The sequence below is a fragment of the Grus americana genome, chromosome 8 (genome assembly GCF_028858705.1).
Source record: "Grus americana isolate bGruAme1 chromosome 8, bGruAme1.mat, whole genome shotgun sequence".
NCBI lineage: Eukaryota > Metazoa > Chordata > Aves > Gruiformes > Gruidae > Grus > Grus americana.
In genome coordinates, this window is record NC_072859.1 from 9,229,498 (window position 1) to 9,298,963 (window position 69,466).

The window sequence follows — 69,466 nt, forward strand, 5'->3', positions numbered from 1 at the left end:
TATCGGGGGTAACTGCTGCTTGAGAGGCAGTGGGAGGCTCTGGGCCAGCCAATTCTGCGTCTCACAGGCGTCCCCCGTTCATCTCATGAAGGGACAGTGATTTCCTCTGCAAAGAGTGAAGGTGCAACGGTTCCCTCTTTGCAAAGTGCTGTGAGCCTGCAGGTAGGAGGGGTGCGAGCAGGGCTGCAAGCTGGCATCCCTCTGCCCTTCACCTTTCAGTGTTGCACATCCTTGGTGATGAAGACAGCTAAGCAAGGAGCCACTTCTCCTGGGTCACTGGTTCTGCACCCCAGGAAACACTCAAACTGAGGCTGGATGGCTAGGGCAGGACTCATCGCACTTCAACCAGTCAAAAGCCAAGGTCTGTGGAGTTGAGATTTCCCGAGGCATCAGTTCCCATCCCTGCCACCCACACGTAAAGCCCACCTAGGGCAGGGTGCCTTCAGCACTGCTGAGGTCAGAGCTGCCACAGCAACACCCCTGGCGAAGCATCGTACCTGTGGCTGGGCCGGGAGAGGTAGGAAGGGATAGCAGGGGCAGGAGGGGGACTGCAAAATTGATACTGAGACAGGGTACGTGCCTGGCCTGAGGTCCCCATGGGATGGTGCGGGACCTCTGCTACGGGGGGACGGGCTGTGCGGTGGAGGAAAAGACTGGGTAGCCCACTCCCCATTTTCCACCCCTGGGGCACAGCCAGGAGAAGGGCGTAAGGACAGCGTCCTGGACTCCGGGACTGACCACAGCTCCCCAGGATGGTGACAGGGAGTCCCGGGCTCTGGCACTGAGACCACCTCCAGGGGCTGGGGCTGAGCGCTCCGGGGCTCTAGGACTGACCGCAGCCCCAGGGCTGGGGATGGAGACGGGGGGATGGAGGCAGGGGTTCTGGTCTCTGATGTTGCACTTAGGTCCCAGGGATGGGGACAGGTGTCCCGAGGTCCAGTCCCAGCCCCCAGCGACACAAGGACAGGATCCTGGAGGACGAGGCTGCTCTAGGGTGCCGCGAACGAGGATGGGGGACCCCGGCCGCAGGATGGCGGTGGAGGAAACCCCAGCTCCCGGGAACGGGGGTCCCGGGGGACGGGGCTGCGCCCGGGTCCTGCGGACAGAGTGGCGGGCTCCAGGGGGGGAGGTCCTAGCCCCCCGCCCGGTGGCCACCGGTCTCCCCCCGGCGGCACGGGGCGGAGGGGGCGGTGGGGACGCCCCCCCCCTCCCCGCCGCACCGTCGCGCCGCCCCGCCGCCCGCCCCCAGCGCGCCTCCCGCGGACGGCGGAGCGCGGCGCGGGGCCGCGGGGCCGGCGGCGGGGCGGCGAGCGGCGGCGGGGCGGCCCGCAGCCCCCGACGGCAGCGGCGGCGATGCGGCGAGGCGGGGCGGCGGGCGGCGAGGCGGGGCGGCGGGCAGCGCGGCGGGGGCGGCGGGCGCCGTGGGGCTGATCGGCGGGCGGCCGGGGCTCCGCGGCCCCGGGGTGGGGGGGGGGGGCACCCGCCCGCCCGCCCGGCGCCGCACCCGGCACACGGATTTACGGCGCGGACTGCAGCCTCCGGAGCGGCCCCCGCAGGTAAGGCACCGCCGACAGCACCGGGGGACCCTGCCGCCCCCGCGGCGCGGCTCCGAGCATCTCCCCCCCCGCGTTAGCGCCTCGCCGGGCTCCGGACGCGGAACAAGTTTCCCCCGTTGCGGTCCCACCGGGCACCGTCTCTCTCCAGCCCTTTCCCCCCTCACCCCCCTCACCTCCCCCCCCGCTCCTCCATCGGATGCTGCAGGGATGGGGCTACCCCTGGCTGCGTCCCCGGCTGCGTCCCCCCCTCCGCCAGCCCCTCGCCCTCCCCTCCGCTCCCCGCTGTGCCCCCGCACCCCTGAGCCCCGGCGGGGGAGCGGCATGAGCCGGGATCCCGCTCGGGCAGCGCCGCGCACCGTCCGACCGCAGTGGGGGGGTGCCGGGGGCCTGCGGCCAACGCGCCCCCCAGAAGGAGGGTCGGCGGCCAGGTCGCGGGGGGAGAGCAGAGCCGGGTGCTTGGGCTGATGCGGGAGAAGCCTCTGTTGCTTTTGGACCAAACTTGGCTGCGGGAAACCTGCCCTCAGCCCGGGATCCCCGAGCTGGGACCCGTGGGACGGGGGTGTCCCCAAAGGGCATGTCCAAAGCCTCCTGCTGCTCAGGGTGCTGGGTGCCTCGCCTCGGCGGGTGGCCATCCTGGTCTCAGGGATGCTCTCCGGCTAGGCCTCAGCCAAAGGATGCGAAAGCCGTGCTCGACCTCTGTCCTCCCCAGGGAATGTGAATTCCCTCCAGCCTTCCTTGCAGCGGGGCTGGGTGCCGGGAGGCTCGCCTTGCGGGCAGGGATGCTCCCGGTCTCCACGCTGGGAACCCTTCCCCTTTGCAGTCAGCCTCAGAAAGCGAGTGTGGGAGTGGTGGCACAGCCTGGCGGTCAGCACACACCCTGGGGCATGGTGGGGGGGTCGGCCCTCCCCTGGGGATGCTGAACGTGTTCTGAGTGGGACTTTCCCCTCTCCTACCCCGCTAGCAGAGGCGCTGCCCACCCACAGACCTGATGTGCACGGGAGAACGTGGGTACTGGCAGGGGTCCTGCCTTGCTGGCGCTGTCAGGTGTGGATTTTACTCGGGGAGGGATCGGGGGGGGGGGCTTTTCTGCACTTGGAAGATCCCCGTTTACAGCCTTTTCCCCCATTTTCCTGCACGGTGGCAGACTGGCACCATCCGTTGGACAGACAGGCTGTGCAGCTGAGCTGTGACTTCCCGTGGGCGTGGGGTATCGATCCGCGGCTCTGCCGGAGCCCACGCGGAAGTTGTGCTCAGCCCAGCGCGTCGCCTGGGGAGCCTGATCTGATGCTCCTGAGCCCCAGGGGGGTCAAATCCGGAGTCCTGACTCCAGACACGCTGCTGTCATACTTCTTGTCGGGCAGCTGGCACAAGGGTTTAGGTGTCCCATGGTGTTTTTTGCCAGGAATCTGGGTGCCTCTTTAGCTGTGAGCTGTCTTCACCTGAGTCCACTCTAATGCCCAGTCCCAGTTCCACACCCTCCACATCTCCCAAGCCTGCTGAACCCCGTGGGTCCTGGGTAGCTCCTTGTTCTGACGCTGTGCCGGACTATATTCAGGCGGTGGGATGTCCACCGCGTGGCTGCACATCACAGGTGGCACTTGCCATCTCCCCCAGGTGCCCGTCGGGTGCAGAGGGTACCCTGGGCTCATCTGCAAGAACGGATGTGAGTGCAAGAGTCTGATCACTGCATGCAAAATCCTCCTCCAGAAATCCCCTTCTCCTGAGCGTCACCAATGTAAGATGAAATAAGCACGAATCCCGCAATTTTAGGGCTCTCTACAGGTTTTGCTGCAACGAACAGTAGACCGGGCTGAATATAAAATGGATTTTTCTCTGGTTCCCAGTGCAAAGCTTTTGCCGTCAGAATGAAAACAGGTATTTGGCTGCATGTTTAAGCTAGTTTTAGAGAAAATCGCCCCTGGTTAAGACACTAGCAGTACTAGGATCTGCAGCTCCATCCCATTTACCTCTGTGGCTTCAAAGGCTGCCTGAGCGTAACTGCTCTTAAACTCCCCTGGACCTGGCAGAGCCAGGGTTGCTGCCAGAGAGGTATCCCCCTGCTCTCTCTAAAAAAATAACAAGGGAAATAAATACAAAACACCATGCAAATGCTGGAGGAGGGTTTTCAGAGCTGAGGAAGCGAGCGTGGCTTGGCACAGCCCACGGTTGGAGCTCCAGTCTGGAGCCGGAGTCCCCGATACCGTGTCCCCGTGTCCCTGTCCGTCTCTGGGTGCCCTGTTCGTTGCTGGTGCTCTGAGGAGCTTTTCAAAGGAAACTCAGCGAGGGATCTGGGCCCTAGGCTCCTCTGCTGCCTCGCCGTGGAAAGGCGGTGGCAGCAGCGGGATATCCCCCAGGAGCATGGTGTACAGGCACATACCGACCTGGGAGACAGCCCTGCTTAGTCAGTTATTTAGCACATAGATCCAGAGAGAGAGCGTTCTCCTCTGCCTGTTCTTCTGCTTTAACGAATTGATAGGTTGCTGCTGATATTTTCCTATGGGCCACGTAAAAGCACAGCCCAGGCACTGTGGTGGAGCTCATCATCTTCCTGGTTTTTATTTGGCTAATGGGACCGTAACACTGCCCAGGGGTGGTGACAGGAGGAGGGGTGCAGGTCCTGCCACAGGCTCGGGGTGTCCCCCTCTGCGCGCAGGGGGACGGGAGCGTGCTGGCCCCGAGAGCCACGGCAGGGCTGTGCTGAAGCACAGCTACCTGGGCACTCCCTCTGCCTTCGCAGGTTGCTGCCGCTGCTCTGACAAGTAGCTTCGTGTGTAAACGGGGATTTCTTCAAAACTCCTGGGAAGAGCAGCTGGCAGCGGAATAGCTCTGTGGCAAAAATGCGTGTGCGTGTGTGTGTGAACTCCAGTCTAAACGGGAGAGGGAAAACATCCAGAGTTACGGAACTAATCCAAATGGAGTTGGCTTTCATCTCTCTCTGCAGCATCCTTTGTGTGGAAGGCATTTGCATTTCCCCAAAGTCAGTTCTTCCCTACCTGTCCCTCAAGCAAAGCCAGAGATATAGAGCAGAGGAAAGCCTTTTCACAAGGTGGGGGGTGGCTCTCCAGATCTGGAGAGAGGTGAACTCAAAATATTTGAGAAGGAAAGCTCTTATTTTAAAGTATTAACTCTGGACCCAGCAGAGGATTGCACACGCAGGCTGCGGTGTGCCCCACCATTGAGCGCAGGAACGGGGACCATTCCTGAGCTCCTACCACATGCGGGTGACCCATCTCGGGGCGGGGGTCGGGGGGGCTCACGCATGCCTCTGACCTGGCCCTAGCACAGCTCCGGGATGCCAAGACGTGCTCTTGCAAGTGGGTGCACGGAGTGGTCCAGCATTACCCCGTTTAGAGGTGCTGGGAGACCCCTGTGCCTCCCATCTAACAGCCACCTGCCCGGGGGGCCCCAGGAATCCTCTTCCCCCACCCAAAGCAGAGCGGTGGGCGGCTGGGGCTGTGGTCTGCAAACAGCTCCAGGGTGGACTGCTGCCATTTCGGAGGAAGCCTCCACCTCAGCGGAGACGCAGGAGATGCAAACAAAACAGGATTTCATGAGCGCTCTAGCAATAGCTATTAGCTATGCTAAAAGGATTAACAGCTCTGCAGGACTCATCAAGTGTTTAAAACATAACTCAAGCATCAAAGGCAGCTCTTATAGGCTACATTTTCACATCAAGTAACTCTGAAAATTCCTATCCAATTTAATTAAAACGTCCACTAGGCTCGTTAAAAGCAAAAAAACAAAAGCCTTTTTTCCTTAAGCACCAAGCCATTTTGAAGAGAGGAGTTTACAGAAAAGTATGCAGGCTTCTTTGTTAAAGAATCACCTTTGTGAAAGTCTCCTATCCCCAGACCACTGTGTCTGATTAATCTCAAGCTTTCCAAAAAGGAAATAAATACATTTTTGGGGGGTCTGTTTTTGTTTGGTGTTTTGTTTTGTTTTGTTTTTTTTCTCCTGGCTAGGGACCACAGAAGAAAGATGAAAAAGTGAGAAGAGCTTTGTAGAGAAAGTTAGATAAGAGGGTGGGGGAGTGTCAAAACCAGACCTATAATAGGAAACAAGCCACTGAAGTGCTGGTGAAAGTACCTTTCATCTTGAAGGCTCCAAAGTGCCGCGCAGCGCATGAATACACACAAGAGCTGGAAAATAATAGACAACAACTAGCATCGTGAGATGAAGTCACCACCTTTGCTGGCAGCAGAGTCACCACAGGCAGGTCACCGGCTCACTCACCATCAGTCCCTGACTGCCTCTCTGCTTGCTGGATTTGTCGCCGGTGGCGTGAGCTGGCGCAGCCAAGCTGTTCTGCAAGACCCCGGGCCAAAGTTTTAGATGCCATACTTGTGTGGCACTTACGTGAGGACGCGTGGTCCTGAGCTGGCCCGGCATGGCCGAGGCGTGATGGTGCTAATCAGCCCCTTCCCAAACCCCTTCCCTCGTGTCCTTGGTCCCTGGTAGCATCACCATCATCTCCCATAGGGTCATGATTTAATTCTTCCCTGTGATGTGCTGAGTCTCCGTGACGTTGGTCATCGCCCAGCTTCAGGATATAATCTCCCTGACCCCCCTCGCCCTCCTCTGGCTGCCTCAGAGGCCACTCTCGCCCCGGGGAGACATTAAATAAGGTAGAGAGGCTCCCTCTGTATGAGGTATAACTGGGGTGGTGACACTGGAGCTATGGGTCCATTAAACACAATATTTAAACTAAGTAAATGCTTTTTTTTTTTTTACATCCATAGAGACCTTGAACGTTTTAGGATTTCATCCCAGTATGTTAACTTTGTTGGTTTTGATCAATAATGAATTAGCATCCTCTAAAAATGATAAAATAGCTCCTCTCTTTCCTCTTGTTTATGGGCGAGTTTGATTTCTTCCTCTTTACTCTGTCCCCTGTGGTCAGAGGGTGCCGGGAAGGGCAGTGCTGAGAAACGCCATCAGGAGCAGAGCCGCTCCTACTGCATCTTCCAGGGAAGATTTGCAGCACACCTTGCCTCTTTCCTTCCCACTTGGCCATGTTCTCCAGGCAGATCGTAGGACTTGAGCAAACAGCCTCCTGTCCCTGAGAACCCTCCGGGCTGGCCCCGGGGACCCACCACGCTCCGGTGCTGGGGACAGCCAGCTGCAGTCATGCAGGGCTGGTGGCACGGGAAGGTGTGTGAGCCCAGACTTTATACCTGTGCACTCAGTGCACCATTGGGATGTGAGCTGCAGGAATTAGGAGGTAGGCAGGGTTTTTACATCAAGTGTTTATAGCACCTTCCTCACTTTGTGTCTAGACATAGCTATAAATGAGGGAGAGGGCTATTACCTAGGAATAAAACTACTGAAACCAGCCCTGGAGAGCTTGTCGCTGTATTTCCAAGGAACTGGGAGATTCCTTATGATTAATGTAACAATATCGAAGGCTGTAAACTCACCACAGTTGGGTACTGAGTCAGGGGACACACTTACAATGTACCTGCCACTTGCAGCTTAGACTAAGCATTAGCTATGGTCTCTTGCCAGCCCTTGGCCATTCCTAGGGCTGCCGCTTGCTTACACATCATGGGTTCGGTTCGACTGACTCCACCGACTGCAATAGCGTAATAAAACAGCCTAGCGATTGCCGAGGTATAATTTCTCACTGCAGCGTGGACCAGCGGTGGTGTGGAGCAGAGGAGAGGCCGTGAGCAGAGCCCGGACTGTGTAGCTCGCTGGGAAACCCTGCCTTCACGCCTGCTAACTTCAGGCAAGGAAAGCAGGAGCACGTGTGTGGACAGCCCGTGCCACCGGTGACCGCTCCGAGCCGTGCCGCGTGTGCGCGTGCGGTAGCGTGGCAGGGGGCTTCAAGCGCCTGTGCGGATGGGAAAAGCCTGGGATCTGAACCCAGAAACCCATCCCAGGCCTCACTTGCAAGATCATGCCCAGTAAATACTGCCGGGAGAAGTTGGACTGCAGGGTTCTCGGTTTTTTGGATGCAAATTCTTCTCTCTGATCTCTTCTTCTACCACGTCCAGCACAGCAGGGTCTCAGTCTCTGCCTAAGGCTTTGCAATACTGTTATAGCATCAGCAAAAGTAATAAAGAAGAGGATGGACTCCCTAGAAAAATACCGTGAAACAAACCACTGACGCTTTTGACCAATGTCCACAGAGAGAGCACAAAGACTTATTTTTTCAGCTAAGAGGAACCTACCTACGCTAGGTCTGAACGATGGAGTGCAGTGGCAGGAGATGTCTCTTCTGAGCCCTCCGTTGAGGGGCTGTCATTAGAGGATGAAGGAGGGGATGGAAAGGGTCACACGGCGGTTGGGACCTGTTGGGACCTGCTAGCGCGCGGCTGACCTGCCTTCTGAGGGACGAAGGATGGGAAGGAGCAGCAGCACGAGCGGTTGGTGCAGGAGGCAGCAGGCGGGAAATTTGGGTCAGCACCTTTGTGTCTGCAGGAGATGCTCCCTAAGTTAGTTTTCCACCTCCAGGTTAGGTTTCCTCCCAAGATGGTGCGCCGTGTCCATGCTTTGTTCCCCCCAGGAGTTTTCATGTGCCACACATTCAAGCTTAGGAGGCGCTTGGGTAATACTGGCCTTCTAAGTACCTAAGATCTATTAAAAGCTGCTCTCATTTGACTCCATAAAGAATGCCATTGGGAATACAGCAAAGCTGCTTGGATGTGAGTAAATATTGGCCTTGAATGAAGTTGCTGATAATGGGAGATAAGTTATCAACAGCTGTTTAACCTAATATTACTGCCATACAAGATAACACTGAGCTTTTGCAATAGGTTAATAACTAGACGCAGAATCCCTCACTGCATACAAAGACACCTGACAGACTGCAGCCTTAAGTTTTTCCCCCTGGAGCTTTATTACAGCTGAAGGAGCACGTAGCAGGGAAATGCGCTGGTGGGTCAGGCCTGACTTCGGCAGCAGCCAAAGGCGATGCTGTTGAGCGCACAGCTCTGTGCAGCGGCTGGGGGACGAGCGTGTTTCCCTGCAGGTTTAGCTCCACCAGATCAGAGGGGCTGGGATGGCATCGCTATAGATTATATTAGCGGAGCTTTTGCTGCTGCTTTTCGGGCTTGAATCCCTGTGCTGGGCAATGCCTGCATTGCACGTCTGAGAGCAGTGACCATGGAGCAAAGAGTGAAGGAAGGTAGGTTATACCTGGCATTAATACAGATATTTGGCAGGTGGTGTCAAAACATAAAGTGTGCATCAGTTACAGATCACAGGATCTCCGCAGAAGGGAACACAGCTGATCCTGTACAAGATATTAGCCCACATTTATGGGTGTATTTTCCACATCATCTTAGATGGCTACTGGTCTCTGGTATGACTGTTACAGACTGCTGTTGGACCTGTAATTCCACAGGGTTTTTAGAAAGAAGAGGTTGACAAGGGCCAGAAGCACTCAGGTAGATTGGAAAGGCTCTTCTAGCAAGCAGCTCTTGGCTGTGCAGCCAGCTGCACGCACCGGACTTCGCAGAAGGGCTTCTCCCCTGGCATACCCAAAGCGTAGAGCTGAGGCAGGGGGATGTCTCCAGCCATCTCCCCACCGCCGCAGCGTAGGACTTCGCCGGCTCTTTTAGTTACATTCCTCTCACTTGATCCTGGCCACGGATGCTGTAGCCTTTCAGCGTTCAGCTTCGCAAGTCAGAGCCATCTGCTAAGGGAAGGGCTGGGGTGGGATGTGGAGGGAGCGGACCACCGCCTGGCCTCCTCCGCCTGCGGGAGCCACAGGGCTTCTTGGTGCTTTCCCTGAGCATCAGGTGGACGTGAGGTCACCGGTGTTAATGCCCAGCTGGGACGTGCCTTGGATGTCTCTGAAGACACCGATCAACTCGACCGAGCCCTTGGCAGAGGCTCCTGGCAGGAGCTGGGCTAGCTTTCAGTGCTCCTGGCTCCCAGCCCCTGCTTTATCCAGCAGACCACGCTGCTGCTCAGCAAAGCTGGCTGCCGGTGCTAGGACGGCAGCTGCAGTCCTATTGATCCCTGTGGGGATGATGAGCCCAAATGAAGACCCTTGGGAAATCAGCACAGAATATAAAAATCTGGCTGCAAAGCAGAGGCTCGGACTCTGACAGCTCTGCAGATAAACCCGTGTGAGAACCCAGCTGTGCAGAGCATCCACAGAGAGCCTGCTTTGAACATGAGTTTGATGCTCAGGATACATAAGGAAATCTTCATCCCTTCCCACGTGCCCATCACACCTTTCCCTTGTTCCAGAGGAAGCATCTGGAAGTGGATCGAGGTCCCTGCACCCGTGGAGGGGACAATTCCTCAGTTCCCCTGGGCCCACGTGGTTCTTCCTCAGGTTGTGAGGCTGGAGGGAGCAAACAGATGAGCACCTTGGAAACACGCTCTCTCCAAACCTCCCACGGTCTCAGGGCTGAGAGGGTCAGAGAAATGCTGTAGCCCCCCAAAATGAAAGAGAAGCCTCTCCATTTCCTACCACCGCAACAGCTGCTGCACAAGTAGATGGGGACATGCCCACGTGCAGGCCCTGCTGCACTCCTGGCGTTTAAATCTTGTCTATGGAGATAGCTGGGCACAGGGGCTGCGTGTGCCTGAAGGCACGGTGGCCTTGCTCGGGTGGGTTGTAGAGAGCTGCTGCGTTCTCAGCATGTCAGGAGCTCTGGGTAGTTGCTTTTGGGCTAGCCCCATTAAATAGTTCATAGCGTTGCCTGCTCAGGCAAGCAAATCTCTGGGGTCTTGCTGGTAACTCCAGTTAAGAAGAAAACCGCTATTATTAATCCTTGTACGTAGCCGCTTTTTCCCCAACTCCAGCATTTTGGCTGAACTTTTCCCCCCACGCTGTTTGCAAACCACGCAGCGCACGAGCATGCCCTCGCCCTTCCCACACGCTAAACCGAGCAAGGTAGCAAACAAATTGCGGGTCCCCGGTTGTCCTTAGCAATTAGCAGATAGCTCGGGCTGGCAGCTTGCCGCTGCCCTGGGATGGCTTTTCTGTTCCCTGCGGGTTCATTTCTGCAACAGCAGCAGAGCCGGGCGATTTAGGTTAGCTTTTCTGTAGCCACCTCCTGCCCTTGCACATCATTTACATTGCGAGGTTAAAGTGTAGCCTGATAGAAACTTTATTATTAAAGATAACGAGTTGTTGCGTTACTAAAGTTAAGACAGCCTGGGTTGACCCCTCTGGACTTGTATGCCTACATTTAAAAAGCTCGAGAAACTCCTGTAGACCTGCTGGCAGCGTGTGAGTGATTCCCTTGTGCTGAGGCTGGGCGAGTTCTGCAGCCAAGCAACTGCTCCCTGCTGCGGACTGCAACCTTGAGATTCTCTTCCAGAGCTGGATTTTAAGCTCCTGTTGCAGTTTACCTCTGCAAGCCGGCAACATCTTCCCTGCTTTTCTGCATTTCCAGGAGAACCTGCTGCGTAGCGGTTCTGCCGACCAACACCTCCCCTTGCCCCGCGCAGGCTGTGTGCCTGCACTTCGGCTTCCCAACCTGCCGGTACCACGCGCCAGTGGTGCTAACGAAGATTTCATTGCTGCTACGCATCCTTTTCCTGGGCAGCTTCCACATAATTAATTTACCTGTGGAGCTGTTGGCTCCTATTCTAAAGCTTTCTTTTAATCCCGTTGCAAAATACCCAGCTTCTGATTTGTTCTCGTTAGAATTCCTCTGATGTATCTTAAATTTCGGTGAGCACCACCGCTGGTTTTCAGCGTGTGGCACAGCAGTGAGCCACCTACGGCTCCCCGGGAAGGGGAACCCCTTCCTTCCTTCCTTCCACTCCTCCTCACCCCTTCTGCAGTTCCAGTAATAGAATCACTGGTTTGTTCAGTTCTTATTTCCCTGATAGAAATCAATCTCATGTTTTCTTTGGTTTTTCCTTCGATTTCTTAGTTTTTCTGATCTTCCCATGTTTCCTGCAGATACACAACCGGTCCCACCTAATAACCAGCACAATTTTTTTTCACCTCGCATAGCATCATGCTCTGGTAGAGTTTGGGCAGTGCTTGTGCCTCCCTGGCTTGGGGTGTGGGTCATGGTGGGGCTTAATCATCTCTTAATTACTTCTGTCCTCCTGCGTAACGAGGCTTTGGCAGTGAAACCTCACAGTCCTGCGCAGATCTTACCTCAAATTCACGGGAAGAGATGAACGGTCCTTTGAACTCCATGCTCAAGTCTAGCGGGGGGGTCTATAGGAAATTTAGAGATGCAGAAGAACTTTGCAAAGTTGTGTTGCACTATTTCCTTGGCAAAGGCAAAATAAAACCATCCAGAGAAGAGGGAAGAAAGGGTAAAGGAAAATGCAGCAGTCATCGAAAGAGAAAATACAGAAGGAGAGGGGAGAACTGGCACCCTTAATGTGAATTTGAAGGGGATTTATAAACCTGAAGTCAAATAATCGTAGAGCTCGGGTAGTTTAGGTCACGTTATTGGGACTCACTGCTCTTCATTAACCTTCCAGCCACCCGGGTTCAGGTGTCAGCTCAACATCAAACTGCAACCGATCAAAACTTTCCCTGTTTGAAAAATTGCTGGAAAATTGGGTTTTCAAGTGACTGAATGTGATTTTGAGGCACCTGCCTTCCTCAATACTGTTAAATCATTCAAGATCAAAAAAATCTGAAAACAGGTATTTGGGCCTTAAATCCAGTACTGGACTCCAGCCAAAAAGAGCTGGGGGGAAAAAAAAAAAAAATCACTGTTGCATTTATTTGTAAGTGAGGAGTCTGTACTTTGCCCCACATGCTACGAGGGGGCTTCCTCCCCCCCCCCCCCCACCTCCCCAAAGAGGTGCGGCAGGAGCCAGGCACTGCCTTGCCCGGAGAGTAAGACAGAAAGCAACTTTGATTATTTCCACAGTGAATAACCTCTTTTTTTTTTTTTTTTTTTTTTAACCGATGCTCTCCCCGGCCCGGCGTTACACGAGGCTGCAGGGAGAGAATCAGAAAGACGCTGTTGAGTTGGGAAGTTGCTCAAGCAGCTGCGGGATGAGGGTTGTCCATCACAGCCTTTGATTTGGTTGGGAGATAAAGTGGAAGCGGGTCTGGAGAGTAAAAGAGGCTTTCCCAGAATAGCTGGGACTTATCGGGGGCTGAGACACACACACGCTATGCCAGCCCCAGGTCTGCTGCTTTATTTCTGTCTCACCCCTCTGGAATATAGGGATTATGCTGGAATGACGGAGGTATCAGGTGAAGACTGCCAAGTGAGACGTTCCTTACGGTGGATGCCATGCGAGGAGTGCCCATTTTGGAAGATGTGGTGGAAGCCCGGGTGAGCAGCCCAGCTGCAGGCAGAGCGACTTCAGTTTGGATCAGCGGCGGGCGCTGATGTCACCAAGGCACCTCTAATCAAGGGCTTTCGGTCCTTCCACGGCGGCCTCCTACAAAATCCATAGTGCTGTGCAGCGCAGAGTAGCTGACTACAGTTTTGCAGTACGTTCACAGCAGAGCTACCTGCTCAGATCGAGTTGTAGCCAAAATGTGTGCAATCAGCTGTGCAACGTTCTTGTAGCATCCCAGAAACTCGGTGGGACCCTGTAACCGAACGTTTGCCCGATGCATGCAGCGGGGTGGAGTTGAGGGTCCCTCCTAAAACTTGCAGCCTGGTGTTGTGCTGCTGCTTGGTGCTGAACGGGGCGAGTTCTGCCTATCTCCTGGGGTTGGGGGTCCTTTAGTGGCTGTTGCTGTAAAGATCATAGGGGACCCTGCAGTGGTATCAGCACGTAGAAATGCAGAATCCCACCAGTAGCTTCTACTGGTCTTCTGCATCATGTTATCTGGTTTAATATAAAGTGTCTGCAAGCCGTCACTGGGCAGGAATCCACTGTCAGCCAGCTGTCAAGCTTAATTAGGTTGTCCTGTAAAATATCTTGCATATAAGTAAATCAAAAAGAGTGGGGCCCATAAAAGGGCCAGCATGTGGCACATTCATGTTATTTATAGGCTTCTCTGTGGTGCTCATCACCATGGCAGCTATGAAGGTCGATGCTGAAAGTTGTAAGGAAATGCCACATATGTTTGAAAAAAGCCACGTGTGTGAAATAAAGTGGGACTTACGCGTTCCAGCGGAGCTGGGAAGCAAGGGTGCGATGTCCCGTGGGGTGCCCCCCGCCCCACAACAGCAGGATGAGTGGGGAAGGGGATACGGCAGGCAATAGCAGGTCTGGGGGCTTCTGGGGTTGTAGAGCCCACAGCCTGCTGCTGCATCCTGCCATCTCCTTGGAAAAGTTGGGAATAAAACATAACTCCCATTCTCTGTGTCCTCTGCTCCAAGGCTGGCCCAAAGCTCCATCCTTCCTTCTTCCAGCCCAAGTTTATTCATCACCAATTTATCCTCATCCACCCTGGTAACGGCACTGTCCTTTGGCTTAAATAGCTCTACCCCCCCGCTGGTGCTCGTGGCCCTGCTGCATTTGGCAGCGCTGCCCCCACCCCTGCCTTGCCAGGCTGGGGAGCGGGGTCCGTGCAGGGTGCGCACCCCATGCAGCATGGCGCGGTGGCTCAGCACCCCCAGCCAGGGGCATCCCTGGGCTGCTGAAGTTTAGGCCAAAGAGCCCAAAAGTACCCACCTGGAGGAGGCTGGAGATCCTTTCATACAGTTTCTGCTCTTGAGGATGAAGCCCTCACTTAGCAGCCTGCTTTTCATACCTTTCTGTTTAATTATACTGAAGCTAGGTGTCATTGCTTACTCCCAGCTTACTTTCTACAGCTAGCTTTTTTATAGTATTCTTTCTACTTCATTATAACATTCTTTCTACTTAAAAGGCAAACAAAAGCAGCATCTCCTCATGTGAGGCCTGCAATTAACAGGTGAAAAGCCTGCTCCTGCCATATCCAAGCAGAATTGGTTTGAGCATCTGCACTTCAGTCTCTGCCTGGAAAGTAGCCGCTTGTGCAGCGGTATCAGCCCCAGCAGCATTACTCCAGAGTGACTCCCAGGAAGATGGGTAGTGAGCCCTCACCGTGTTCCTTTTATTCTAAAACTACCTGGTCTCTCAGCTGGCACCAATGATCCTAATTCCTCCATGTAAGCTGGTCAGGCTCTTTCTCTCACTGGATATATCTCTATCTTCCTGCTTGCATCAGGTTGTTTCTTTCCCTCAGGGTGTCATTGCTCAGCCTTGACCCTAGAAGCCCAGAGCTTTTAAGCCAGTTCTTCAAGGATCTGTCTTTTCCTGTGAGAAAAGCTTTCTACAAACCCAAATCTTCCTTCTCCTTAGCTAGCTGTGGCTTTTCCATCTTTTGTCAGGAGTTTTTTCTCTAAGGACTCTTGAAGAGGGCTGTTTCTCAGGAGCTTCCCTGGTGCACGCAGTGCCTTTCCCATCATCCGTGCTCCTCTGCAGCAGAAATCATACCGTGCCCATTTTCCCCTCACATGGGGATAAGGGGGTGCTTTTTCCCCTCATGTTCATGTCTCATCTCTGCAGGCAGCCTTAGTTGGTTGACGGGCCTTTTGTTTCCATGAAATAAATGCCGTATCCCACGACAGCCACCTGTGGGCTCGGGTAACTGCTCCCAGCCCTGCACCTGAGCCGCAGCAAGGACGTGTTCCTTACCATGTCAGGAAAGCCCCAGGGGATGTAAAAGTCATTAGTAAAGTCACTGTTTCTGCCTGTTGATGTTAACCATAATTCTATTCCTGCAGGAGCACAGAGGTTCACACATATATGTTTATAAGCATTCGATTTATGCTTTCTTAATAACAGTAAAGTGCCTTTGCTAAAGGCATTTGGTTAAAGAGCTGAAATAAATAAACACACTGGGCATTTTTTTCTGGGGAAAGGGAAGTCATGGGCTGTCCTGGAGTTATACAACTGCTCCGCTAACATTTACTGCCCTGTTGCCTACTGTTAGTCCCACGGACACGATGGGTCCTGCTCTTAGAAATGAGCCCACGTGGGTAATGAATGCTGGGCAGCTGGTGCAATGCTTTTTCTGGCTCCTACAACTCCATTCAAGAGCTCTTCTTACAGAGCAAATACATAGGGTCTCTTTTTGCTCTAAGACTTATATGCTTATTAAGCTTTCTGCAGCGGAAAAAAGATTGCAAGGCAATTCAGCTTGCTAGCTGGGTCATGAATCGATGTATATGTTATGAATGGCAACAATATGTGTGTGCCCTGGGTTTTACCCAATCCTATCAAGCAGTAATACAAGTCAGGATGAAAATAAATCTTAATATCAACTGCCTTACATGAAGCAAATACTTATTTTACATAAAACCTAATTTTAGAATGTCAGGACTGCAGCTGATCCACTTTGTCTCACCATGACTTAGCATAATGACATACATATAGATATGCATATGCATATATATAGATATATGTATTTGTAAACACGCTCTATTTTTCCCTGTTTTTTTGCTGAATGTAAGTGCCCCAAGAGCCAGCACTTGCTCTCTCAGTGAGGAATGTCTCTGCACGCTAGCAATCCTTCTCTTCCTCGCCTGGGCGCAGGGAAGGCAGCACGGGCGCTCAGCCCTGCCGCGTTAACACGCAGTTAGCGTTATTTCTTTGGGCGGCAGCAGCTGGGAAATGCCAAAGCGTGGCTTTAACGCTGACTTCCAGCGTCGCTGGGATCAACACATCACCCTGGGTAAAATGAAACGCGGATGGGCGTCAGGCCCCGGGGATGCTGGTGGGGGATGCTGCCTGCAGCCCTGCCTCCCTTGCCTGCGGCAGCTGGCCCCCGCTGTAGTCATCCCAGCTCTGGCAAAACAGCAGCAGCAAAATGCGCTCTAGCATGGGATTAAACAGTTTGCGTGCCCTTTGTCTGATACCCGTGGAAGGCATCCAGGGAGTGCCAGAGGTTTCGAGGGAAGGCCCCGAGGGAGTCAGGATGTGCTCAGGTTTTCAAGAGCTCTGGAAAAAGTAGCGGAGAGCTTTGCTTTTCAGCAACAAAAAGTACTTTTCAGCATTACGCTTTCCTGCGTCCTCCCTGCGCTGAGTGTCTGAGTTCATTTATGCAGCTATATTAACTTTCACTTCACCTTTCGGTGGTGTTTCCTTCCCCTGCATGCTTTTTCCGATGCACAGCCCAGCCTCCTCCAACAGGGCTGGGTTTATAGGAAGGGTTTGGATATGCAGCAGTGGGATGGGGTCTGGAGAAGCCCGTCTCGTTCTTCCCTGACCACACAGTGATTCACACGGTGGTCTGTGCCAGCCAGCTCCGGGAGGGTCCCCAGGGACACCCCATGGACCAGAATCGCACCAGGGCTTGCACAGCCGCTGCCCGTGATGCTTCTGCCCACCCAGGTCCTTCGGGGCCCCACGCGGCATCGGGGAGGCTGGGGTGTGGGGCTGGGGACCCCTATGGTTGTGTTAAAAGCTTTGCGATCCTCTCTGCCTGGGAAGGCAGCAGGCTCTCGTGCAGCTCGGGAGGTTTTTGGCTGGCACTGGAAGCCAGCGTGGAGCATCTAGTGCTGGTGGCTGGAGAACAAGGCTCTGTGCGTCAGCCGAGCGAGTCTTGCACGCTCAGGAGCCGGAAAGCAAAGTGAAAGGCACGGCTTCAGGTTACTTTGTAAGATGTTGCCATGATCGTAAAGCTACTCGTGAGAAGTCTGTCGTGGGAGGCCCACGTGCTCGGAACCAGCTGCCGGTGGTTGTGTGAGGCCACGTTGTGGTGTGGAGCAGCTCTGATGAACCAAATGCCTGTGCAAATGGATAGGGGTGTGCGGATCCCCAGAAGCTGTGGGGAAGGGGCTGTGCTGGGGTGCTGCTCTCCCAGTGAGGGGAAAAGGTCTGCCAGAGCTGCCTGGAAAGGAACGGAGAGGTGCTGCCGCCCTGGGAAGGCGCAGCCCTACCTCTCTGCCGGAGGAGCAGAGCAGGTACTGGAGATTAAATGAGCTGCTGCTCTCTGCTTCTTAAAAGAAAATGGTGTTTGCTGGCAGCACGACAGATCTGACATCTTGAGCCATTGAAACGCTCTCAAAATATAAATCAGGAGGAAGTGCTCAAAGCCCCGGTGTGGGGAGAGCTCCTCCTCCCTCCCGCCGCCCTCTGCCGGGGTGGCAGAGCCCCGGTACCCCATGGTGGGGTGGGTGAGGACGGGAGCTCCCACTGTGGCACCGGTTTGATTTGGCGATGCATCGCCGAGCCCATCGCTTCTGGCTCAGCTGGAGCAGGCCTGGAAGGAGAAACTGATTGTGATTTAAAGATGTCAGAATCAGGAAATCCATCGTGTCCCTCGCTAATCTGCTGCTGTGATTAATTACCCTCACCATTAGCTGCCCGTTACAAATATACACCTTATTTCCAACCAAAATCAGTCCCTGGGCATGGCTGCGCTGCACAATGATGCATGGAGGAGTGTGGAGGGGCTGAGCAGCCGCAGGCAGCCGGGCAGCACAGACACCCACTGCCAGCACCCACGGGCCAGGAGCAGGGGGGACAGGATGCCCCCATGACGGGCAAAGGGCTTCTGCGAGGGAGATGGGACCCCCGCCGAAGGGCTCGGGGATGTTGCAGGGTGGTGGTGGCTTCAGGGGGAGCAGGAAGGGGACGGGGAATGGCACCCTGCCCCCGGCCCCTCGCAGAGCACCCTCAGGACCCGCTCGCAGAGCGGTACATCACGTACCGGTCCCCTTCGCCCGCAGAAGGATCTTCCAGCAAATGCGCAGGAAGAGTCTCGCTTAGGCTCTGAACTAAATTGTGCAGTAAATTAAGCCTGGTCTGCATGAAATTTCCTCCGCACGTACGTTCTAGGGTGAACCTGGGAACAGGTTTTATCCAAATTCTCCTGTCTTTTGTCTTTAATTTAAAAAGTTAGAATCTCATGTAATTGCCTCTGTGCTCTTGGAGAATTGGGTAATACTAAGAAACCCTCCGGTGGCTAATTGAATGCCTTATAAATGTTCCGACTGTAAGCAAAGTTCTCTGTCTTACATTATAAAGATATTTAGGTCCAATTCTGTGCTAGGGTGATAATTTTATGAGGGATTTTCATATCTTTTGGACGCAATATGGAATGGATCGTTACCTTTTTTTTTACACTTAATTGCTTTTATCATCCAGAAATATTCAGCGTTTAATGATAATAAAGCACTTCTGCTAAGGAGGCCAAACACCATATACATTATTGCCTCATGATGCTATAGTGCACAGCTCCTTGGTACTGCGTTTCTGTGTGTCGTCCTCCCCTTTTGGCAGAGGGGGATGCTGAGGCCAGGAGAGCAGCAGCTCACCCCAAACCACCCTTCGGCCAGGAGGGAAGAGCACTTTGATGTTCAGAGGTGCAGGCCAGAGCCCCACAAAATTGGGAAATTTTCTCGGTTTCCCTAGCGTCTATGTTTTCTGGCTTGCCAGTGCCTTCCCTGTGGCAGCCAGCGGGTGAAGGATGCTTCTGCAGCAGTGGGGATGAGGTGTCCAGGCATTCTGCTGCCGAGCTCAAAGCTCATCAGGAGCAGTCTGAGCAGGCACAGAGTTTGTCTTGAATCAGCCAGAGTGCCTTGAACAAAGGAAATTTGCTGCTCTTGGGGCAGCCAGGTTGCCTGCCGGGCTGGCACCTCTCTGCCGGCTTTGCTTCTCGGAGGCAGGGATTCAAAACTAGGTACAGATGTTTGCTCACTGTGTTGCCCATAGCTTTCCAAGAATGCATTTTTCTATGGCCTTCTATAGCTTTTAATTAAAAGCACTCACATGATTTATTAATTATTAACTCTTTATAGATGCTACAAACCCATTGCAGATATCAGTGGCGTCCTACTGATGCTTATAAGCTCATCAGCAGACATTGTAATTGATTGCTATAAGCAATCAGCTGACCTGTTGGGCCCTGCAACAATTGATTAACTATTCATTAAAACATCTAGAAATCATTTATGAACCTTTTATAAACTATTTATAAGTGAGCAGGGACAGATTTATTCATTACTGTTCCATAGGCTTACAGCGGAGGGACGGAGGGAGCACTGAGCTGCGGCTCCCAGCAGCAGTATGTCCGTGGGAAACGTGCCCAATGTCACAAGAAAACCTTCATTGCTCCATCTATTTTCCCAAATTATACTGGCTTCCCACAGGCTCTGGGGGTTAAGCTTCCTGATGGATGTGGATCATCCTCCCAAGGATCAGAAGTGACACAGAATGGAGAATTTTCTGCTATTTTGCAGAGTCAGGTAGTTTAGCTAAGTAGGGGCTGGCGAGAATCCAGTAGCAGCTCTTTAATACACTGCTGGGCTAAACTTAAAGAGGAGGATGAGCAGGCTTGTGTGTTGCTTTGCTTCTAGGAGGATAGGATTAAATTACCCATCCCATTTTCCTTCGTAGGAGTACGCAGGGGTGTAGAGAGCCAAAGGCAGCAGCTGCCAGCAACACCCCGTCGGCTGCTGGGCACTCTCAGGCAGCGAGCTGATTCCCAGTTAAACTGGGGACGGAGCACGAGGCTCAGGTTCAGGGCTTACATCTGAACTTGACTCTAGCATGGATTGTTTAGTTTTCAGGGTTTTATTTTCCAACTAGATGAATTTGTAAGTGGATAATGGGAAAAAAAAAAAGTCTGTTTTCTTCTACTGTCAGCGCAGTAGGGGAAGGGAAGGTGGAGTGGCATGGCTCAGCGTAGGTGTCATGACTCTTTTCCATGTTCCTGGTAGGTAGCATTTGTACTTGAAAGCGGAGACTTTCCCGGGGACTTTCCCTGGTGAGCACTGCCCAAAACGAGTAACGCTGTTTCTCGCTGCGGAGTCTCAAAACACTTACTGTCGCTATGGGTTATCTCCAGCCCACAGAAACGTGCATCGCTTGACACCGAGGAGCCTCCTCATCTCTGGAAGCTCACCGTCACCAAACAGAAGTTGCAGATATAAACTCCCCATGTGTTGACAGAAGAAATGACGCCTGTAATGGGATCTTAGCATCTACTATCACTTCTAACAGTCCATCTATAATCTTGCCTGCAGCGGATGCTGTCTAGCAAGACATGGGGATAAGTGATGCCTTCCTAGGAGCTGGTGTTCAGTGTAGCATGTCTATCAGCTAGCAGAAAGGGGACAGATGTGTCCCGTGTTTATTGCAAGAGGTTCGTTCTTTCCTTCCTCCTTATCTGCGTTGTCTTCTTACTGAAGATGCTCAGCCGACCGCTGAGGGCCAGGCTGTGCATGAACTGGAGGGATGACTCCTTGCTCAGCGGAGAAGGGGATCTCAGCGTTAGCAGCAATCTGACGGTGGCAGATTCGTACGGCAACGAATGGTTAGTTGTGTTTCAAGACCTTGTTTAAATTTACAGAAGGGGTGTATTTACACACACGCGATTCATTCAATGGAAAGCTGCATATGATTATTATTTAGTTATAAACTGGACTAATTTGGGATTTGCGCTGGGTGTGCCCTGATCAGTTTACAGCTGGACTCAGGTCAGATTAGTGCAAGCCTGAATGTAGCTGGGCTCTCCCAGTCCTGCCATTGCCGAGGGCCAGAAGCTTGTAGGGTATCCTGCAGGATGTAGCTCACGCAAACATCATGCAGAATGGCACTTGTATTTGAGCTCAGGGGAAAGAAAAGCCAGCTCTCCACAGTCTCTCCTACAAGTACACTTAAGCTATTTTGAAGTATGGAACAAAGAAATCAGCTTTCAATGAGAAGGGAACACAAAGACGCACCCAAAAATCCATAGATGGCTCAGAATTGACATAAGAACACTCAAATCAGCGTGCTCCTCATCCAGCTCTGTCCCAGGACCAGGGGAAGCTTGGAGGGCCAGAGGACCCGCCACCCCAGCCAAGAGGCAGGGATGAGCACCACGGGAGTCGTTGCACCCCCCCCAACTCATACTGCGAGCTGGAGCTGCCCTTATTTCTGGAGGGCAAAGAAGTACAGGAGGTGGGGAGCATGTCCTGCCCAGGCCAGCTCACCCCGTTCCTGCAGCAGGACATCGGGGTTTAGCTACGTGGTGAGAAACACCAGGCTGTGACTACAGGCAAGATGGCCAGCCACCAGCATGACACACAGAAGAGGCTGGGAAGGGGGGGTTTGGAAGGAAAGGAGGTCTGGGAAGGACTGTGGGGCTTCCAAGGTGGGAAGAAACTCCCCAAAATTGAGCTGAAGCAAAATTCTGGGGGAAGCAGCCCAAAGAGCATCTCACAGAAGCAGAGATACATCCCCGCTGGCCAAGAGCTCCTCTGAGCACTGTCCCCTCCCTGGGCCAGCACTCATCAGGCAGAGCAGGATGGAGCTAATGGCTGTCCCCAGGGAAGGAAGCAGGAGTGCTGCGGTGCCAGCCAAGAGCAGCCCAGGAGGCCAGTCCCTCCTCTGGCAGGAGCCCACAGTTGAGTGAGCAGAAAGCTGAGTTAAGTGATGAACAGCCCAAGCCATGCTCTTATCAGGAGGGGGTCAGGGCTCTGCAGGACATGGCACAAGGTGAAAGGAGGGTCCCACCATCCCTACAGCAACATGGTGGTGGTGGGTGCTACTTGGCTGGGGAGCTGGGCAGCTCCATCCCAAAAGCACAGCTCCCCTCAGCAGAGCACCCCAGCCCCAGCGGGGAAAGTGGCTCCCCCAGCACCACAAAAGGGACCACCATCACCCCCAAACTGGTGTGCCCTCCCCATGCACAGCAGGAGCAAACACAGCCCAGGCCTGGCTGCTTGCAGCAGCATTTGCATTTTGCACTCACTTGGTTCACTGAAGCCTGAAATAGCAGGAATCACACCAAAATCAGCCCCCAGGGTGCTAGAGATGCTCCATGCCTGGCAAAACCAACCAACCACCACCAGTTTTCCCCAGGAGAGCTCAGCTGCGGTGGCTTTTATGTCTGAAAGCCATTCCCCGGGTGCACAGACCCAGGTCCTTAGTGCCTCTTGTTTTCAGGGTGGGCTTTCTGCCCGCTCTGCAGTGACCCAGGCTGCAGCAACGCCCCAGTCTCCCCCGCTCTCCCCGCTCTCTTAGCAGGGTTTCATCATTGCCCCTACCGAAGGGATGCCTGTTGCTCTACAAACACCAATTTTCCCGTGCCTTTTACAGTTGAAAATTCAGTGAGAAATACCTGCCAGAAATACATTTACCATATTTCACGTTTTCTCTGAAAAGCTGGGAAATTTCTGATCTGTTCCAGACTTTATTGCCACTTCCCCAGGATTAGCTTCCCTCCCACGGAGCGGGGAAGAAGGGGCAAAGGTGCCTGATGGCTCTGTGGCCATTAGTGGATAGAAGGAGGTTTTATTGTGCTTTCCTTTGTCTGACATGACTTGGGAATGAGGTTTGAATCCTCTTTCCCTGAAACTATGTTTTCTAGCAAACCACACAATGTGGTGTTTATCTTCTTTATTGTTCCTGAAAAATCCAAACAGTTTGCTACTTTAAAGTCAATCTAAAGTTAGCAGCAGAGGGGAGGAAGAGAGGAAGAGTAAAATAACCCCAGAGAGAAAGGACATCTTTCTGCTGCTGAACAAAGCATCTCAGGTTGACTCCTAACCATTCTTTGCAGTTTTTTATTTTGCTCAAAAACCCAAGTGAAAATAATTAAATGGCGGTCAAACAGAAATAATTTATATTGGATTTTCAGCCTGTCCGCTAGACCAAAACTAACTTGTCATTCAGACACCCTAACGGAGACGTGGCCCCGAGGAGGAGAGCTGCTCTCCCTGCCTTGCCCTGGGGATGCCCCGCATCCCACCCACGCTCCCCTGCCTCCGTCCTCCCCGGCAGGATGCCCAGGTCTGCAGCTGCCACAATTTTTGGGTGCCCGGGGACTGCGTGGCATGGGGAGAGCCGCACGGCCGGGCATGGCAAGCCTGGAAGTGATGCACGCTAATAACTCCGTGGCTGCGACCGTGCGAGGTCAACGTTGTGATGTGGAGCTGCTTCACGTAGTCACTGCAACGGGCTGATGCGGTTGTTCCTGCACCCCGCGTGCGAGACGTGGTGTTAGCCACTGTGTGTTTGCTTGGCTGCGATCAGCAGCGAGAGAGCTTTCCATACATGTTTTGATTTAAAATGTGAAAAAAGAGAATGGAGAATTAGTCCATTTGGAGCACAGTTAGAAAGGAATTACTTCAAAAGTTGTCAATTTGGGACAAGTCTCCCTTCTTAAAAGGTGTTTCTAAATTAGCCATTTTGGGTCAGCCTGCATCTCTCGTCCTCTGAATATCCCTTGTCCCTCCCATTTGACAGGAGGGAGAAAAACAGTTAGCAGCTCCCCACTCCTAAAGAGCATCTTTCTGCAGCTGGCTAAGCCGCAAAATGGATTAGCTTTGCTTTACAGCTCTGTACACAACAATTTCAGGCTTGCACAGAAGTTGCATAGCCTTTCCAAGCAAAACATTTCCTGTGAAGCCCTTTCTGGGGATACCAGGAGACAGAAACGAGACTCTGGGGCAGCAGCATGCTGGGGATCCAGGAGCAGACAACACCAGGCGGGTGGGAGATCTGCTGTGACGGACAAAGCTGGCACCCAATTTGTGCAGGGCACGCTCTCCTATCACCAGAAATGAGGAGGCACGGAGTCAGCCCGGAGCCTGGTGCTGGGAGCCTGGATCCAGCGCTGAGGAGGATCCAGGAGAGACCTCCGGCGAGCATCTCCTCCGTCCCCAGGCACCTGCAGTCACGAGGACAGGGGTGTTGGAGGGGACCGGTGGCGGGTCCTAGCCCGTGGCCAGCTGGCCCGTGGCACAGCGCTGACGCTCTCAGATGGGGGTTACTCACGCCCCAGCAGCGTGTGAGGGCAAGGCAGGCGCTGCCTCCAGGGATGCCGCGTCCGAGCACTTGAGCCTGCTTTCTTCCCTTGTCCTTTAAACCTGCCAGCCTCCCCTTCTGCAAGGACCCTGACCTGGCCGCATCCCTCCTGGCAGGAGATAAATTAATCTTTTTACGGTAGGAATTGGCTCTCAACGCCCGCTCTGGTCGCAGTGTGCCGCACGCAGCGTGGCTGGGAAGCGGGTGCAAGGCCAGCCCCATGGATGCGCTGGCCGAGAGGCAGCCGTGGAGAGGACGGGAGGCAGCCTCTGCCCTCCGTCGCCGGGCAGCGAGTCCGTGGGTCAGCGGCACAGGCGACGGCCTCGGCCCCGGGGGCGTTTAATGCCAGCGCAGATGTCGGTGGCACAGGCCACACGGACTCAGCCAGACATTTTGTGGCCAAAGCAACATTCATCGTGCGCCCTCCCTCCCTCCGCAGAGATACCCGAATAGCAAGAGCCTGCTTTTGAGGTTGGAAGTCAGGTTTAGAATTTTAATGATATCCTGTATCCCACAGCCTTTCATCTGGGGAGAAACTGCTCTAAATGACCCATTTTTCTTAGTATAATGATAATCATTACCAAGAGGAAAATGAGCACTGAAGCAGGGGACAAATGCAGGCACAGAGTAGATGGGGTGGCTGATTCTGACTGGCAAAACGCTACATGGAGAAATAAACCTTTTGTACTTAGAAGGAATGTAAAGATGTCTTTAAACATGCATGTAAATTTGTAATAAATAAGTCACCATGGCTTGAAACGGGAAGCAAGAGAGAGCAGCCATAAATATTTTATCTCCTTGGCAATAAGCTCCAGCACAGCAAATTGGCACATCCTCCTGGGGGAGAGGACGCCTGCACACACTGTCGGACGGGGAAGCCGCAGCATCTCCCGATTTCCGTGCAGCCTCCACGCCGAGCGCCCTCCTCACCTGGGACCTGGTGGCCAGGAGCCTGGAGCTTCCCCACTGCCGGGAACAGGGCTCTGCCCCTGCCCGCTCACCCTCCCCGGCTCACACGGCATGACACGCGGGTCCTTCCGAACGCGTATCCTCAATAAGGATCAATGACTTGGATATTTGTTTTCTTTTTTTTTATGAACATTTTTTTTTTTGGCAGGAGGGAAAGAATTTCATTAGCAAAGAAAGCCTGAAAAACTAACAGCTCATGCAAATGAGCAGCTCAATCCAAACATGCCCCAGGCCGAACAAGCGGCATACACCTCCTGCACGATGGGGTGCTGCCTCACCTGCAGCTCAGACCATTGCCGGGGCGCCACGCGGGGGTTTTGGCTGGGCCACTGGTGGTCTCAGCTGCACGAGTGGTACGGAAGTGTCCCCGACGGGCTGACACCGCAGGATAGATGCCAGGGAGAGGGTACCAGAGATCCTGGACGTGGGTCAGGGCAATCCCAAGCACAAATACAGGCTGGGTGGAGAATGGATTGAGAGCAGCTCTGTGGAGAAGGACTTGGGGGTATCGATTGATGAGAAGCTCAACATGACACAGCAATTTACACTTGCAGCCCAGAAAGCCAACCGTGTCCTGGGCTGCATCAAAAGAGGTGTGACCAGCAGGTCGAGGGAGGTGATCCTGCCCCTCTACTCCGCTCTTGTGAGACCCCACCTGGAGTACTGCGTCCAGCTCTGGGGGCCCCAGTACAGGAGAGACATGGAGCTGTTGGAGACAGTCCAGAGGAGGCCACAAAGCTGATCAGAGGGCTGGAGCACCTCTCCTATGGAGACAGGCTGAGAGAGTTGGGGTTGTTCAGCCAGCAGAAGAGAAGGCCCTGGGGAGACCTTATAGCACCTTCCAGTACCTGAAGGGGCCTACAAGAAAGCTGGAGAGGGACTGTTTACAAGGGCATGGAGTGATAGGACAAGGGGGAATGGCCTTAAGCTGAAGGAGGGGACATTTAGATTAGACATTAAGAAGAAATTTTTTACTGTGAAGGTGTTCAAGGCCAGGCTGGATGGGGCTTTGAGCAACCTGGTCTAGTGGAGGGTGTCCCTGCCCACGGCAGAGGGTTGAAACTAGATGATCTGTAAGGTCCCTTCCAACCCAAACCATTCTGTGATATACAGGTTGTTACTTCAAATCCCCCAGCACATGCTTACCTCAGCCACCCTGACCCCTTCCCATCTGCGTGCTGTGTCCAGACAAGGGACTGCGGTGGTTCCCAGTACCTCTTGGGTCTGGTGCTCAGGCAGCTCGGAGCATTGCTGTGTCGCTGCCGGGGAGGCAGGTAGAGGACCTTTGGGAGGGCAGCACTGTGGAAACACAAATCCCTCCCGCTGGGAGCTGTGCAGTTGTTCATTAGCAGCACGTGACACAGCACAGGTGATCCTCCTCGTGAAGATGGTCAGACCAGAAGCCCTCATCAGACACACTCCTGGAAGCTCAGATCAGGGAATTTGCAGCCCTGGCTGTGTGACCCTTCAAGCTCTGCTGAAATGTGACCCTGCAGCCACTGGGGCCAGGGACCAGAAGATGCTCCACCAAGCAGAGCCACCATCGGTCCCTGTGCTTCCAAGTGCTGGAGCAAATTTGGGGAACTAGGCTTGGTCACGACTTGCCACGTGACCTTGGAAGTCCTTCACCTTTAAAGCAGGAGTCAAAGCCCAGCTGCTCGCTGGAGATGGCGTTAGGCTGAACACACTGCAGATTGTCAAGTGCTGCATGGGGCATAAACAGGAGGTGCTGTGGAGAGTTGTCCTCAAGATGAAACACAAAGCTCCTCATTTAGTGCCCAGACTTCAGTCTAGAAGTCATCAGCTGCCTCTGACCATGGTGTTCAAGCATCTAAATAATTCAATTAGGTGTGACCCAAGGAAAACCTATAAACATATAATTGATTGGGAGAGCAAGTTCTGATCCCAGGTAATTGCTTTCTTCTGGAGTAGCCTGCAGCAGCCCCTTGGCCTGGCTCGTACACCAAGGATGTAGCTGGTTAGGTCTGTGAGTGATATAAGAAGTCTGGTCTCTGGATGCTGGAATTGAATTAGACACCAGCAAGACAGATTTTATTAGATTCATTAGATGGCTGGTAGAAGGAAGGCTGGAAACCAGAGGAAGAGGAATGTCTCCCTGGCGACCTCTGGGCTGGCATTATTTTTCTTGCACTGCGTCGAGATGTGTGCGATGTTTATTTCCAAAGTGATGTCAGAGCAGCAGATGCCAGCGTGGCCCCCACCCCAGAGGCTGAGGCACACACAGGATGGGGAGGGTGACCCTGAGTTTGGTGCCTACATGGAGTTCCAACCACATCTGCCTGCTGTCCTGAGCCTAACAAGCACTGTGACCTGCCGGCACACTGTCCTGCAGAGCGCCTGTTCCAGAAGGATCTGGCGGTGGCATGGACTTAAATGATGGAGAGCAGAGTCCACTGAGGCCCATCTCCAGCTCTGTGGCACCACCAACCCCCTACTGTGACTCAGCCATGATTTAAGACCAGGCAAGTTAATAGTTGTCTGCTGGAGGATGTGCCACTGGGACTTCTCATCCTGCTAAGGTTTCATGATGACCGGTGGTGAGCTATTGCCATCAATAATTAACGTTTTGCCTTGCCAAAATAAATTCACCGAGTGCGTGGCAAGGCAAAGTTTCCTTGATTTTGCAAATCACCCGCTTGTTCTCCCTTGCTCACTGTCCTTTCATTGCCGAGGTTTGAGGTGAGCTTTGCTGCACTTGAACTCAGCAAAAAGACATGATGTTTTCAGTGAAGCTTTTACTGGGATACACCCATGCCCTGCTGCCTGCTCACCAGTCACTTCACTAGGGGGGAAAAAAAAAAATACCTGAGATGCCTTCTCATCTGGCTCGGCTGCAAACTCAACAGGCTGAGCAGCTCCATGCCTGTTCTCGGGGGAGCCCGTCACCCCGTGCAGGGCAGATGGCTGCTTAGGCCTGGGTGAGCAGCAGCATGCCAGGCATCACCAGAGGACGAGATCTGTTGTCACAGGAGAGCTCTGTCTCAGGAAGGTCTCCTCTCAGGAGTAGATGGGGGAATAAACCCTGTGGTAGCCAGCCAGGCATGGTCAGCAACACCATCTCAAGGAGAACAGACGGCAGCAAAATTACCCCAGGGATTAACCGGATCCCCCCATGAGCTCACGCAGCACCTGAATCCTGGCGTTGCGGGGTGGGGGGGAAGCTCCCCAGCAAGGTTTGGAGGTGGCATTGCACGCAGCCCGGGTACGTGGCTGGGGAGAGGGCAGCTTTGCCAAGCTCGACGAGCCAGCGGACACGCTCTCCTTTTATCTCCATCTCTGGGCTCTGCTCCTCCATTCCACCAGAATGGCCAGCAGCTGCCTTGTGTTAATTAAGAGTAGAACAATCAGTCTTAATCAAAGGCCAGACTGATGGCAGCAGCAGCAGACTGCCCATCTCGTGCTCTGCATGCTGCCCGCCTCATCCCACCGCCATTAACCCCGTGCCCAGGGCAGAGGAGGAATAACAGGGGTGTAATTGTCTCTCCCCACTTGCTGCTGGGGGGGCAGGGGTGACCCCTTGCATTGTGCAGGAGCTGTCTCTGGGGGCTGGCAGGCCTCCAGGGGTGCCTCCCCACCTACACCCCCCCTTGAGCACCCAGACCCTCTTCTGCTTGCTTGGGGGACACGAGGGGGGAGCTGGTGGCAGCAGGACACACGCTGTTGTTCTTGCTGCCCTTCCACCCTAACACAGAGCTTCCTATGGGGGCTGGCACAGCACCTCCCAGAAAGCGCTCAGTACCTTCAGCATCAAGCCGCAGGGGTCTCCAGGATTGCAGTTGGAGTCAGACTCCTCCAGCCTCCCAGCTCTTCCCTCCTGAGCTTGCCCCGGTTTATATCCACCCACCACTTGCTGCCCACAACCTTTCCTTGCACCATGCGGGTGAGGGAGGAGGTAAGAGGACAGGTCCCCCAGCTACTGCCTTTAGTCCAACATCCAGTCTGGCCCCAGGTCAGAGAAACCAGCGGGTGCCTCTGTGCCCAGGTCTCTAGAAGAAGAGAGCCTGCAAGCCAGCCCCTCATCCCATCTACTGCAGAATCATCCCTGCACTGTCTCACGTAGGTGGGAGACACCTGCAGCCCTCAGATGCTTCTTCCCTGGGAGATTTCTGCCCCAGAGCTCCCAGCAGCCCCCTCCCCTGCAAGCATGCTTTTAACACCAGGAAACTCCCAGCACTCTCCTATTTATAGCTTCACACACCAGCTTCCATCTTCTGTTAATTAGCTGACTCCCTCTCAATCATGCCTAGATGAGACCAGGGACAGCCAGAGCTGCCGAGCAGCGCTGAGAGCACTCCGGTGCGTTGGGTGAGGGTGCCGGGAGCATCGCTCCCGGGAAAATGTGTGCCTGCCAGCACTTAGGAGAGTGAGGATGAGGATGAGCAAGAGCAGGGAGCTTTTCCATCCTCCATCGCTGGGGATTTCCAGCAGGCGCTGGGGGAAAGCATCCCTGTGAGGACTGTGCACTGCTTCCGTACTTTCCTTTCCCCCAACAGCGATAACATGAGGTTATTTGAGGACGTAGCAGTGATTCATGCACAAAAGTACAGCCTCAAGCTACTGCAATTGGATTCAGGTTTTACACTCCTGGCCTGGCTTGCTCCTGGTGTTTGCAGTTATGCCTACTTGTAGCACAGAAAATCAAAACCCTGGGCATTGCTTGCAGGTGAAACTTGGTGACCAGTTGCGTTAGGCCTATCTATCCAGGAAGGTACCAGCAGAGGTCAAAGCTGGTGGTGTACTGCTATATTTTAGTTAGATGACTTGTGCAAATGCACGCAAATGTCAACCCTGCAGTGCCTGGGGGAGGAGGGCTCCCGTGCCTCGTCGCCTGCGTGACCTGCTTTGCCCCCAGCACAAGGATGACATGGGTCCTTCAGCCAAAAGCAAAATATTTTCCCAGGCAGGGGACAGGTCCTCCTTGAGGCACTGGCACTGTCACCGGTAACCTGGCTAGGGGACCAGCGAGGGTGTTGGTTACATCTACGGACGGCATGCTGCGGGGTGGGCTGGGAGCGTGCTGGACGAAACAAAATCCAGCAGCGTCTTGAAAAAGTGGAGAAAAGCCTGGAAAACAAACAAAAAAAGGGAGTATAATTGGGTCAAATTCCCCTGGCAGGGGCACGTTGTATCACTGCCGGGAGAGCCGATGCTGGGCGCAGCATTTGCAGGACCCCCGGGGCGGGAGGGGAGCTGGGAGGGCAGGGGCATGGGGAAGATGCTGATAGACTTTGGCAGAGGAGGAGCAGGTCCCTATGGGTGGGACAGGTCCAGGAGGACCCCCTGAGGTAGCAGAGAGAGGAAAAATCCCAAGACCAGCGCGGAAAGCTCTGCTGAGGTGTGAGAGGAGGGTGCAGGGATCCTGCCATGGGGGGAAGAGGATGGGGACACCGCAACGAGCAGGACCTGCACGCCACGGGCACTGAGCTCCACGTGCATCTCCCACAGTGGCAAAAGCACACGCAACCAGACAGGGCCCTGACTTTTATGCCCAAACCAACAAACCGCGGGGGATTTTGACACTTAAATCTGGGGTTTGGTCCAGATCAGAATGAAATCTTGAAAATCTACCCAACTTGGAAACGCCAAGCAATTCCTCTAAAGGAACAACACGTTTTGCTGGGAAAATGATAAATTGTTTTGGTAGTGTCAAAACATAGTATTATAATTTAACATTTTATGTACAAGTCAAAATGAATCATTTACCTTCTCTAAACACTATGTTTAAACACCCAAAATATCTGAAAAGCCTTTTTTTCTTTTTTTTCTTTTTTTTTTTTTTTTTGACACATCTGTCAAATATCATCAAACTCTGCATGTTTGTGAACGGGGAGATGTTCCTGGCAGCTCCAGCCAGCTGCATCAGCGGGAGAGCCCTGGCCAGGACGGCCGCGGGGGACAGGGCTGCGAACACAAAAGGCCATCCATCCCGCGCAGGGCTCTGCTTTGGGCAGGCAGCAGTTCCCCACCTCGTCATAAAAATGATGTGATCAAAAGAGAGTGATTTTTTTTTTTTTTTTTTCCTTCTCAGGCAACAGGTCTGATGCTTTCCGCTTGGGTTTCTGTTTGGGAAAGGGGGGAAGCAGTGAACCCCCCGAGGGAACTGAGGGGTTTGCAGTGTGAGAGCGCAGTGGATGCCCTCACTGGTAGAAGCAGGAGCTGGTTTCCTCTGCCAGCCCTGCCGCACTGTTTATTTTGGGCAGGTTCTGGGAACAGTGTGCAGCTCTTTCCTTGTTTCTCGATGTGCCTACACGGTAAATTATCTGTAATCATTAGCAAGCGGGCTGTTTCCTCCTTCGGACACAATTAGTGGGCAGGGTCCGGAACAATCTTCCTCAATCTCATTTCCTTCACAGGATGCACTCGAGATGCCAGTACTGCCTGGGAGGAGGCAGGGCGCAGCCGCTGCCCAAAGCAACCTTCCCCATTCCCCAGGGTACGAGCATCCCCCTCTCCCTCAGTCCTCAGGGACTGCCCCGGGGGGGGGGCGGGTGAAATCCCAGCCTGCAGGTCAGCGAGGCTGAACGAGACACCCACCGGCACTGATTTTCAGCAAGGTGAGGCAGGAAAATGCGATGGCACGGGGACGGCATGTTTTACAGTTCATCCGTCAGAGGAGAATTTGCTCTCCCTGTAAGCCCTGTCCTTACGTGGTGCTCGCAAATAATTCAGCGGGTCACAAAAAGCGTAAGCAATCAACAGCCGCTTCCCAGCCCCACCTCTGCCGAGCGCAGGTCGCTTGGCTGTTGCTCAGTTGCTCCCTGAAGCACGGCCGGCTGCCGGAGAGCGATGCCGTCACCTGGGTGGCTCTGCCGCAGCCGGCTTTCAGTCCCTACAAAAGGTGGCCGTGCCCATTGCCTCATCCCGCCCCAGGCTGGGGACAGTGCCGTGACACCGGGCACGGCAGGATGGGCACTGTTAGCCGGGGAAAGGGCTTGTGGAGCAGCAGCTCTTCAGAGGGCTGAAGGACTAAGTGAAGGGGAGCTTCGGATTTACATCCAGGAAAGCTGGAATAAATCAAAGCAATTAAAGTGCAAATGAAGCTTTAAGCAATGCGGCATCCTAACTACCTGGGAAGCACATTGTGTATACTTTTGCCTCGCTCGCTCCCTCTTTTATTTATAGACAGAATTCAAATCACTTAAATTATTTAAACTAATTTGCCAGGTAGAGACGGGGTTCAGGAAGCGCCTGCTGGCATTAATGAGGCTGTGTTTTGACAGTAGCTCCAGAAGCCCTCCGGGTTTGCCTGCGGCCACACGCTCCCCAGACCCGGGAGATGGGTTTGTGCGGGTGCGCGGGGATGCCGGCGGCCCCCTGCACCCGCGCAGTTCTCAGGTGCGGTACCCGGTGCCATGCCAGGTGATGCTGGGCACGGGCAGCGAGCGGAGGTGGGAGAGGACGCAGGAGGGCACTGGTGATGGGTGGCTGTTGGGTTGCAGACGCCGGTAACAGCAGAGCTAATGGTAATTAATCACACTGCAACGAACCACCGGCATCGTGGTGGAAAGCACAGTTTAATTTTCTTCTAAACTGCCTGGGCTGGTGGTGAAGCAAAGCTGTGACCGCACGTCCTTGGGTAAGCACAGGTGCTTTGTAGCAGCTGGGAGGGCTGGGAAAAACAGGTACAGGACCAAGAAATAACTTTCCAGCCAGTGCTGGACGCCAGAGTAACAAGGGCAGGGGCTGGCTGCACCTCTGCTGCTCGTTTTTGCTCTGTGCCACAGTAAGCAGGGCAGAGCTAAGAGTGCAAACTCTGCCCTTCAGTTGGGTTTGGACCCACTGCGGGACCCCCGGGTCTCTCCAGGAGATCACAGCCCCCCACCGGTGCGGCTGGACGCTGCCCTTGGGCTGCGTCTCACCAGCGGATCGCAAGCTGCTGTCGCTGTTACCGAGTGCATTTGCACGCTCCACTGCAAGCACCGGCGCTGTTTGCGTAGGATAGTGGTAGAGAGGAATACGCGGTTATGGGTTGAATTCTGTCCCTGTAAGGAGGGCCAGAGTTGCCAGGACTGACGCAGCGCTGCAATACCTGCTCGTGGGAGCCCTGGCACCGAGCAGGATGCAAAGGCTGCTAGTTCCCTTCCCGTAGGAAGCTGCCAGCCTGGCTGGCTGGCATCCGTAACACTCTGAGCTCATTACGTTCAGGTGAGCTGCCTTTTATTTACAAGAATTCCTTCAGGAAGAAAAAATTTGCAAATACTTGTCTAAACAAATATTTGCCTCAGATGTGCTCTTGTGGCTATCTGACATGCTCATTTTCTTCTTTATCCAGCACGTTTCTCAAGCGGTTTCCGAATGTACTGTCAAATGCAGTCATTTAAAAATTATGAATCAAGATTTCCCAGAGTAATGGCTGTTTACAAACTACCTGCTTTTTTAAATAGTCCTCCGAGGAGAGTTTTACGTGCCCCCTCCCTGGTAGGATGGTCACACATCACTCAAACGGGCAAGCTCTGCTCCACGGATAGGCAGAGACCTCCGTAGTTCCATATAGCACCAGGGCTGCAAGAGATGGGGAAAATACCAGCTATTGCACAGCTGGGAAAATAATCAGAAGAGCTTGTACGGCAGCAAATGCTTGGAAACTATTTGCAAAAGGCAAGAGAGGTGCCTGCCCTGGGTACTATAGGATTTAACCCAAGAGAAAGCAGTGCTCGAGCCCTGTGATTCAGCTCAGCCCCACCATCCCCTTCCTCCGCTCCGAAAGGTCACCGTAACAAATGAACATGTTTATCAAACCCGTCCCAAGCTGCCACGAATCGTTCAGGAGCAGACAGGAGGGAAGAATCCACTGCTTGAGCATATTTTTTGCTGAAAACGATCTGCTCGACACTGGTAGCGAAAGACTTGTGTGCTGCTGTTGTAAGCACCATGAATTAATATCTTTCGGTGCCCTGGGTATTCACCGACAGGCAGGGCAGGGGGTTTTCTGAGTGCTTTCATGTAGGCATGAGGATAGCTTGGGCTGGGACCTGGTGCCGTCCCCCGGCTTCCCAGACTGCGCGTGTAACGCAGAGGGGAAGAGGGGAATGATTTACAGCAAGCTGCTTCCTAACCTTAACGTGCTGTGATGCACCCACTGCCCTTTAAATAACCGCTGTCTTTTGAAGGCATAAATACTTAAGGGGGAAGGAAAAAAACCCCACCATTCCCTCCTGAAAGACCTAATTTATCTGGAATTATCCATCCTTGGCTATAAATCCCCTGTAAAACTTGGCATGAGTTTAAAAGCAGTTACAGCAATGACTGTATATTTTTATCCGAAACCTCAAGAAAGAACAAATTGAAGCCCTAAACGGCAGCTACAAGACGTCGCAGAGAGCCGCGCTGGTGGTGAGTGCCGTGCCGGGGAAGCACCATTTCGGGGTACTCGTGAATCCCCCACTATCTCTTTTGTTTCTTTCTGAGCAATTCCTGCTTGAGAAATTATTTTAACACACCAGTTTTCCCCGCTGTGCATGAAGCTAGCAGTGGACTCAGAAGAGCAATGTGGGGGTGCCGGCTGGGGGGCAGCAGTTTTTAAGTCCCTTGCTAACGTTTGCTGAGCACCACGTCCTCACCTGCCACATCCTTTGGGAACCAGGACACAGGTACACGCATCCCCCGTGTCCACCTACTCAGGCACACGGCGGGGCTGGCTCTGACTCATCTGGCTTCCCACTTTTTCTTCTTTGTTCTTCTTCTCTCCCTGAAGCAGGAGAGAATCCAGCTTTTATTTAAATGAGGCCCCATAAACATAAGCAGCTGCAATTACACTTCCCTGTGCAAAGCAGGCTTTGCAAATTGTGAGTATGGCTTACAATGCCTGAGGCCTGGCTTCTTCCCTTCAGCCCCCGCCTCTGCCTCTCTCCCTAAAAGATGAGAGAGGCCAGGTTTGCACGTGTCTTCCTTAGGCCAGCTGGTGGGGAGCAGAAGCGGTGCCACCGAGTCCTGGGCAGGCTGTGGCACCGAGTCCCTGCGGCAGCTCCTGGGGTTCTCCCCGGGTCCTGGTCCCCCTCCTGCAAGCTGGGCTGCCCCCCGGCCCCAGGGGATGGGCAGCCAAACCGCATGCCCCTGCGAGGCTCCGCTCAACACCTTCGCAGCCCTCCAAATCCAGGTCTAGGCTCAGCCTAACTCTGCCAGGCTGGGTAAGGAGTGCTCGCGGACACAGTGGCTGCAACACCCAGGAGATGTTATCTCCAGGGCTGGTGAAGCATGGGTTGCATGAGAGGTGAGGATCTGTGGGCAGGCGTCACCACGACGGCCAGGCTCCACAGGGCAAGATGGGGTGATACATAGGGGGGTCTGTGGGGTCAAGCACTTTCCTCCCAGGGAGATGCTACTCACGTAGGGCTGGCTGTCACGCAGCGTGTGATGGGCATATCTGACTGTGATCGTTATCTATCTTCTCCACTCTGTGTAAGCAGTTTGATACTCTTGAGCGCACTGGGACCTATTCACTTCCCCGGAGTGCGGTCCCTGCACAGGAAAGATTAACAAATGAATTACACAGGCGCAGCGTGGCGAGAAGGAGCTGTGGCCGTGAGCAGCTGAGCCAGTCCAGAAAGCTGCTGGGACCTCGTGCCGCCCCAGGGACAGCTTTGCCACCCCCTCCCCTGCCACGCTGGGGACAGCCCAAGCCCCGCATGCCAGCTCTAACCTCACCTGCTCGAGGAGGGACGTGCCACACACCTGGCGAGCTGCTTTACCCCCTCCCCTGCTGCAGCCGTGGGCAGGGTCTGGCATCCTCACACCCCATCAGGCGGCTGCTCAAGCGGTGAGAAAAAACCCAGAGCCCTCTCCGGACAGCTCACCCTTATTTATTCCTCACTGGAAGCGGAGTGTTCCCCTCCTCAGTACCTGGTAAAACCCCAAGGCCATGATTTTGCAGACCGGCCCCAGGCTGGGACCTCCACAGAGCACGTGGGTCCCTCTCCCCGCTGCAGCCAGGACACAGCCTGGCTGGGGCACCTGGAGCTGGGGGTACCACGGCCCCAGCAGGAATTCATGGTGTTATGGGGCGCTCGCGGATCTGCCTGTTTCCACCTGGGTTGTGCTCTTGCTTTCTCTGCAGGAGCACCCAGGGCTTGAGCTCGCCAAGGTGTTTTGGACAGAGTGCCTGCATACGGGCAGCACGCCGTGTTTCCACACGTGTTTCCACGGCTGTGTTCATCCTCAGTAAAAAGCTGTTTTGCATTAAGCCACGCAGAGGGCACAGTGGTGGGTGCCCCCGCGGTGGGATGGTGCCTGGCAGGAGTCTGGCTCATGCTACGGTGTGGTGGGAGCTGGGGGGGCCTGTCGTCCTCGCCATCCCATGGCCAGCACGTGGATGGACCCTAACGCCCATTCTCCTGTCTTTTCCAGGGATGGAGGGGTGCGCGTACAGCTGGGAGCAGCAGGAGCACGGCACAGCCCCGTGGGGATAGGCGTGAAGGTGGTTCCCTGTGAGGACACAGCGGGACACCCCAGACCCCGGAGGAGCGCGGGGTCTCGCTGGGAAGAGCAGAGCTCCCCTTCTGCCCTGCCGCCAGGTCCGCCTGCCGCCAGGTCGCCTACCGCGTTCCCAGGGATCTGTACCTGGATTTGGGGCTTGGAGCCCAGAGGTGTGTTAGTGCTGTAGGATCGCCGGAGAACCTGACAACGATGGGGGACCTGCCGCGGAGGAGGGACATCCCTCCAGGAGGCCCTGCACCTCTGTGAGCCCTGGCTGCCGGTGGTAGAGGCTGCCTGGGGCTGGGCTGCTTGGCCAGCCCGGGCTGGGGGCAGAGCCGCGGTGCCTGCAGGGCACAGCCAGCGAAGGGCGAAGAGCTGGGGACAGGGTCTGCGGGGGCAGCCTGGAGCTCCGGGACAGCGGTGCTGCCAGCTGAACCGCTGCTCCTCTGGGGACCTCTTCCTGGGGCTGGGGGACGGAGCAGCCCTTGGTCCCCGGGCTCGCTGTGGATGTCCCCCCGTGCCCCGCCGGCAGGACTGCTCCCCTAGTGCCGGCGCAGAGGGAGGGCCGCTCGTCTCACCATGGTGCTGCCGCCGCCCGACAAGCGCCACGTCTGTCTGACCACCATCGTCATCATGACCAGCATGGCCTTCATGGACGCCTACCTGGTGGAGCAGAACCAGGGGCCCCGCAAGATCGGCGTCTGCATCATCGTGCTGGTGGGGGACATCTGCTTCCTCATTGTGCTGCGCTACGTGGCAGTGTGGGTGGGGGCTGAGGTGAAGACAGCCAAACGGGGCTATGCCATGATCCTGTGGTTCCTCTACATCTTCGTGCTTGAGATCAAGCTGTATTTCATCTTTCAGAATTACAAAGCAGACAAGAAGAACCTGGAGACGGTGGCCAGGAAAGCCCTGACCTTGCTCCTCTCCATCTGCGTGCCGGGGCTCTACCTGGTGCTGGTGGCCTTGGACAGCATGGAGTACATACGGACCTTTCGGAAGAAAGAGGACTTGAGGGGACGCCTCTTCTGGGTGGCCCTCGACCTGCTGGATATCTTGGACATCCAGGCCAACCTGTGGGAGCCACACAGGACCGGCCTGCCCATCTGGGCAGAGGGGCTCATGTTCTTCTACTGCTACATACTCCTCCTGATCCTGCCTTGCGTGTCCCTCAGTGAGATCAGCATGCAAGGGGAGCACATTGCCCCGCAAAAAATGATGCTCTACCCCGTCCTCAGCCTGGTCACCATTAATATCGTCACCATCTTCATCCGGGCCATCAACATGGTCTTGTTCCAGGACAGCAGGGTCTCCACCATCTTTATTGGCAAGAACATCATCGCGATCGCCACCAAGGCGTGCACTTTCCTCGAGTACAAGCGGCAGGTGAAGGAGTTCCCCCAGAACGCCATCGCCCTGGAGCTACAGCAGAACTCCCTCTCCCACAACCAGACCATCCACAGCGCACAGGGCATCCCCCATGAGCCGTCGCCCACCAGCGAGATCCTCGACACATGAGGGATCACCCCCAGCCGAGCGTTGGTTCAGATAGCCCCGTGCTGAGCGGAGGAGGGATGCTGCTCTCTTGCTGCGTGGGGCGAGCACGACAGACAAATCCCGGCAGCGAGGGCTCTTGTAGGCACAAAACACCAACTACGTTTTAATTGAGCTATGGAGTGTCCCCTAGACGTCTTCATCTCAGGTATAACCCTAGGAGTGCTCCAGACAAACCAAATGAACTTGCAAAGGACCTGAAGCAGCTAACCCTCTCTCTCCCTCCCACCACCTTCTCCCCTCCCAAGCAAAGACCACTAAGGTTGCAATGTCCCTTTTTACTCCTCGAGCACCTCACCTTTACTCCAAGCCTGGAACGAAGATTTTATTACCGAGACCTTTTTATGGAGTGGGGACAGGGGCATAGGTGTATGGGTTGGGGGGGAGGGTGGGAATCTGAACCAGTAAACCCTGTGATCGTAGATGTCTCTTATCTCCAATGGTTGTGTTTACAGTTTCCTATTTATAACGGCTCCCGGGGGCTCCTGGGCTGCCCTGGGGACCGGTGTCCTGATCGGCGGTGGGTGAGAGCAGCAAGCCCTGCGGCGGGGAGCGGGGCCGGGGGCCGGCATGGCATGGCTCCTCCGCCCCGGGACGAGGGGGACTGCGCCTCCACCAGCGCACTGCACCGACTCTGCTGGGAGCAATATTTGACAAACTAAAGCTAATCTAATGCTGGCATTTTATGTATTTCATTCAGTCCAAACAACTCAGCACAATATTTCTATTTTTAGAAGGGTCTCTCCCTCTCTCTCCCTGCCGTTGCAAGCCTCCCTGCCTGCAGCAGCCGGTGCAGCCGCCCTGGCCCCGCGGGCACTGCTGCAGGCAGGCACAGGCACCCAGGAGGGCTTAGTAATAAGGATGGCGACGATGCATTTCACTCCGGCATCAAGCGTTTATAAAGAGGGCTGCTTTCCACAGCTACTATATTTTTAAAATAAAATATTTCGAAAAAAAACCCAAAAAAAACCCCCCCACCAACCAACCCACCCAAAAAAGAGCCAGGAAGGATGTGCTGCCCTGGGGAAGGCGGCTGGGCTCGGAGATGGACACGGGTCTCCTCGGCCGGCCGTGGGCAGCGGGGCGGGAGGCGAGGGCCAGCCGGAAAATAAAAGCCCCGTGAGAGCAATGGCTTCTGGTGGTCTCTTTTCTGCCAGGGTGGGGAGGGAGGGGGGGCAGCTCGGGGGGCAGCTCCCGTACAGCCCAAATCACTCGTCTCCTCCTGTATCCACCTCCCCTGGCCCCCCAAGCGCCGTCCCGAGGTGCTGCACTCGTGAAGGGCCCTGCAGAAAGCAAATAAATAGTTTTTCCAGCTGAAAGGCTGCCCCAGGGGCTCGGGCACCTCTCAGCTGCTGTCACCTGGGGAGAGGCACAAGGGAGTAAAGCAGAAAAGCTGCATCTCAAACATGCTGAAATGGGATATTTTTCCTTTTTCTAAACCAAACATTTAGTTTTGAGGAGACGGAATACAATGCCTGATGCTGTTTCCCTTTCTCTTCCACATTTTCTCCTGGCTTCGCTTACCGAATTTGACCTAAATCCACAAATCATTTTAGTCTCCATCTCTTCAGCCCATCATGATCTGTCCAGAACACTTCACCCAGCCCTGATCCAGCCTTCCGAATTTAGGGCCAGCCAATCACAGCCCTGCCAAACTCTCTTTGGCCCCCCCTGTCACCCCGGGATGACTTTGGGATGAGTTTCTCCACCAGGAATAAATCCGCTGAGAAATAAAACGATATTTTTGCCAACAAAAGTGAGTTTGCACTAGATTTTGCTAACTGGAAAAGTTTCCTTCTCCTTTCCTTCAGCCAACATGAGAGGAAGAGGGCAGGTGATTTAAAAGGTATTAGCAGAAATTAATTAAATTGCTAAATTATTCTGGAATACCTATGGAATTGCATATTACATCTCTACTGGTGCCATTAAAATACATGCGATTAATATGGGTACAATTAACTCCCAAGTATTTAATAACATTCTGCCACTCTTTTAGGTAGTTAATCTATGAGCCTTTGTTATACAGCTGTCACCCGGAACTGAGCAGAGGAAAACCCACGGGAGCTGGAAGCGCGGTGCTGCCGGCTCCGGTGCGGTGCTGCGCAGCATCAGGCTGCACCTGCAGCGGTGTTTTATCCTGGGGATAAAATAAATGAGCTGGGGGTTGCTCCGACAGGTTGTTGTGTGTATCTTTGTTCTGTCTCAGCCTGATAGCTGATAATCTCTGCGGCCGTGCCTTGTATTGGAACAAGTTAATGTTCCCTTGAGCCTGATCTGTTGCTGAGGTTGCTTGGGGGGGATGTCTGGCTGCGCTCCTTGGACGGAGCCTGCATGGAGAGGGAACAACGCTTTATCCTCCCGGTGCTGTAAGCTCCGAGCAGGCTTAGGAGTCCCCACAACCTTTTCCCTGAGGCTGCGAGACCCTGCTTTCCACTGCTGACATGGGGTTGTGGAGAGGGGTGTCCTCGGGGAAGGGCTGCCCTGAGCCCCTGCCTTAGGAGCAGGAGTGGGAGGAGAGGTCCTGGGCACGATGCTCACCTGGGGTGCACTGCATCGCTCCCGTAAGGCACCTGAGCTCGCTGGTGCTCCAAGTCCGCTCTGTGACGAAGGGAGGGAGGAGAGGCTTTTCTCATCTGCTGTTCAACATCCCCCAGGGGCTCTGTGCGCATCGTGTTTCCTACTCACCAACACAACCCTTGCTTTTCAAAGCCATCTCAAAAGCGAGTGTCACAAGCCGGCGGCCCCGCAGCAGCGGCCGGAGGAAGGCTGGGGAGCAGAGGAGAGGAGAGCTAGCTGGGAAGGGCGGCGCGGCGGGAGTCTGGGAGCAGAGGGCAGAGCCAGCGCAGCCTGCAAAGACCTCGGAGGCTCAGAGACAGCAATGCAAGGTGCTGCCTCCTCCCCGAAATCCAGCCCTGCCCTGCGGAGATAAGACCCCTGGGAGCCGTGGGACCGGCAGGACAGATGGCACGGCGGCGGTGGCTGCGCAGGGCCACTGGCTCCCAGCCTGGCTGTTTGTTAGGGGAAGGTGATATTTTGCCGCAGGCAATGAGAACTAAAGGAAACAATTAAAACTAAATAGGCTGGAACTGAGTGATTTTTCAGCTTTCCGCTGGGAAGGTGTGTTGGCAAAAGAGCTCCTTTGTGAAATGAGAAATTCTCCTGGCAAGCTCTAGATTCCCACCTGCTGAAGGGAAACCAGCACAACAATAATGCAGAAGAAGGGATGCAAATTCCCAGCCCTCCAGGGGAAAACCCCCGGGGCAGCATCCCTCACTGCTGACGGAAAACAGGCTGTGGGCACAAGGGAGCCCTTGCCCTTGGAGGAGAGAGGCCGGTGGTGCTCGGGGGCCCGACTGGTGCTCTCCTACCAGTTACCGACCCGCTGGGCAGCGCTGAGGGAAATGCCTCCTTCCAAGCCAAGCAGCAGCCTCCGGAGGAGCCAGGCGTAGCCCATAGCTTGCAGGGGACACCAGAGCAATGGCACCCTCTGGAGATGCAAAACCTGAACCTCTCTGAGCCTTCCTGTCAGGCTGGGCCTGAAGGGCAGCAAATCGTTCCAGTCCTAGAGACACAGATGATTTGTGATGGGATGGACTGAACCCATCCGCTTCCCAAGTGCTGGAGAACTGCAAAGCAGGAGCTCACAAGTAAGTGGAGCAAAACAAGCCGTACCAGGCTGTTGCGAAGCATCGAGCCCAGACAAATCCATCTGGGTCCTGTCCCCCTGCCAAGCTTTTGGATGAAGAGGCAGCGATGGGCTTGAGCTGCTGCATACCTGACACTGTGAGAAGAGCCTGGACCCAGGTCTTGTGCCCCAACAGCCTCATGGTACCTACAGTACCTTCACGCTTCCTTTTGCCTGGCACTTGATTCGCAGAGCACGGGCTCCCTCACAGCCCCGGGACACGACTGCTCACGTGTGGCTGGGGAGCAGCGAGCCCCAGCCCCAGCCAAACACCCACTGCAGCCTCACGAGCACCGGAGAGCATCACCTCCTGAAGTACTGCTGGGAAGGTGCAGGGGACAGGAGCCGCAGCGGGGTGCAGGGAGATGCTGTCCTGCGGGATGCTTTGCCTCCTGACCTGCACCGCTCTGATTTCCTCCTCAAGCGCGCGGGGTGCTTGTGTGCGCAGCCCTGCCGCGGCAGGCACCGTGCCGCACGGCGGGGAGGGATCGAGGCTGTCAGGTTGTATTTAACTGGGCAAGGTAAAAAACCTCCCCATTCCCTCCCTTGCCAAACCCATACACGCTCCCCACGGGGTGCCGCGTGCCCTGGTGCGACCCTGCACAGCCCCGTGCGCTGTCACCTCGGATCATACACAAACACGCAATTTTCTTTTGTTTTCTTTTATTCAATCTGGGGTCATTTGCTGAGTGGAGGGAGACTGAATATTCATGCCAATAACTTTTCCTCCTGCCTGCCCCAGATTTGCTGCACTTCTTTAGCTTGGGCCAATGCTGCAATAAAAACGAAGGGCAGGTGTCCAGAGCACCGTAACAGCACTTCCCGTCTGCCTAAATTCCTCCTGCCCAGGCTCTGTGGCAAAAGTTTGAGTTTCTCATTAATTTAATCCTAACTTTGAGTGCCCTGGATTTTTCAGCTCTGTCTGGTTTTTAGGTCTGGCATCCTTGAAGGATAATATCCATTTAAGTTACTGATTCAGGCTTGCTCATTTAATTTCACCTTAATAAAGATTTTATGTGGTTTTGACATGTTCAGTGTCTCAAATGTATTGACACTGAAGCCTGAAGAAACATTATGACCATAATGGCTCAGAAAGCATTAAAAAGACCCTGGCAAGGTATATTGATTGCCCTCTTTTACAGTTGTTTGAAGACAAAGACCAGTCAAAGGGAAGAGCAAGTACTGTAGTTTGTTTTTATGTGAGCTTCCCTGATGTTACAGCATTTCATGTGTGCAAAAAGCATTTGCAAATATATCTCTGCAAGTTCTTCATCGGGATGCGAAGAAGCGGTGGTCCTGGAGCTGGGATGCTGTCAGGAGGGGGATTTCGCAGGAAAAATGCTGCAGATATAGCAGAAGAGTGACTTCCCAGGAAGGGATATCAAAGTGTAAATAAATAAATAAGTGAAGACGACGCCTGGATTCCTCCCCACTGGTGTCTCCCAGAGGACAAGCCCTCAGGCTGCCCACGGCTCACTGGGAACTCACTGTGCCACGCGGAGGGAAATGGTAAAGCATCTTCTGAAACCTGTCCCGACAGCTGTGGGCTTCCCCATCAACTCTCCCCAGCTCATGTACCCTCAACGGCAGTGCGAAAATGCAAACGCATTATGGGCATGGTACACTAAGTCCGACGGAGATAAAAATTAGTAGAATGGTCCGTTGGCAGGGGTAGGAATGTGCTGGAGATGGGAGAGGAGGGTAATTAGCGCCTCATGGCCAATATTTGCATACAAAGATACACCCCAGAGGCCATGAAATAATAACCCATCGCTGGTGGCAGCCCGCAGGGCTGAGGATGCCGAGAAGCAGAGCGTGGTGCCTTGAGCATGCCGGGCACATCCTCCCACACCGCGGGTGGGCCACGCCGGCAGGCATCTATCTACCAACCCGGCATCTCAGCTCCCGGGGCTTCGCACGTGAAGCCTGCTCTGCCCAGCGGAATAAATACCTCGAGCAGAAAAAGGCACTGTTTCCCTTCCCTGTGCTAGTGCCAGCGAGAACTTAGTATTCAAAAACTGTTTTCAGATGTTTCACTTCACAGCTGGCGAATGAACTCGGAGAACTCAATAAACCTCTTTGTAAGAAATTATCTCTCATTAATCTGTTCGGTGAGGCTGGCACCTGGAATAGCATAAATCTTTACCTGCACATGCTAGGAGACTAGGGAATGGGCCATAGGCAGTAAGTCTGTTATAATGGGAGAGTCCCAAACGCCACATAAAGAATAAATCCTCATAAAATTTTCCTCCTGATCTCCTCCTGGGAAGAGGACGTTAGCACTTGGAGGAGATGGATCCTTGGTGGAAAGACTTTTAGCAGGAGATAGGGCAGCACAAGAGCCTCGAGCAGTCTGCAGGCGCTTTGGGAGAAACTCTCCTCCTTTCCATCAGACGTTTCAGGAAATGTCCAAAAAGCTTTGAACGGTGCTGCCCGCTCAGGAACAAACTGCTCCGCAAGGACTGCCAGCTTGCAGCTCCCTGCCTCATCCCGACTGGCTGCTTTGGAGAGGGCACAGTTTTTGCCTTGTCCTTATCTGCAGCAATAAGCTGTGCTGGCCGCACTGGAGCACGCCGTGCACCTCCGGCGTGTACCATCGCGCTCCGACAAGCCTCACAGCTACCAAACCTATCTCCCCGAGGCAGGGCAGCTCTGAAAAACACTACGTTTGGAAAGGAGAAAGACGATTTGAGCAAGCCTTGAACAGCTTGCCATAGAAATAGCATCCAGAGTTTTCTCCCTCGCGGGGGATTTTGAAGTTTATTTCGGTGTCCTTTGCTTCGGTGCAACAGATGGCAGGGAGATGTGGTGGCCCGGAATATTGATGCTTCCCTCTAGCATCCGTGTCCTCAGAGCAACTGGCGTCTCCGCGCTCTTGCTGAGCATCATGCAGCCTCGTCTTCTGTCTCAGAGCCGTGCTCTTCCTGCATCAGCTAGTAATTAAAATGTGTGGCTCTGTCTGCGGTGGCCCCCTCAGAGATGGGGCATTTTGCATCAGGAAAGCTGCAGGGGAAGAGCTGGGAAGCTGGGATGTGATTATGGCAGAGGTATCAGCCGCCTTGCCCAAATGGGAAATGAAAAAATAAAAATGCGCTAAAGCAAATGTGTTCTGCGACCATAACCACCACACCGTGCTGGGAAGAGTATTCAGCCCATATTTTAAGAGTCGTCTTTTATTGATGCCTAATGTCCCATGACCAGTGTCCAACGAGGAGCAATTAAGCATTGGCTTAGACAAAATATATGTCTTCAAGTGATAACCAGGCAAGGGATCTTCCACCATAGTGTCAATATATGATTTTGTACTGTGGAAATAAGTGTGCCATAAAAATCCCTCTGCTGCTGTGTAAAACTACCCTCTCCTTGTTCCCGGCGCGTTGCAGCGGCTCTCTGCGTGCCGGGGCTGCCGGGGCCGTGAAGCATCGCGTGGCTCGACTTCCCAGCTCGCTGGCAACCAGAGCCCAGCTCAGCCTGCCGTGGTCCTTCAGGCATCTCCGCCTGACAGGCTGTGGCAAAGGACTGTAAGCCGTTTAGAAAGGATAAAATTATACAGCTCCAAAATTTAATAATATGAGCCCCAGCAATCACACAGATAAATTTAACGGTGACCACTTAGAGACCTGCTGGCTGAACTGTAATATTTGATGAGATGCTGAATAATATGCCAGTCTTTCTCACACCCAGGGAGGCCTATAAAAGCCAGCGGGATGGAGACCAGCGTTTCAGCCCTCTCCAGCTCTGCGTAGGAAGGAGCTGTCACTACGCTGTCCGTGAAGCGTGGACGCAGATGAGTCTTACACCTCCCAAGCACAACACTGTCAACGGGCCAGGCATTTCCTGCTGCGAATGCGATGCCACCAGCCCGGCGGTACCCTGCAGCCTGTGCCACCCCTGCTCCGGGTTGCTGGGACTTCAGAGCATCGCTTCCCGTGGCCGGCTGTGCCCTGCGAGATCCTCTCCCTGCCGCCTCAGACCTCTGCCAGGCACTTTCCAGGGGCTCCGCCTGATGGAGTTCTTCCTTTAGTCATTTTTTCTTAAAAGCAGGAGATTACCTCCATACTATTATGTGCGAAGAACATGAGTGCTGTGGGGTTCAGGATTTAAAAGGCGGTGAGTACTCACAGCAACTGTGCCGGTGCCATCCTAACACGGGCACTGTAAATGCTCTTTGATTTTTGTTTCAACAAGAGCAGCGCCAGGTTCAGGGCACACGGACTTGCAAGGGAAGGGATGTGCTTCAATAGCTGGCTCTTTTCATCTTCCACGGGTTCACGTGCGATGCTGGAGAGGTTGCCGATGCCCACGGTCAGCTCATATCTGGGGCACTGTGGAGAGATCGGCAGTGGTGCTGGCAGCGCCCCAGCTGCAGCAGGTCTCACTTACAAACCTAACCTTTCCACATCACCCTAGGCACTTACTTCTGTCAGGATCAAGCTTACAACAGTTTTCTGCTTCTCTCTCTTTTTCCCAAACATCCCTCTGCAAACCACCTAACGGCCCCTTTCAGATTTCCACTCTGGCCCTGGAAGAAATCCTGCCCAAGCCTGGCCGTGACGTCCGTCTCATCCCCCCGTTACCGGCTGAGCCGCTTGCTATGCCCGTCTCCTCCAGCCCGGAGCTTTGCGGGGCGCGTTCCCGGCAGCACGCTGGCCCCAGGAGGGCTGAGATGCACCTAGCGCGGTTCTCAGGAGCACGGTAGCAAGCCTGGCATTTAATCTGCTGCGGCACTAAGTACGATTTAGCAAAGGATCTATCTGTAATTGTCAATGCCTAAAGAACTTTTAAATATGTCCTTTAACTCGTTCCTGAAGGACTTGGACTATTTTAACGAGCATCTCAGGAAAGAAAAGCTCTCCGTAGAGCATTAGCTTTGAGAACCGAAAGCAATCTCACCGACACACAGTATCAAGTTTGATTGACAAGGCCAATACCCATAAACCATGCTGATTGACATTAATTAGTCTGCCAGCCTTTAATTGCTTCTGATCATGTCCTACATCACTCTGATTAAAAAATTAGTCCTATGCAAAAAAAAAAAATCAATGCAGCAGGGGGTAGGGGGTTTGAGAAGATCTCAACTGGGGCCTGGGATTTCACGCTCAATGCCTTTGCTCACGGAGCATGGGCAGATCTTTTCAAAGGGACATCGGGGAGCAGGGGCAGGCAGGCAGGGAAGATTTAAAACAAACCTCTCCTGCTTAAGGTATTTTTCCCTCGCTAGAATCCAAATCCTAGCAGCAGCAGAGAGCAGCCAGCCAGGCAAGGCGAGGCTGCTCTCTCGGGGGGATTCGTTCCGGGGGGACAGCCCCGGCCCCGGGGCAGACGCTGCTGCGTTCAGCGCTCACACGCGGGCTGTGCGGCTCAGCAGGAGAGTCCTCCCTTTTCTCTACGCTTCCCTTCTCCGCACCCCTGGTTTCACCCAGCCCAACCGCAGTCAGGGGGTCGGCGAGCGGGGGGGGGCAGGAGCGTGGGGGCAGCAGTCTGCCAGGAGATGAAGGGCAATGCTGAAGAGCAGCCTTGGCCAAGAAGGAGGGGGTGAAAAAGTCCCAGTGGATGAGTCTCTGGGGACAAGAAGTCATCAGATCTTTGCAAAGCAAGGAAATTTTGGGGGTTCATCACCTCTTCCTTTCTTTTGATGGATACGAACCAGAGCCGAGGAGCTATGTGAAATACACAGTTCCCATGGTAGCCAGCAGCAGCTCCCAGACCAATAAAAGCCAGGGTATGATCACACTCTATTAGTTGGATAATATCATTTATCGTTGACTTAGCACTGCGTCCCATCTAATTAAAAGGGAGCCACTTGTGAAAAGCGCAAGAGCAGAAAAAGGCAGAGGGGATCGTTGCCCTAAGCCCCGTGCCTGCGCAGCTGTCTTGTCGGTGAATGGCTTTTTATTTCCCGTTTCACATTGGAGCTAATTTCATCCATCACCAGAACCAATGTGACTCATGCCCCCAGTGAGAGACCGACGCAATGAGAAAGCACCGAGAGGGAGGGGGAGGCACCGTTCTCTGTAGCCTGTGTCATCTGGAGCTCCTCTTTTCCTTAATTACACTGTTCTGTCTCTGGGGTTTTTCAGCGGCTCGTGTTTCCGTAAAGCCAGGGGAAGGCAGGTAGTGGCAACACGCGATCCAGCCCGAATCCTCCTCTTTTTCCTCACTGCAATCAGGCAAGCAGAGCGAAGCAGGGACTGTGCAGGGTCAGCTCAAGAGCACTGGTTAAAAGGGTTCAGGCTGGAGGGGTGGGAGAGAGGGCAGAGATTCCTCGGAGATACGTGTCTTCTTGGCAAACCGTCAATTTTTGTGGAAAACAAAATGCTGTGTTTTCGCTTACAGCCAAAATGTCAGAATTCCCCCAAATTAGCAAAGGAAAGGGAGCAGTTGTGTGTGCACAAGGGTGAGAGCTGACCAGATCCTATCTTCTGCCTGGGCGGGTGGGTTCCCGAGGCAGCTCGCAGCCGCTGGAGCAGCCTGGATGCTCCTTGGCTCCCTGAGGCTGATGGACTGCGGCGGGGCTGATGCTCAGACACCCGATCAGCCCGTGGGCTGGCAAATAGCCTCCCACTCCCCCAGGCTGCGGTGGGTCTCCACTCATGTCCTCCTGGAAGTGGTGAGGAGCTAAAACACACCTGGGAGCTGTCTGGAGCCCACCTTAGTTGGGCAGATGATGATCTCCAGTGTTTCACAGCAGGGCTCTGTCAAGCTTCACCAGCGTGGAGCAATCCAGCTTCTCTACTAAGAAAGTCATCCAGAGCAGGAGCGTTGCTTCTTTCACAGGCAACTTATTGCCAGAGTTGGAGAGGTGCTGGAAAGCGTTTGGAGGATGTAGGTCGTGCTGATGAAGAAAATGCAGACAGACAGGTCCCTGGCATCTCACGGCCCGATGGAGCCGCTGCAGACGCAGTGGCTGCTGCCTCGCCTTCCTCACGAGGGGAAGGAGGAACTGTGGGCTCCGGATCCTGCTCGGGTCCCTGGGCCTGTCACCGTCACAGTGGGGTGCTGGTACAGCTGTGGGCTTCACGAGGACTGCCAAGGGCACGCAGGCTCCTCAGCTGGTTAGGTGCTTTTGAGAGACGTGTCCTCTGTCCCAGAGCAAAGGCACCAAAAGAGCTACCAGCCTGGAGGATCCCAGACCCGCTGCAGCACCACTCACCCCCGGGATCTCCTGAGGCTGTGGCACTAGCAAGGACCTCCTCTCCTTGCTCCCCCCTGCCAGCCGACCAGAAAATCCCCCTGTCCTTGCTAGAGCCGGCAGCATTCCCAGCACCAGCTGCTTTCCCGACGGCCCCGCAGGGTTTGGAAGGCCCTAGCAGCACTAATCACAGCGCCTCAAGACCAAGGGGATATGAGCTGTTGCTTTCCTTAAAGACTTGTTAAGTGGAGCACTCGCTAAGGAGAAAGCTGTGCAGGATGCTGAGCGCAGAGCGTGGAGGGGGGCAGCTTTCACAGGGCTCCGGCGCACACAGGAGAGGGGTGCTCACGGCGGGGGGGGGACACAGCAAAAGCCCTCATCTAATATCCACCCTGTGCACGGACTCATGCGGGCCACAGCCCCTGCTGACTGGGTGCAAGCCCTTCCTTGCCCATCTCCAGGCTGCCTCCCAGGGACGGCTTTTCTCTGATTTCTGGTACATGATGCAGCGCAGCATCCTGCTTTCCTTCAGGGTGATCACCAGCGTCTCACGGCATCATCGCCCGGCTGCTCCTGCTGCACCTGCACTTACAGGTGAGATTTTCTGGGCCATCAAAGCATGCAGGGCTGGCCAGCAGTCCTCATTCAGGGAGCGGAGACCTGCTTGCCTTTCAGAGCGTGATAATAGAGACGTGAAATTTCAGCGGCTTTATTCTGCAGGCAGCCTCCAGCACACTTGTTCTCAGAGAGATTGCCAAGTTGTCTGTTCCCACACCGTGTTAGATGCGCTCATTGCAGGCTCTCACCTCTCTTGCGAGTGCCAGCATCTCCCTGACAGATGTGGGGTCTGCTCATCAGAAGTCCAGCTGCAAGCCCGGGGTGCTCAGCCTCCAGCCTTGACAAATACTATCTCCCAAGCGCCTTTTTCCTAGGTGCTAAATCTTAATCTTGTGTGCTTTAAATCCACCTGAATTCACAGCCTGATGTGCATCTCCCTGTCAGAAAGATGCTATCGACAGCCTCTGGCTTGGGGACTGGCTCCCAGCAGCGCTGCACATCCCTCAGCACGGGGATGCTGGCGTGGGAACCTTCCCCACCACCTGGGCCGGCACTTCTCCCCTTAAACCCACAACCTCTATGTTGCATTAAACTTCTTAATTGAACGTTCCATCTAATCCACGTATATCTTGAGATCCAGGGCGATCTTTCCATTTCATTTGAGGCTGTCACCAGACTTCATCTTGCAGCTTGCAAAGGCAGCCATTTATTCCCTCTATATAACACCCCCTTCCCAGGCTTTCAGCACCATGCTGCTGCTCTCCTGCCTAGGAAGTGGCAACCTGGCCAGAGCCACCTCGCCTCCCAAGGAAGCCGTCTCCGCAGGGCTGGCTGACCCGTCCATGAGTCACACCTCGGGCAGGCTGCGGTTAGTGGGTAGGATGCTCCCTCTAAGCCCGCTGCTTTTGCGAGCTGCCTCTGCTAATTTCACCCTGACACTTTGAGGGGACACACTGCGATCCCGAGTCATAGCAGGAAGAAGGTTACAAACCCTGCGTATTATTTCACCCGTGTCCCCGCTGGTTCCTTTCCCCGGAGCCCAGTGGCAGCGCTGCCGACGGGGCATGGACCACAGCGGGGTTTTGCAGCTCGGGGCTGGTCTCTGCTGCCACGTGCTCCTGTCGGGCGCTGACATGAGGAGCAGAGTCAATAATTGGAGCTGATGAGCTGTTTAAAGCAAAGACTCTGTCTCCGTGTTAACACACACAGCCAAGATGCGGGAAAATTAAGCAAACTCATGAAGCAGAAGCTGAATTATCTCCAAATGAGTTTTCTTTCCAGCGTTGCCTAAGAGGCGTCAGTCACATTTCAAATTATTTTCCCTTGCTGGGGATGATGAAGGAAGACGTCTGGGATAAAGGTGCCTTCTGCAGCCGTCACGCAGACGGCTGTGTGACAGCCTCTTCACCTGACAGGCCTGAAGGATCAGATCATTTCGCTGTAAAATCAGCTTTCATAGAAATGTCCCAGGAGCTGGGGACAAGGGGCTGGCAAGGACCAAGTAGCCATGGCAGGACGAATGCCAGCGATGGGCATTTTAATGGAAAATTAATTCCAGTCTGTACGCTTTAATGTAAAATGAATCCTGCCAAATCCTGTGTGTTGGGTGGTTTTTTTTTTTTTCCCCCCATGTGATTACAAGCTTGATTGATAAAAGTAAATGTGTTGACAGCGCACATAGGCACCTGCCATGGTATCACCCATCAGCCTGATTAATACACACGCGAGGTACAGATGTGTGCAGTTTATAGACTGAAAATTGGCTTATAGATCTCAAAGTACTTGGAAATAGAAAGGCATCACCCGATGGTGGTAATTCTGGTGGCACCCCACAGGTACCAGTCTTCTGTTGTATTATTTTCTTGTTGAGATGGTTCAAAGTGAGCAGGAACACAACTTTAAATAATAAACGGGCAGCAGGGCAATGCCGCTGAGGGCAGGAGGCAGAGAGCCAGCTTTCACCCCCGGGGCTGGGAGCTGCTCCGTGGAGCCCCACACACATTCCCCACGAGCTGCCGACAGCAGCATCCATTGCTTCACGGGATGCCGCAGCAGGACAGAGGGCAGGTAGGGCTGTGCTGCGGGACGCTGCTCTTACCCCAAACCCCGTGTCCCTCCAGCCTGGAAAAGTGTAAGTGCTCTGATACGGCCTCTGCAGTGCAAGTCGAAGCAACCACATCAAAGGAGACAACAGCGGAGGAGAAAGGAGCCTTCAAAGGCAGCTGGGCACGGGGCCAAAGAGAATTTATCTTTTATCGCTTTCTCCTGAAAGGGAGAAAATCCTGCCCGCCGCACTGGACTCTCCCTGCCTAAGGCACAAAGCGAGTGAGGGCAACTTCTGCCATGGCCAGAGCGGGAGAATCAGGAGAGAAAGAGACGTCTCCCAGGGCCAAGGGCACGTGAGGAGGAGTTCAAACCGATAAAAACAAGGGAGCTCTGAACCTCCCCCATGCCAGGGGAGCGCAGGCACCGGGCATTTGGGGCACTCCTGCCCACTTCAGCTGTGCCTGGGGGGCTGGAGGTCCCTGCCCGTGGTGGGATGCTCCTGGCAGCAGGTGCCCAGTGCATCACCCAGCCCTTCCGAAGCAGAGACAGCAACAAGATTCCCACCAGTCCCATCAGGTGATGTTTCTGACCACAGCATTTCCTCCGGGTGTTACTCCTGACAGCTGGCTTCATTGCTTCTGATGCTAACGTCCTGCTGCTGCTCCCCGTCCTGCCACCCTGCCTCGGGTGCCCGTGGTCTGCACCCATCCAGCTTTTGCCTACATCTATGGGCTGCTGCTGAGATGTCCTATCCCTCTGCCATACATTTTTAATTCCTCCAAAAAACCCGCTTGGGACAAAACTCAGATGTGGGACAAAACTCAGATGCGAGACAAAAGACATCCAAGCCAGAAGTCAAGATGCTTACGAGCCAACCTGCCCCGAGGAGCTTTCACCCTCATCAAGCGGGGTGAATAAAATGAATGCATCTGCAATGTTATTGCAAATTAACCTGGCTGCTTTGCCTTTTCAGTATTTATGGCCCTTTTTATTTGTGAATGTTCAAGAATATCAGCTTATGCTCACAAAACCTTGGTGGAAAGGAAAAGCATCACGTCTGTCTAGGAGCAGAAAACAGGGAAGGAATTTCCCTGCCATTTGGAAAAGCTCCTTTTATTATCTGTATAATAAACATACAGACTTCTAGGCTGCAGATAATTTGCAGAGGACAAGGTACTCTCTGTAAGGGTAAAAACTCATATAAAATAAACCTCTTTTACCAGAGAAGTATTTAATTTGGATTTGGGTCAGGGTTTCAAGCTCATGCTAAGTGCCTTTGCAAATCGCACCCCACACATGTGGTACCATCTTTCTGACGAGCACAGTGGATGGGTGATGAACGTCTGTATCTCGAGTTTTCAAAGGAATTCATAGTTTTCAACATTAAAAAAATTTCCTGAGGATTTTTCAGCTGAAATGTACAGGTTCCTTGTAAAAACTTGATCTCTTGGTGTGCAAGGCCATTCTGATAAGCCCTGTGATTTCTTTCTGAATGTCCACCACGCAAATTATGCCTGTGCATCCATGGGCCCACACCTGAAAACACGGCTGGGGATGAAAACTGGCAGCGCATTTACTGAGAAGGCAGCTCACAAGCTCCAAGCGCTTAAAAGATGGAGGCCACGCAGCCTGACCATGTCCACCTTGGTGCAAAGACAGCTGGAAGCTGGTCTGCCTGCTAGGACCTTGCTGGGCCAGCCTGGACAATCCCATACTAGCTGTCCTGCACATGGAGAGTGGTGGAGCATGTGGTCCTCAACAAGCTTGGTCTGGCAGAAGGTCCCTGGGGTGAGAGCTGGTGTCTTCTGGCTCAGAGAGACAAGCCAATGGAAATGTCCTCTGCTGCAGCCAAGGAAGACCCGCGTTACGTCTGCTGTAATGCAATCGTAACATGCAGGGTTTCTTCTTAACTGCTCTGTTTCGCATATAGATGTGTTTAAGGAGAACGTGAGCAGGGGTTCGTACAGCATCCTGCCACCAGAACTGCTGGGTAAAGCAGGTACCAGGGTGAGCCCGGGCAAGGAGGGTGTCCTGCCGCGGGCAGGGGCACGCAGGCTGCTCCCCACACGTGCCACTTGCCTTGCGTCCTCCACCGCTCGGCTCCCGCCCTCCAAACGCCGTCCCTGATTTCCCCATGGCCCCCACCAGCCGGCGGCCGTTTCCTCCCCTCTGCCACTCCCAAATCAGCGTGAAGCGGAAAGCAGCGGGAAGGATTTCCATTTGAACGCTGATTACGCTGGAAAAGCAACTGGGAATAGGGCAAACGTAATCACAGGTGGCGATATTAGCATCACTAAATCAGGCTCTGAAAAAGCAGCCTCTTCCAAAAACCTTCATTTCCTTTAATTCCTGCTGGAAGGTATTTATAGCACCTTGCTCGACGCGGCAGTCAAATCCCTGCTCGGTGCAAGCAGATGCTGCCCACAGAGCGGCACCCGGACTTGGTGCCTGATTGCTTCGCAGATTAATAGCAACCCATCACGCGTGTCGTCTCTCCAGCCCTGACAAACAGGGCTCAGCCCTCGCCGCTCCGCAGAGAAGACGGCGTCTAAGAACTTCTCCCCGGCGCTGTTAGTTTGTTTATGTTTTCTCAGTTACGCGGTGGGTTAAGGGAAATACCGTGAAGGCAATCAGCTTTCAGGAGCACAAAGCAAAGACTTTCTTCATCACGGCGAGGAGAAGCCCTTACATCCTGAAGGTGTCAAAAAGATAGCCTGAATTATTTAGGGGGAGCTCTGCGATGCCTTCGCGCAGTGCAGCAAAGCGCTGTGTCTGCAGGCTGCGCTGGCATCTGACACCTAACGTTGTGACGAGGCCCAAACGAGCAGCATTAATTATGGGTGCCACTCCAAGCACCCCCCGGCCTCTGGATGAGGCTGGTGGGCTTAGCGGTTACGTGAATTTATTTTTCAGGTGCGAGCGGGCTTGGCCTCATGTGGGGATGCACCAGGACCGCCTGCACTCCCGATTTGGGTGGGCTCAGTTTGCTTGAGTATTGCAGATCATTCTTTTCTTTTTGAAATATAAGCTAAGCCCTCAGCAGATAGGATCTCTCCTACTTCAGCATTTTCAAGTAAGCTTAATTCTTGATTTTTTCTAGAAACTGGTGTTCTCTCCAGAGTTGCCATAGTTACTGAAGCATGCGTTTATGATTTCACACGCTAATGACTGTCCCAACCTCTTGTTTGCAGAATAAACTATGTAACCCTGAAAGCAACATCAAATGAAATATTAAAGCACTTATGGTTCAGAAAGCAGACATCATGAATCAGCGATCGCATTATCAAGCCTGGATTAAAATAATCCAAGCGTCTAGGCCAAGCAAGAGAGCGGGACAGCCCCCAAGCCAGATTTGTGGGGGATGCTCCAAATCCGAGGGGCAGCGTGGTGGTGTTGGGAGTGTCACCTCCCTCCTGCGCATCCCCCAGGCACTGCAGCATGGATCTCAAGCATCCTGGTGGCTCCTGTAGCTCTGCCAGTCCCATTGCTTGCCTCCCGCCTGGAAGGGTGGTTGGTGAGATCCTACCACCCCCAGAGCTCCCGTCTCTGCCCGTCCCCACATCACAGCCATCCCCTGGGGACAGCCAGCAGCTCTCATACCTCCCCGTGCCAGCCCTGCTAGCCCCAGCCCTGCTAGCCAGCGGCCCTGTCCTTAGAGAGGTCACTGGGCAGCAAGGTGTCCCCGTCAAGGGCACTCTCGCCACCCGAGGACGCGTGGGGTGAGCGAGCAGCCAGTGGCAGGCAGGAGCTGCATTTCCCTACGCTGGTGCTGATGCAACTCATTATGCACCTGGCTGGCTTGAGACTAAATTATAATAAATGCATAATGAAATATTTAAATTTCCAGCAACAGGATGGAAGTGCAGCAGCGTTTGCCCTGCCGACGCCGGGCTACAACAGCCGCCCCTTGCCCCCGGCACCACGGGGCCCGTGGCTTGTCCCGCAGCACACCCACATCCCCAGCAGCTCGCGGTGACCAGACACCCCCCCCACCCCTCCCCGGCACGGCAGCTCTCACTGGGAACCGGCTGTGGTGGGCTGACCTTGGTTGGCTGCCAATTAAAATAGATTTGGGTAGTTAAAATGTAAACAAACACAAATTAAAACAGAGGCCGGGCTGGGGGAGCGGAAGCAGCGGCTTGCCCTCATCACTCGTGCTGGGTCTGTTTGCACGTGCTGCCTGGGAAGCGGGGCCAGCGCTGCCTGCTCCATCTGCCGGGCGAGCGCCCGGGTCCTGCGGCAGGAACAGAGCCTGCCAGCCCCGGGTCACGGCATGAAACCTCCACGCCAGGAACCGATGACGGCAAATTCAAAACACCCTTCCAAAACCTCACCTGGCCTCTGGCACGCGCACTCGCCCGTTCCATCGCTCGGGAGCACGGCCATGTTTTGCCCGGGAGCAGTTTCCAGTCTCGGTCCCACGGATGCAGGTTTATTTTTAACCCACTCCCCGCTCTGACAGACGCTGGCTTTGGCAGGAGATTTTCGCAGTGTCACAGTGCCAGGCTAAGCTTGGAAACATCCCGTCGGGACTGCTGGAGGGATGGATAAACGGCAGAGAGGTTCTCGCCGGCTGCAGCCGCGCATGTGCTGTGGCAGGGGTGCGCAGGGCAGCAACCCTCCGGGCTGAGCCAGGCTGCTCCTCTTTGCGGCCTCGGCTGGTGCAGTTTGGGCAGCGCAAAGGCACAGCAGCAGGGACCTTCCTCCCTGAAGCTTTCCTCACCCCGTTACAGGCCAGAGGCCAAATGGAGATGACACTGCACCGCTGCAATCAGACCGTGGTGGTCCTTGGTGCACCATGGCGAGGGAAGCATCTCCTTCTCCCCCTCCTGCTGGAGCACCTAACCCTGGTCTCGGGCCAAGACAGCAGTGAAACCAAGGGTCCTTCTGGTGGGGCTGAGACCCTGGTGGATGCAATGAGGTGGAACGGAGAGGAGGTTCATCCCAGAGCCACGCTCTGCTCACCGCTGCCGGCTGCTACCCCCGCAGTGCTGGCCTCGGCCCGGGGTTATCTGAGGAGGCTTCATCTTTCTGGCAAGGAGCTCTCCGTCACCGGGGCCGGCAGCCCGTCACGCTCCACGATATGCTCATCTCAGGCTAGCTGCTATTAATTCACGATCGATACCTCCCTCGGCAGGGTGCCCTTGGCTTGTCGGCACTGAGAGCGGCACACAATAAACCTGTGGCTAAGCACAGTAACCGGGGCACAAAGTCATCCCCCCCATTACAACTGGGAGGGCTACGACTGCCGGCTCCCTGCGCCCAGGAGGTTTCCAGCAGGCATCTCCACGGCAGTAAGTCCCTCTGACAGATAGGGTTGCAACAGGTTGAGATGAGGAGGAGGAGGAGAGAGCAGGATGGGACTGACAGGCAGAAGGACAGACAAGCAATAGGCAAACAGCCCGGGTGCGTGAGCGCAGTTTTCCTTAGGAAGCCAGGCTAAAAGCCAAGCCACATCTACATTGCTTCGGGTCCTGAGCCCTGCCTCCGAGGTAATTAGGTCTTTAACTGTCTTTACACTGAACGGTGATTTAAGGAGCTCAGTCTGTTTAGCTTATTAAAGAGCTGGGTAAAGAAGAAACCTGACTGCAGTCTTTAAGCACCTGTCCATGGAGATGATGTATGATATTAAATAAGTCTTTGCAGTAGATGATGAAGACACCACAATGTCCTGAACTGAAAAGTCAGCAAATTTCAAGCTGAAAATGCAATGAGCACTTTGCTTGTAGGAGCAGTTGGCTGCCTAAGAGAGTACCGAGGCACGTGGTGGGCTCAGCACCACTCAGAGTTGGGTCACCCACAAATTGTCCGTGTCCTCTGCAGATGAGCAGGGAAATCCCCTCGTCTGGACTCACACAGGTGCTCAAATGAGAAAACGTAAATAAAACCCTCCAGCCCCCAAATCTACAGGTGAGCACAGCAGTGCAGGAGAAGGGCTGTCCTGAGCAGGGAGCGTTGGCTGGACAGACCCTTGGAGAAAGAAAACAGTGCATGGAGCAGGAGGAAAACCTGGGGCTGAAGATAATAGATATAAGGGACCCAAAACGAGAGAAGGAGGTTGAGAAGTCCTTTAAAAAAGGCACCGGAGAAGGTCAGCTCCAGGCAGGCTTTCATAGCACTCTCTGGCGTGAGCGTATTCCCTGCAAACACACAGAACTTTAATTGCTTTTCCTCATCACCTCTGTGAGCACAGACATACGCTTTGAGTTCTCCCATCATCGTCGCTTCAAATTCTTCAGCTTCCCTCTGAATCGCAGCTTTACTTTATCTCTCTAAGTACGATAGAGGGAAGAAATTGTGCAAGGAGGAAAGCAATTAAAAATGTTCGGGTTTCGTGAAGTTGTTGAAAAGACAAAGCTGACATCATTTCTTAGCACAGCGTGCGCTCAGGAAAGACACGGTTCAGAGCAAGGACGTGGAAATACAGGATGGCTACCTCACCTGCAGGACCGCCAGCATGGAGCTGGCCAAATCTTGCAGCTCCTAGCTTTGTAGAAACCCAGAGGTCCACGACACCGAAGGACCCTGAAGGAGATGTAAAGCAGCGTATGGAGAAGACGTGTTTTGGGAGACAGCCCAAGCCGTGCCAGGCACTCGGTGCTCCTGCCAGCCGTAGCCGTGGGGTCTTGCAGGTCACGGGAGCTTGCAAGTCTCTGAGCTGGCCTGGCAGGGCCCTGGGGATAGTGGTGAGCACCAAAAGCATCCAGATGCCTTTTCTGCTCCGTGCCCCATGAGCCTTCACACCTGGCTAGCTGCCCGGTCGGCGACTCGGTCCAGAGATTTCTCAGTAATTCTTGGAGGTGTTTACTTTACTGTCTGATGCTATGTATTTGCATACATCCAATTTACAGTTCCCGTCATCTAACTGCCTCGGTAATTGGGCAGCTGGTCTCAGAAATGCTGATTTACCGCTCTGCTGATGACATAATGTGTGTTTGCACTTGTGAGAGGCAGCCGTGAAATCCCTCCCCCCTGAACTGAATTCCGCTATTGATTTTGCTTTATTGGATTAATATTACCATGACCTCCTGTTTTACTCAGCGCATTTAATACACCGGCAAGAGCGAACCCATGCAGCTCTTCCACCACAAACTGCATTTCCCGCATAGGGCACGTGCATCTCCCCTGCCTTGGCACTCTTGCAAGGAAATAATAATCCCTGCGCGCTGGGAAGAGCAAAGACACTACACCCGCGAGTGCAAATAGTAAATGACACCTCAAAGTATTTCCGGTTGGGTTGCGTTTTGATCTGCCAACACCTGCCTGGGCTGGGAACAACCCTGCTGCTGCCTCCCCACCTCTCCCCGTACCTGCCGACGGCTGCAGGATGCGGCACGGCGGCCAAGCAAAGGGCTTCGCGGTGACTTGCCCAGGTGACTGCATGCATCCCTGCCGAGCTGCACGCACCAACCAGCACCGGCGCTGGCAGCGGCCGAGCTGCCCGAGCTGCCCAACCCGCCTCAGTACGGCTGACTCAAGGAGGACAACGTGCAGGACAAGTGAAAATGGCAATGCAGTGTTCCCGTCGCAGAGTGAGAACGCTCAGAGCCAGCTTCCCACGCAGCCAGCTGTCTCGTCTGCTTTTTACGTTTGGTTTCCGTCCAACCTGAAATAAGAGCAGTCTCCGATGAGGGCGTTTGTCACTGCCCAAAAGGACTTGCAAGCAAGGTCAGCCCGGACTGCCGCAGCGCAGCTTGCCGGTGCCTTGCACAGAAGAAGGGCGTGAACGTGCTGTCCCCAACCCTCTGGCCATGTCCCCCCTCACCCTCCAGGTGCCCGGCAAAGGAAACAGCTACAGCACAGGCTCGGTACCAATAAAAAGAGCAAGAAAGCAGTTTTCCTTATAGGCATCCTTATTCTGGCAGTCCGGCAGGCCTGATTTTTTTTTTTCCCCTGTAGCTGGTAATCCTTCTATTTGCTTATTTCCTGAAGGAAAGCTTTCTCTTCGAAACCAGAAACGACAAACGCCGGTGTTACCTTCATACGGTGCTTCTGAGGCTTGCACATCCCTGCGCTGCTCGCCACGGCAGCGAGCTGGTACCTGGGGGACATGGTGTCGCTTTGCATCACGCAGCGGCGCGGGAGGTCCAGCAGCAACGGGCAGGACTTCTCCCACTGAAATGCCCTTTGTGACTTCTCCACCTCACTATAAAAAACCTGCCGGCGGGGACACGCAAGGGGAAATATTTTCGGAGAAGCTTTCAAAATTCCTGTGCAGCTCTTATGTACAGTGAGACCCCTTTTTTCCAGCACTGCACAAAACGACTGACTCATACATTTCCCTTAACGTGCAATTTTGGGTAGCAGAAAACAGGCACCAGAAGGATAATTTCAAGAAAGCAAATGATGAAGAGAACGTCACGAAAATCAAAGGCACTGGAAAGAAAAAATACTTGCAAAAAGCAAGTTGAGGCTGCTTGGAGGGGACTGGGCAGTGGATCCCCACCTCTGTGACGGATAATATCAACTTTTCTACTAGTTCTTGAATCGCTTTTATTCCTGTGGAGCAGCAGGAACAAGCTGGGACCGTGCCCACCTCGCTCTTGCCCGAGCCCTCCATTTCCCACGCCGGGAGTCCCGCAAGAGGCGGTGGCAGCCGGGGGCTCGGGGGGGCTGGGAGCAGCCCCGCGCTGATGGGTCCCCATCCCAGCCTCCACGCAGCAGGTGGGCTTGAGCATGTTAACATGCCAGCCTTCCAGCTTTGCCCCTTGCTAATTTTTTTTCCTGTCTCTTAGTAACTGGCTGGTACAGGTTATGTTAATATGGATTTAAATTCTCCAAAGAGCAGAAAATTAAAGGAAATTATGAATCAATTTACATTTCATCTGATTCATAAACCTACACACTCTACAAAATGAGTTGATTTGAAATAATTAAGGTTAAGAATGTCCTCATCACCTCTTCAATAATCCTACTAGATGCGCTGCATTTTCCCTGTCTTTACCCTTGCTCTTTAGCCTTTGAAATTACACATCTTCCTTTGTTTTTTTCAAGCTATTGCAAATTTACCAGACAATTAAAAAGTGATATGTAATAATAATAACAGCAATAACAATAATAATAGCAATAGGCTGCCTTTGCAGCAGGATCCTGAAGGAAGCAGAGATGAACAAGGAATTCCTGCTCAGCTACAGCCCTTTGCAGAGCAACCCCAGCACATGCTATTTGTCAAGCTGTGGGAATCAGATTATTTATAAGCCGTTTCACATGTGAAAGTGGGGGCATGGCTCTCCTTGCAGCTTCAAAAGCCTCCCTGGTGCAGCAGCCCCTGGCTTTAGCAGACATCTTCCTCTGTGTAGCAGATGCCCATGCTCTGCTATAAGATGTTTCTTCTGTAGAGCTGCAAGGACAATTGCTTCAACCCTTCTGAGGATTTCTCATTAAGGTAATTTTTTTTTTCACCAGCAGGCTTTATTGTCAGGATGATACATTTAAATCAGCTCAGTCACAGTTGGCTCACATGTGAATGTCCCCTAATGAGGCGCAGAACTCACTTGTCATGGGGAAATTTTACAAGGAAACAGAGAAGGGATTTTTCTATTGCCTCAGATCTGGCATGATGTACTCCCTGGGTCATTTGGCTGCTGAGACCCCACACTATAAATGCATGGCAATTTTCTTTACCTATTGAAGGTAAAGGAGGGAGAATAGCTGTTTTCATGGATATGTTTCATGGCAATGGGATGTATTGCTCCAGTACGCAGTTGCTTCCATTGCTGCTTTTTGTTGGCGATTACAGATTTGTCAGTGGTAACAGTCATTCTCTTCACTGTCAGACACGTGTCAGCTCCATGAAGCCATGTGGTAGCACAGGTATTTTGCTCCAACAGACAACTGCTGTCTGTCCAGATTGCTCCAGCGATAAAGCAGAAGGAAAATGTCACACATCCCCAGTACCGCTCCTGAAGGTCTCCGGGGAGCGTCAGTGTGTCCTTCCCCACCTCACCTCAGACAAGCGTTACAGTGGGGATTTGTGAGCAGGAATTGCCGTGGTCCTCTGCTCAGAGTCAGGATGCAGCAGGCACAAAAGCACTGTTGCCATCAGAAGGCAGTGCCTGGTGCCAGCCGAAGGGCTCTGGGATGTTCCCAACGGAGCAGCAGGGCTCTGCAGGCACTGACGTGTGATGTTAAATAGAAGTGAATCGTATCTTTCCTTGGCTTGGCTTGCTGAACCCTTCAGTGCTTTGAAAAGGAGAGGGTGTTTGAGTTGATTGGGGTGATGCAGAAGCTCAGTCAGCTCCTTCGTGCGTTGATCCGGCTCCATCCACTGCAAAACAGAGCTTTTGGGCCATGGTGGGCGACCCTGTGGTCGGTAGCCAGCTCTCTGCACCTCGGGGAGGAGATGGATTTGTGCCCTCCTCCTCAGAAACAGTCCCGCAGGCATGATGGTCTGCAGACACGCTGCGGAACAAGGCAACCACATCCTGGGCTACTTTAGGAGGAGCGGGGCCAGGAGATGGACGGGGGGTTGTTACCCCCCCCCCTCTGCTTGGTGCTGGCAAGGCTGCACCTAAAATAGAGCCCAGTTTGGGTCCCTGCCCCCTGTTCAGGAGAGACATGGAGAAACCAAAGGCTGCTGAGATGGTCAGGGCAAGATCTAGCACTGGTGATGTCCTGAGCTGGAGGCTGGAGTGAGGACCAAACGGCAAATTGTGGTGACTCTGGGGTTCGACGTGCAAAGCCTGCCCCACAAGGGAGGGACCATGACATCTATGGGGGGACAAGCAAGTTGCTTCTCAGCACTCTGCAGAGACAAACTGAAGATACTGAACCCCTGTGAACCACAGGCTGAATTTCAGCCCTGCCAAACAGACTCAGCAACATTTGAATGGCAAGAGAAATGTCCAGGGGCGATGTCAGACCCTGGGAAATGCAGAGCAATTACAGCAGCACTCGACTTAGGCAAGCCTGTGACTTAGAAGCATAGCTGTGCTTTTCTCTTCAAGCCTTCCAGTTCATATCGCATCTCAGGAGCTCTTCCCCCTCTTCCTCCCCGTGGTGTGGACCAGCAGCTTGCATCCCACTTGTTGACACAGTTGTAAATCACTCTTGACAAATTTAACAATGACTCAAGGGCAGCAAAGAAATGGCAAACAGCAAAGAATGAATGTTGTTCCTGCCAAAAATCAGTGCGTGGCCTGGTACCTCCTCCTCGAGCCACCTGCTCCTGCCTCTGTGGGGCCGGGAACACGCGCCGACTGCAGCCGGAAAGGTCACTCACCCCTACTTGGAGATAAAATGCCAAATCACAGCTGACATTTAACTCAAACTCCCCTTGCAGAGTGTGCTGCACCAGGCACAGGAGCCTGCTCCAGGCAGGCTTGCGAAGGCGAGAGGAGCCCCCAGCGCCTCTGCAGCTGAGGCTTGAGGCCGGGACTGCTGCTGTCCCCCGGAGCTAACGGCCATGGGCAGCACGGCTCCCTCTGCAACCTTCCCTGCGTGCTGCATCCCCTCTTCAGTCCTGGATGGTGCCCTGCGTGCTGCTGGCTGGGGCTTTCGACCAGGCACCGTCACGTGCATCCTGCAGAAGAGCTCATCTCCCGTTTCGTGCCGCTGGCGAAGCGGAGGGCTGGGTGTTCCCCTAGCACAGGGACTGGAAGTGGGGTCACAGCTAACTGTGCTGGTAGCTGATTCCCCTGTGGGGCTGCAGGCCGCTTCTCTCCCAAATAAAGCCATGGGGCATGGCCAAGAGCCCAACCCTGCCGTCTGGCAGCCAGGATAGCCTGTTCCCTTTTGCTCCCTGCTCCAGTCCCTACCAGTGCATGCAGAGAGCACCCAAGGGTGGGTCCTGGGGACCCACAACCAGGTAGGTCTGTGACATCCCCCTCCAGCAGCACCAAAGCTGGCACTCGTCCGTGAGGACGCCTGGCTCGAGTTGCCCATGCCCTGCAGCCAGGTTTGCAGGCAGTGCATTAGTTCTCAGAGGCCTCCTGCCACCGACACGTCTCACCTTGATTTGTGTCTCAGCCCTTCTGCTCCCCAGACTCCTGGGGCTCGGGTGCTCTGTGTGCTCCCAGCAGGACCACGTCAGCCAGAGAAGCAGGCAGGGGTGGGAGAAGCCTTACGGGCTATTTGCATTGATAGCAGGAGATATGATGGGAGTGAATATCAAACTGTCATCTCCATCATCTTGTGGCCAAGGTAACGGTGGGAAGTGGGTTCGCCTTGTTGAATTCCTCTTCAGATGAAAAATAGCTAGCATCAAGCTGCTCTCGTTCACAGATTCCTCCTGTTCGGTTTCTAATATAACGATCCAATTTGCTCAACACAGCTGCAGTTTTTGGGCTCTTTCCAGCTTCCGTGTCTGCTACAGAAATTCTGCCTCCTGCGCAGAAATGAGCTGTCCGTCCGCATGCAGGATGCGGCCCCTTCCCCCTGCAACGCTTCCTGAACATGCTGTCCCTGTGCCCCAGCATGCAGGACAGAAACCGGCACATGTGGGAACCTCTCCTGCACTTTTAAGGCTTTATTGCCTATCGTAAAGAGTTTGAAGAGTGCAGATCTGGATGCCCAAGCAGATGGCATGCAGTCACATCATCCCCTTCCCCTGGCACGGCTCCTTCCCAAGGTACTGGGAGCTCTTCCCTTAACTGGGCTTTCCCTTTAGCACCGGCAGTTTGCTCCCCAAATTCTTTTCCTGCAAGATTAAGGCATATGGCAAAGCTGCAGAGCTGCCCGAATCGCGTGTCTCCTTTGCAAGAGAAGAGCGCCTGGAAGTCTTCTGGGACCTGTTTTCCTGGCCGCAGGGACGGCGGAGAGATCCTTATTTCTCACCTGAACAGGGGTAGCGGACTTTCCCTGGCCTGCTCCCCTTCTCTGAATTATCTTAATCTGGCAGGAGAAGAGGATAATGTGGAATGGGGTGCCCCATCGACCCTGCACAGCTCTGTGCACCTGGGTCAGAGCTTCTGATTCTTAATCCTTGCTTATGCTCACCCTGAGCACCGTGTGCCCCCCGTGCCGCCCATCAGCAGAGCCCCCTGCCCGTGCTGTACAGCCTGCAGGTAGAATTGCTTTTCCATCCCCTGCTTAGAGCCATAATCTGACACCGCTCCCACGGGGAAGCCAGCGTGTTTGCAAATCTGACCATCTTCCTTCTGCTTAAACAAAAACCATCCTAAATATAACCTTGCCCTGGGCAGCGGCTCGCCAAGCTTCCCACGCGCTGCAAGAGCCGTGCAGCTGTGAAAGCAGCGGCGTCTCCGAAAGAGGGCTGCCGGTCTCTTGCCCTGCACCCAGGGCTCAGCACCCGGGGCCGGGCACGCAGCACCCTGCACGCTGGCTGTATTAGCTGCAGGGGCCCCTCTGACAGACCCCTCAAACTTTCCCCATCTTGCTGAGCAGCCCTGGGAGAGGGACCAGACCTCGGCATCCCCCCACAGAAGGACAGCAACCTCTGCATCTCGTCCTCCGTCTGTGCTGGGCACCAGGCGTGATGCACAGGGAGCTCTGACCTTTTAAAAGGGGATGTGCAGGTGGGAGAACAAGCCCTGTACCTCTGCTGCCAGGGGACAGGCAGGCACAGGGCACTGCCACTGCTCGGGGGGTGGCTGATGCCATCGAAGGCACGTTTCTGCCTTGCTGACAGCAAGAGAAGAGCCATGCGGTGGGGCAGAAATGGGAGCAGGCGGAGGCACGGTGCAGCTCCGGCCAGGCAGTTTGCTCATGCAGCTCCAATTCAGCTTCCTGAAAATGTTGTCCTACTTATTTAATCTTTCAGAAAGATGCCTGACGGGTTTTATAAAGTGTCTGAGTGCAGTTTATGCTCTTGGGTTGCAGGAAATTAAATGCCTTTTGGTCGTCTCTGAGGGTAGTAAAGAAAGAGTTCAGGAGCCTTATTAGACTTCATTTCCATTTCTCTCCGTGTTGAAGGCATACTAAATAACTCCATCTGGGTGGATTTGGAGTATCTGGCATTTGCTTATCTGCAGAACAAGCAACAATATAGATTATTACAAGTTCAAAACTAAAAAAAAAAAAAAATCTTATTCCTTCTCTTATTTTCTTTATTTTTTCACTTTTTTTCCATACCTATCCTCTCTCAATTGTAAACAGCTTGGGCAGCTGAATTACTGCTTCTCCCCAGTTTCACTGCCCCAGTCCCAGACCCTGAGACTTTAAAGGCATATCGAAATCCAGACAAGAAATGGGTCCCACAAATTCTCACGCCAAGGGTCACATTCCTACAACTCTAAGTCTCCAGGAATAAGTGCATCGTATTTCTTCTTCAAGAGGTTTTTCTCCCTTGTGTTTTGGATCCGTTTCTCTGACCGGAGCTGGCTGAGGAGGGCCAAGCACAAAGCAAGTGTAGGATGAGGCTCCCCGGTCACCCAACCTGCCTTTAAATTGGCCCCTTAAACTCCTCCACTGAGTTCTTGCACCCAAGAAGGCTGCAAGCCATCTGGACATCAGAAATTGGGCACAAAGGGAATAACGGACTTGCGGTGAGGAAAGGCAGCTTTCCCTTAGGCTGCTACCTGGCGCTGCGCCCCGGCGGGTACTGTCACTTCTCGCCACGTACCTGGCTGCCAAGCAGGTTCCAAAGTGTGGGGGTTAGTGGCGACGCGGATGTGATTCGGGTCAGGGAATGAGGCTCCTGGGAGCCCAGAGGGGGAGAGGGGCGTGCTCATTTTCCTAAAAACAGCGCTTCCATCACAAAAAGCCACTTGGTTTACTGCAAGTGGCAGAATTGATGCTCTTTGACGTTTCTGTTTCCCTGGGACATTTCTATTTTACATTCTGTATATTAAAATATATTTTAAATGATTGTTATGTCACAGGAAAATGGCATAGCTATTTTAGTAATTATCTGGTTTATAGATTCATAAACTTTAGGGCCAGAAGGGACTATTGTGATGTCCAGAGCCATGGCCAGAGAAGCTCGCTCCGTGATTCCTCCCTCAAGCCCAGCGTTTCTGGCCGAGCAACAATCCATCTTCGTGCAGAGAGGAACCCAGTCATAACTAGAAAACATCAAATGATGGAGAATTTACATCACCTGCAGGCACCCTGTACCTACGGAGGATGCTTGGCCATTCTCCTGAGCCACCCCGAAAGCAGCGGGAGGGCAGCCCGCGTTCCGCTGCAGCCAGCTCCCGGCTCGCCCTCGTTAAGACAGAGCTCTGTTTACATCAGGGAAAAAAACCCCAACCAAACCCTTCTCTGCTTCAACTGTTTCCTTCCAAATGTCTGGAGCAATTGCAGAGACAGGCTGAGCTTGGGCTGGGCTGGCGGCACCAATCCAGCCGGCTGCTGCCATCTCCGGCAGGACCACGCGTGGGTCGGGGCCGTGCCAGCCCCGGAGAGCCCAGCCAGGTGCACCGCACAGGTACCCACCTCCTCGCGCTGTCCGTCACCTCCCTGCGGGTGCCAGCGTCTGTAACACCCAGGGCAGCACAACCAGACATCACAGGCTCTGCCAGAGTCCCCGAACCTTTCATTTATTTTCCTTTCCTGTGTGGAGGAATGCCTGGCGGTGGGACCTGGGGTCCTTTGCAGAAGCAGCAGGCGCTCCGGCCCCCGGGAGGGTGAGGACCAGTTACTTGCCCCGATGTGAGTTGTCAACCCGTTATCTCCAACCCTCCCTTTTGGGGCTGTGAAGAGTTTTACAAGCGCGGCAGGCAAAGAGACCGATTCATTCCCCGCTGCACGGGAGCCCCCGGTGCGGGGTCCCTCGCACCCGCCGCAAAGCTGCTGCGCATTGTTGTGGCACCGTGAGCTGTTTCACCTGCACGCCACAGTGGGGGACTAGGAATTAAGTGGACTCTAATTTTATCGTCAGGGTTCATTAGGTTAATTAAATACTGTGGATGCACTCTGTTAATCAGCTTTGCAATGGGAGAGTGGTTTCAGCAGGAGTCAAGGAGCTGTTCAGAGCCGCTCGGCTAATGGTGCTAAATCCAATTTCATGCAAGGCACAGCGCCGGGGAGATGATTAACGGGTTTCGTGTCTCCCCATCTGCGGGGGCTGTCCCCAGCTCCCCCCGGAGCTGCAGGGAGCGGGTGCTGGGCTAGCCCGGAGGTAGCTCTTTGCTGGCTCACGGTGCGGCAGAGCCCAGCAGAGCTCCCTGCTCCTTAAAACAGTCTCGGGATCCGGGCAAGGGAGAGAAGTAGTTTTTCAGGGCTGGTGTCAGCATCCCGGTGCCAGGCAGGGACAGCCCGGCTGCTTGGCTGAGCCCACCCCGGCAGCACCAGCCCCCCGTGCTCAACCAGGTTTCAGCTGGCGGGGAAATGCCGCTTCGGAGCCGTCACAGCAGAGAGCACTCCAGTGCTGCACCGAGGCAGGGCGGTGATTTCAGGGACCGATAACAAATTAGCCGTACAAATATATTGCTGGATTCAATGATCTAATGCCATTTGAAAAGGATTTGCATTTTCATATGTTTGAGAGGAAGATTAGAGACACCACCTTCAAAAAAGCTCTCAGGGGCTATTCCCTCCTCTCTCCTCGGTACACAAGAAGTGACTTTGAAATATGAAACAGCGTCGACTGCAAATTAGTTGAAATAAAAGTACTCGTTATGTGACCCAAAGGTTTTCTTGGTGGGGAAAATTATCACCTGAACTAGTGGGAGGCCATGAGTGGTGGTGGCTCGAGGTCTGGGCTCCACGCAGAACGGTGACACGGGCGTCCCCGCGCCAGGGGCTCACCCCGGGCTGCTGAGTACAAGCAGGAGGGGGGTGATCAGAAATAAGTATATTTTCCCACATCGCATGGGAGGGAGGAGAGAAGAGGTGGGCATCAGGGCGTACTCCAGCTGGGTGTGTTGACTGAAGGGCCGGGAAGGAGCTGGTGGAGGGCTGGACTGGGGCAGTGCTGGGGATAGCATCCCTCGTAACTTCACAGCAGCAAATAAAGGGCAAATTTACTGGGATTCAGTGATTTTTAGAGTGAGCGATCGGAAGAAAATTCATCCCCATCCTCTGGCTTTTACGGGGACTCTGTGCTCGTCAGATAATTCTGATTTTGCTCTTTGATGAGATTATGACTTTGGCTGGTACAGGTAACAGCACAGACGAGAAATACGTGGGCACTGCTAGCATTTGAGCCTGGGCAGCGCGACAGTCTGATTTTAAAAGTTATCGGGAAAAGACACGTTAGGTGAATTAAAACGTAGCTGACAAGCTCATTTTAAGAAGTCAGCATGAGCCAGAAGCCCTCAGCCAGTGGGCACGGCTGGGCACTGCGGGGGTCGGGGTCTGGCACTTCTGCCAGTAGCATCACTGCTGGCAGCGTTTGCCACTTGGCCAGGAGGAGCCAAGCGGCCGCGACGGTGAACGCGGGGCTGAGCTTTGCAGCCTGTGCCAAATGGGGAGCACAGGGGTGGAGGCTTTTCGGGTGGCTCCCCTTTCCTGGGCCCAGCCAACGTAGCTCTCAGCTTCTCCTCGTACAGCCTGTGCTCCCGCCCCAGCCGCCGCGGTGGCCTCACTGGACTCGCTCCAGGATGGCACCGTCCTTGTGCCGGGGAGCCCAAGCCAGCCCCAGCTCTGCAGCTGCAAACAGGCATTTTTTTCCCCATCATCATCACATAAACTTGGGCGATGCTATTTTAAAAGCATAAATATGTCTGTGTGCGCTTTTCTTACGGACAGTAATTTCGGCATCTGTTCGGGCTGCTGAAGAACCTTGTAGCACTGGAATCGTGTGCTCCAATATTTGTTAAAGGACAGGATTATTTTCCGTTGATTTCAGGCTAATCACACAAAGAAAAGCAACATCTGCTGAGTGAATGGGCTCCCAAGGAGAATTAACCACTCTCACACAGAAAAGAATGAGAAAGAGTTGAACCAGCAAGATTCTCTTTAGGAAGAAGAACATTTATTTTTAGCTCCTTGTGTGGCCCCATCCATCCCTCTTTTCTGCCAGTGCCCGTCGGAGGCGGGCAAATACCGCTGGCATCGGCTTTTCTCCTTCTTCCC

General features: G+C 54.0%; 1 protein-coding gene across 1 annotated transcript; it reads left to right on the plus strand.

Annotated features, from left to right (window-relative positions):
- The first annotated feature begins 1,310 nt into the window (after window positions 1-1,310).
- On the plus strand, window positions 1,311-39,095 carry TMEM121 (transmembrane protein 121). Its single transcript, XM_054833669.1, has 2 exons — window positions 1,311-1,556; window positions 36,504-39,095. Exon 2 carries the CDS (start codon window positions 37,152-37,154, stop codon window positions 38,088-38,090), a length of 939 nt encoding a protein of 312 aa, XP_054689644.1. The 5' UTR covers window positions 1,311-1,556; window positions 36,504-37,151; the 3' UTR covers window positions 38,091-39,095.
- The last annotated feature ends 30,371 nt before the right edge of the window (window positions 39,096-69,466 follow it).

Coding starts and splice junctions, on each gene's coding strand:
- TMEM121 (XM_054833669.1), top strand. CDS start 37,152: ATGGTGCTGCCGCCGCCCGACAAGCGCCACGTCTGTCTGACCACCATC.